Consider the following 71,325-nt stretch of genomic DNA (forward strand, 5'->3'; position numbering starts at 1 on the left):
GCCTTAGTTTGAGGAGGACCCCAGGACCCAGATCTGCCTGTCATAAAGTTCTTCTTGTAGGTTTCCAGGACCCTGTGGGTCCTGTTATTTCCCCATTCTTCCATGCTACTCTCGCCTAAAGTCTCAATAGGATGTCCTCTCCTCTGACCCACTTTCTTGGTAAGTAAGGTTTTTCATGGGACGTATCCCTTGGACTAGTGTTTTGATATAAGTGAGTATATACCGTTTGTCTCTTTTTGCTTCTGGGTGAACTCACTCATTATGATAATTTCTAGGTCAATCCATTTGTCCACAAATTTCGGGAATTCCTCGTTTTTAATAGCTGAGTAATACTCCATAGTGTAAATGTACCATAGTTTCTTAGTCCATTCTTCTACTGAGGGACACTTAGGCTGTTTCCATGTTCTGGCTATTGTGTATAAAGCAGCTATGAACATGGTTGAGCATATGTCCCTGTTGTGTGTTCGAGCATTTTCTGGGTATATTCCAAGGAGTGGGATAGCTGGGTCTTGAGGAAGCCCTATTCCCATTTTTCTGAGAAAACGCCAGATAGCTTTCCAAAGTGGTTGTACTAGTTTGCATTCCCACCAGCAGTGAAGGAGTGTTCCTCTCTCTCCACATCCTCGCCAACATGTGGTGTCATTTGAGTTTTTGATCTTAGCCATTCTGATGGGTGTAAGATGGAATCTCAGTGTCGTTTTGATTTGCATTTCTCTGATGCCTAACGAGGATGAGCATTTCTTTAAGTGTTTCTCAGCCATTTGATATTCCTCTGTTGAGAATTCTCTGTTTAGTTCTAAGCCCCATTTTGCAATTGGGTTGTTTGGTTTTGTGGTGTTTAATTTCTTGAGTTCTTTATATATTTTGGATATTAAACCTTTGTCAGATGAAGGGTTGGTGAAGATCTTTTCCCAGTCAGTAGGCTGTCGCTTTGTTCTCTTGACAGTGTCTGCTGCCTTACAGAAGCTTCTCAGCCTCATAAGGTCCCATTTATTAATTGTTGACATTAAGGCCTGGGCTGTGGGTGTACTGTTCAGGAAGTTGTTTCCTGCGCCTATGTGTCCCAGGCTCTTCCCCACTTTTTCCTCTAACTGAGTTAATGTCTCTGGTTTTAAGTTGAGGTCTTTAATCCACTTGGACTTAAGTTTTGTGCATGGTGACAAATAAGGGTCTAATTGCATTTTTCTACATGTAGACATCCAGTTAGACCAGCACCATTTGTTGAAGATGCTATCATTTTTCCATTGAATAGATTAGGCTTCTTTGTCAAAAATCAAGTGAGCAAATGTGTGTGGGTTCATCTCCGGGTCTTCAATTCGATTCCATTGATCCACCAGCCTATTACTTTGCCAGTACCATGCTGTTTTAATTACTGTTGCTCTGTAGTACAGCTTGAGATCAGGTATGGAGATTCCTCTGGAGGATCTTTTATTGTATAGGATTGTTTTTGCTATTCTGGGTTTTTTATTTCTCCATATGAATTTGAGAATTAATCTTTCAATATCTTCAAAATATTTTGTAGGTATTTTGATAGGGATTGCATTGAATTTGTAAATTGCTTTTGGTAAGATGGCCATTTTTACTATGTTAATTCTCCCGATCCATGAACAAGGTAAATCCCTCCATCTTCTGATGTCATTTTCAATCTCTTTCTTCAAAGGTTTGAAGTTTTTTTCAAATAAGTCCTTCACTTGCTTGGTTAAAGTTATTCCTAGATATTTTATATTGTTTGTGGCTATCGTGAAGGGAGTAGTTTTCCTAATTTCTTCCTCTGCCTGTTTGTCATTTGTATACAGAAAGGCTACTGACTTTTTCGAGTTTATTTTGTATCCTGCCAATTTGCTGAAGGTGTTTTTCAGCTGCAGGAGTTCTCTGGTGGAGTTTTGGGGATCGCTTATGTACACTATCATATCATCTGCAAATAGGGATAATTTGACTTCTTCCTTTCCCATTTGGATCCCCATGATCTCCTTTTGATGTCTTATTGCTCTGGCTAGAACTTCAAGAACTATATTGAAGAGATATGGGGACAGAGGGCAGCCTTGTCTGGTTCCCGATTTTAGAGGGATTTCCTTGAGTATCTCTCCATTTAATTTAATGTTGGCTGTTGGTTTGCTGTAAATAGCCTTTATTATGTTTAGATAAGTGCCTTGTATTCCCGATCTCTCCAGAACTTTAAACATAAATGGGTGTTGGATTTTGTCAAATGCTTTTTCTGCATCAAGAGAGATGATCATGTGGTTTTTCTCTTTCAGTTTGTTTATATGATGGATTACATTGATGGATTTCCGTATGTTAAACCATCCCTGCATGCCTGGAATGAATCCTACCTGGTCATGGTGGATAATGTCTTTGATATGCTGTTGTAATCGCTTTGCGAGTATTTTGTTGAGTATTTTTGCATCAATGTTCATAAGAGAAATTGGTCTGAAATTCTCTTTTTTTGTTGGGTCTTTGTGAGGTTTAGGTATCAATGTAATTGTGGCCTCATAGAAGGAATTTGGTAATGTTCCGTCCATTTCTATCTTTCGGAATAGCTTGACTAGTATCGGTATTAACTCCTCTTTGAAGGACTGGTAGAATTCTGCGCTGAAGCCATCTGGCCCTGGGCTTTTTTTGGTTGGGAGACTATCAATGGTTGCTTCTATTTCTATAGGCGAAATAGGGCTATTTAATTTGTTTATCTGGTCTTGGTTCAATTTTGGCAAATGGAATCGGTCGAGAAATTTGTCCATTTCCCTTAAATTTTCGAATTTTGTGGCATAAATGCCTTTAAAGTAGGTTCTTACGATTCTTTGTATTTCTTCAGTATCTGTTCTTATGTCTCCCTTTTCATTTCTGATTTTGTTAATTTGGATAGTGTTTCTCTGTCTTTTCGTTAGGTTGGCTAACGGTTTGTCTATCTTGTTAATTTTCTCAAAGAACCAGCTCTTGGTTTTGTTGATTCTTTGGATTGTTCTCTTTGTTTCTAATTTATTGATTTCAGCCTTGAGTTTGATTATTTCTAGGCGTCTACTCCTCTTGGGTGTTTCTGCTTCTTTTTTTTCTAGAGCTTCCAGATGTGTTGTTAAGTTGTTTATGTGGGATGATTCCATTTTCTTTTTAAAGGCACTTAGTGCTATGAATTTTCCTCTTAGCACTGCTTTCAGTGTGTCCCACAAATTTGAATATGTTGTTCCATCATTTTCATTGAGTTTCAGGAAGTCTTTAATTTCTTCCCTTATTTCTTCCATGACCCATGTGTCATTAAGTAGAAAGTTGTTTAGTTTCCACGTGTTAGTATGCTTTTTGTTATTTCTGTTGTTGTTGAAGTCCAGCCTTAGACCATGGTGATCTGATAAGATACAAGGTATTATTTCAATCTTCTTGTATCTGTTGAGGTTTGCTTCGTGACCAACTATGTGATCAATTTTAGAGAATGTTCCATGGGGTGCTGAGAAAAAGGTATACTCCTTTGCGTTTGGGTGGAAAGTTCTGTAGATATCTGTTAGATCCATTTGATTCATGACATTGGTTAATGAGGTTATTTCCTGGCTTAGTTTTTGAATCAAAGACCTATCCTTGAGTGAAAGTGGGGTATTGAAGTCGCCCACTATTAATGTGTGGGTATCAATAAGTGGGGCAAGCTTTGTTAATAACTCTTTTACAAATGTGGGAGCCCTTGTATTTGGAGCATAGATGTTCAAAATCGTGATGTCTTCCTGGTTGACTTTACCTTTGACGAGTACGAAGTGTCCATCCTCATCCCTTTTGATTAATTTTGGTTGAAAGTCTATTTTATTAGATATTAGAATGGCTACCCCAGCTTGTTTCTTGTGACCATTTGCTTGGAATATTTTCCCCCAACCCTTTACTCTGAGGCAATGTCTGTCCTTGTGGTTGAGATGTGTTTCTTGAATGCAGAAGAATGTTGGGTCGTGTTTATGCAACCACTCCATTAGTCTGTGTCTTTTTATTGGAGAATTGAGACCATTGACATTGAGAGATATTAATGACCAGTGATTGGTAAGTCCCTTCATTTTTGGTATTTGTAAGAGTCAAGATTTTGTGAGGTTGTGATTTTGCAATGGTATAGTTACCCATTTCCTATGTAGTTTTGGTTGTAGACCAGTTGGGGTAGAGTTTTCCTTCTAGTAACTTCTGTAAAGTCGGATTTGTGGCTAGGTACTGTTTGAATTTGTTTTTGTCATGAAATATCTTGTTTTCACCATCAATGGTTATTGATAATTTTGCTGGATATAGTAGTCTTGCCTGGTATCTGTGTTCTCTTAGGATTTGCAGAACCCCTGTCCAGGCCCTTCTGGCTTTCATGGTCTCTGCTGAGAAGTCAGGAGTAATTCTGATAGGTTTGCCTTCATACGTTACTCGGCCTTTTTCTCTTGCCGCTTTTAATATTTTTTCCTTGTTCTGTATATTTTGCGTTGTTATTATTATGTGACGGGAAGATTTTCTTTTCAAGTCTATTCTGTTTGGTGTTCTGTAGGCCTCTTGTATGCTCGTATGCATCTCCTTCTTCAAATTGGGGAAATTTTCTTCTATTATTCGATTAAAGATATTTTCTGGACTGTGGAGTCGGTTGCCTTCTCTTTCCTCTATCCCTATTATTCTCAAGTTTCGTCTTTTCATGTTATCTTTTATTTCATGAATGCTTTGTGTCAGGAGCTTTTCAGATTTAGCATTTTCCTGGATGGTTGATTCCAGTTCTGCGATTGTATCTTCAAGTCCCGATATTCGTTCTTCCATCTCTTGCAATCTGTTAGATAATGCCACCTCTGAGATCTTTGTTTTCTTCTTTGATGCCTCTTGATCACGTTTTTCTTCTGTGTGTTCCTGTATCATAGCTTCCATTTTTATCTTCATGTCTTGGACTGTTTTAATGATTTCCTTCATCTGGTTATTTATATTTTTCTGAAATTCTTCAAATGCCTCTTTATATGATTCTTTTAACTCTTCAGCCCTCTTGTTTGCCTCCTCCTGCAATTGTTTACAGTTTTTAATGGTTTCTTCCTTTATCATTGTCTTTACTAGGGCTTTAAGGTCCTTTTCTTGACTATCCATTGCTGTTAGGTTCTCCAGGTTGTTTTCATTGGGAATGCTGGGATCTGGAGATGCCAAACTGTTTTGGTTTTTGTTAGCATTCTTTCGTTGTCCTCTTGTCATTTTGATGTCTCTGATGTTGGAAGATATTTTGTAGTGACCTTCGCTGGTTGAGAGTGGTTAATTGATGACTGATTATAGGTCAGGTGCTCTTGCCTGTGGGGATCAAGGAGTATTTCTGTGGAACAGGTAGTTGATCTGGTTTCCCTTCTGGTGATTTTCCTCTGCACCGTGGGCTCCCGGCTGAGTCATCCAAAGTAGATTTCTCTTTGGATTTTACTGCTGTGATTCAGATCAGCAGTTTTGGGACCTAGATTAAGGTCCACACACAGACGTTCTGGTTGTGTAGGTTGATCTCTGCTGCCTGTCCTTCCTGTGGCTTTGTAGTCAAGATCCCAGGTAAATCAGATCTTCTGGAGGTGTAGCTGTCTTTTAGGTCTGTCTCTATACCCTGTAGAGGTGTTCACCTTCTCCCAGAACTCTATGCCTGGAGGGACCAAGGTCGCTCCTGGTCCGCAATTAGATACTGCAAGCAAGACCCACGTTTTTTCTCTTGATATTGTGAGATTGCCTGCCTTGTTTGGGCCAAGAGCCCCTGATAAGCTCTCTATTCCAGGGAGTGCAGGACCAGTGCCTTGTGACTGGGTGGGTAGGCACAATAGCAGGAAAGCTGTGCAGAGCTCTGGAGAAAGCCCGTGGGTTGGAACCAGATCTTCCCGCCGAGCTCTGATGCTCCACTAATGCTCTGGGTCAGCAATTAGACACTGCAAACACGACCCACCCAAGTCTCGACTCCCGATAATGTGAGAGTGCCTGCCTTGGTCGGGCCAGGGGCCCCGGATGGCTCTCTAGTTCAGGGAGTGCAGGGCCAGTGCCTTGTTACTGGCTGGGTAGGCACAATCGCGGTGCAGAGCTCTGGAGGAAACCCGCGGGTCGGAACCAGGTCTTCCCGCCGGGCTCTGATGCTCCACTAATGCTCTGGGTCAGCAATTAGACACTGCAAACACGACCCACCCAAGTCTCGACTCCCGATAATGTGAGAGTGCCTGCCTTGGTCGGGCCAAGGGCCCCGGATCGGCTCTCTAGTTCAGGGAGTGCAGGGCCAGTGCCTTGTTACTGGCTGGGTAGGCACAATCGCGGTGCAGAGCTCTGGAGGAAACCCGCGGGTTGGAACCAGGTCTTCCCACCGGGCTCTGACGCTCAGCTATCGCTCTAGGCAAGACCCACGTCTCCTGATATGTCTGTGGAAGCAGTTCCAAGCTGACTTCTCACTGCCGCTGTTTGCAGGCTCAATCCACTATGATTGGTGTTAGGTTGGGCCCTGGATAGCCAGCGAGCTGCAGTCCCTCCACCTGTTGGGACCCTCCGCCTGCGTTTCCACTCGCCCCAGGCGGGTGATCTCTGCAGTTTGGGGTGGTGTGGAAGGAGGAATCCTAGGGCAGATTTCCCCTCTTCATTGAGACTCCTGGCTAGAGTCTCCGGAAAATCCCTCCCCAAACAGCGAGTCGGTGCTTTCTATGCAGCTGTAGTTTGCATGTGGATTCCGTTCTAGAGTTTGGGGAGTGCGTTTTGCACCTCCGGGATGTTTGTCCCCGGGGAGGGGGATGGGCCCCCTGTTTGGACTGCAGTCTTTGGGGCCCCACTCACCTACAGTTCTCAAAGTCCAGCAATCTGTTTCTCTATTTATGTCCCTGGTCTTCTCGGAGTAGATCAGATACGCGGCTTATTGGTCGACGCCATCTTGGAATCTCCAGAAAGAATTTCAAAAGGGGAACTTTTCTAGTGACAGTGTGTTCAATGTGTCGTACTCCACACAGAAAGCTTACTGATATCAAGGGACTTGCCAATTTTATGTATATCTCCTAATATGTCACTATAAAATTATTCATAATTTCCTGCTCTGAATACTTTTTTAACAAATGTAGGGAGGCTGTGGAGATGGCTCTGTCATTAAGAGCACATACTGTTCCTGTAGAGGGCCAGATTTCAGTTCCTAGTCCCCACAGCATGCAGCTCCCATAATTCCAGCTTCACTGCCCACTCTTTTCTCCATGGTCACCTGCACGCATGATGTATAGTCACAGAGACACTTATACATAGACATAAATAAAACAGTAGAAATCTTTTAGAAATTAAAGTGAACATACTGTATATGACAGGAGCTGTGCTGGAGGACAGCAAGTTTGAGGACAGATCTGTTGCATTTACCAGCTTAAATTAATACAACAAGCTTTCCTTTGTGCTTATTTGTTAGTTTTTATGATTGTTTTATTTAGTTACAGGGTGTTGGGATGACACAGAGGACTCAGGTTGAGGACAGAGAACAAATGGTTAAACTCAAATTTCTCTTCAAACTACTCCTGTAGATTGAATTTAAGCTATCCAGCATGGTGGCCAGTGTGTTTACATGCTGAGTCATAATGCCAGGCCTATTTTATTTACTTACTCTTTGAGTCAATGTTTGTCTATGTATTTTTATCTGTCCTGGTACTCACTCAGTAGACCAGGTAGCCTCAGATTCACATAGATCTGCCTTGTCTCTACATCCTTCATTCTGAACTTGAAGGCATGTGGCACCAAACCTGATCTATTTATTATTGGTTTTAGCAGTCGGATGTGTTCCAGGCTAGCCTCTTCCTTCTAATCTATGTAGCTGAAAATGATTCAGACCTCTAGATCGTCCTGTCCACCACTACAAAGTGCTATGATTTAACGTGTCTACCTTAACGGATTCCTTTGGTGGCTAATGTTTTTTTTTGAAACATGTCTCACTATGTGGCCCAGACTGACATGAATTTTATTAGGTATCCCAAGATAGCCATAAAACAAAGGCAATTTTCCTGTCTCAGTATTTCATCTGTAGGAATTGTCAGGATGTTTAACTATGCTTGTAAATTTTCTTACTTCATTGCTTTGTCGAGAAATGCCATTAGAATTAGCACTTAATGGAAAACTCTTCCCTTCTATTAATTTCTCATTTCACTTGAGTATTGAGAAATCTCTGGCATCATTTCCAAGCTGTGTGATTTTTAGTTAAAGCTCATACGGGTTCCTCAAAGTTCTCAGAATCCTTTGGTGGCCTGTTATCCATCTTGGCTTGCAGAATGTCATTGTGTCTTGTCCTTGGGAATAACCTCTGAATGAGCAGCCATCAGATCAGCATACACACTGGGTTCCTCTGGACCTTCCCTTGCCTGGGATGGAGAAGCTGCAGCTTTCCCTGTGCTGAGGGTTCTGATGCAGAGCTGGGCATAGGTAACAACCTCAGGCTCCCTGGATTTGGCAGCCTGCAGTGGGAGAGAGTGAGAGGATTGTGTATGCTTGGCTTGGGAGAATATGTAGGTCTTTGAAGGACAGGACCCACCTGACTTTGCACCTCTCTGTCCTCTTCTGCTTGTCCACCTTTTGTCTTCAGACATTCACTTGACATGGCAGAAGTTAAGGGTGTTCTTTCCTTCCTGATCCTGGAGGTTTTCACTTGGGTATATGTCTCTTCCTGCAGGTCTTCCTCAGGTAGTCTCTGTTGGAGGGAGGTAGTGAGGTACAGATAGTGTCTCCATGCTCCCCTGGGCATCTCCTCTGACAAGTTTCCCACAGAATGGCTAGAGTGAATCATTTAAATTACTGGCTCCCTGGTGGGCTATTGATGGTCTTCCTTTCTACAGTCGAGGCTTATCCTGACACTCTATCTAGCCCTTGCTGTCTTAAATTCAACCATACAGCCCATCTTCATCAAAACACATTTCTGGGGGATGGAGATATTACCCCATGATTAAGAGTAGGAGTTACACTTGCAAAGGACCTAAGTGTGGTTCCCAGAACCCACATGGCAGCCTCTAATCAACTGTACCTCTAGTTTCTGGGTATTGGACACACACTACTAGCCTCTGTGCGAGTATTGCAGGCATGCGATGCAGAGACATATATACAGACAAAACACACATACACAAAAAATAAACTATAAAGCGATCCTCCATATTCTGCCCAGTTTCCTTTGGTTTTACTCTGTCCCATACCTATATTTGCTGGCCACTTAGATGTCTCTGTGGTTTTCTCTACCCATGGATTCCCCTTAGTAAGACAACCAGACAGATGCGTAAATGCCAAAAAGGGCATCAGATGAAGGAACCGTGTAATCAAAAGAAACAGAGGAGAAAGAGAGGCCATAAATCACATGGTATATGTTCTTGCAGAGGGAGGGAGAGGACAGCATTGGAAATTGCTTAGGGCTGAGAGAAGGAGAACAAAAAAAGGTTCCCTGCACTTATATGCACCATAAGTTTTATCACTGCCAATGGGGACCAGGATCTCAACCAACTGTCTAGATCCATACCATCTATAGGTCGAGCTTCCTCCACTGAAGCATCTGTCATAGCTGAACAACCAGCTTGTCTCCTGACCAGGGTCAAAGGATGTCTCTGATCTCTATTTTCATATCTTTCTTGCTCCAGGGGGTATAGAGAACCAGGGAGTGCTGTGATTATGACTGCACCCATAGTGTGAAATTCAGACCCTCACAGTGAACACCCCATGTCTTCTCAACCACCCCTGCAGTTCTGAGACCTCAGACACCCCCCAACCCAGGATTCTCCTTCTCTCACAATGGCTTTCTTCCTGGGTGGCAGCAGCTGGGCTCGACCTAGAGAAAAAGAGATGTCAGTTTTCAGTGTGATGCATCAAACAGGCACATGTCTATATCTCTATTCATGATTTATCTCTTCTAGGGGCATCTGTCCCTGGTGACTGGCTCTGCAACTCTTGCGCGGAGTTGCAATTCTGTCTCTTTCTGGGCTGCAAAGAGAGGAGTCTTATTTAGGAGAGTGGCAAGCCCCTCCACCAGGCATGAGCAGGGAAGAAGGGAAGCTACTTTACAACTCAAGGGCAGGTGAGCAAATATCTCTGAACATGGTACAGTTTATAGAACAGCTGACTTTGCACAGGTGCTGATATTAAGTGCTTTCTGAGATCTGCAAGTGTTTGTAAGCTACCCTGCCCCAGATTGAGGTTTCCCTGAGGCTGACATCCTGAAACCCTGTTTGGCTGTTCATAGGGGAACCTACCACCTCCTGAGACCCAAGTTGCCCACACTCTCCTCACCGTTCTTCCTGAATTTTCGTTGATGCCTTCTTTGGAGAAGGAGAAAGATGAGGATGATGAGGAGCAGGAAAAATGTCACAGAGACTCCTATTAGAGACGTCGGATAACTTCGCCGTTCTGTGGCACAAGTGACATCATAAGTGGGGACCACTGCTGCTTCCCTGAGCACCTACTGTGTGACAGACACATGCTGGGTCTTTACAGTCACCTTCTCTCATGATCACAGTTATGAAACAAGGAGTTGTCTTTTTTCCTACCCAGAAATACACCTGCCTCAGCTTACCTGACTGGAAGTGGCAGAGCTGGGAGTTGAACTGAAGGACTCTGAATTTCAGCCCGGTTCTCTTGCCTGGAACTGAGCTCCATGATTTAGAGGGATGGAGCCTGAATGTCCTGCCATATCCATGTGTCCCACCCTTAAGCATGTACCACACTGTGCGACCGACCCACTGCAGAGTCCTCCTGTGTCAGGAGAGGCCATACCCATGGCCAGCATGGGGAAAACACTTAGACATGTGGGTCAGTTTTCCCTTTTTTTATTCATTGACACAGCAGCCCATAAATTGAAAGGTTTTTTCAAGTTAGAATCTCCCAAAACTTCTGTATAAAGCCTATAACAAGCTACTGCACATTGTGGAAAGACATTCCAGCCAAGGATTTATTTAGACTTCTGGGTTCTCTCCATGTTTCTGGAGGTTTGTTTTCATAGCCTTAGAGGCAGGATGGGGATTGTGAGTGTTGGTTCTTTTCTCTCAAAGTCATCCAATTGCCCCCCTGTTCATTCTGAGCCTACATCTCTTTTTCTCTGGATGGACGGAAGTTGGCCAAGGAGCGGCTAGAGTTCTGCTTGAAGTCAACTTTACCCTCTTTGTAATGAGCAAATTTGCCATAGTTGATGTCAGAGGAATACTGTAGGGTGAGGCCCATTCCAGGGTTCTGGATATGGCCTTGATGAGTCAGCAGAGATGGCTTCTTGGCCAGCCCTAGAGGGAAGATGACAACCTAGGGACTAAGGAGTTGATTTTTATGAAAACCATGTACCCTCCCATCCTGCCCTGCACATGTCACTGCTTCTTCCCCAGTGTGGAGCACTGGTTCAGAAACCAGCCTCTCCATTCAGTCTTTCTCTACCTGAGACTCCCCAGAGGAGCAGGCCTGTATCAAAGGGCTTAATGTCTCATAAATAGATTGGTGAATGACAGGCTCACTTACCTGAGATGTGTATTTCCAGGGGCTCACTGGGTACTGACCACAACTGTGGAGTATTATTGTAGTACCCATAGCATCTGAATGTCCTTGTGTGGCTTGGAGTCATGAGTTCCATAACGAAAGTGGCTTGGTACTGTTCACTAGAGGGTATATATTGCGAATCCACAGAGCTAGAGAACTTTTGATCTTCCTTGGTGAGAATGAACTTATCGTATCGCTTCTGTGAGACACAGAGGAGGGTTACGTTTCCTGAGGTCACCACAGGGCTGGGCAGGGCTGACAAGCTGGGTTTAGCATAGTTGTAAATTCCTAGGATAGAGGGAGACTGACTGTTACATGGGCTCACACAGACACAACGTTCCCCAGGGCTAGTCAATGGGAGGCGAATACTCCTGGGAGCAGAGGCTGGGCCAGAGTCTCTGACTGTGCACTCACCTGTCACCACCAGTTCCAGGGTGTCACTGCATTCTGACCAACCAGCTGAGCTGTAAGAGTAACAGTGATATTGCCCTGCATGTTCTGCTGTCACATTATGGATGGAGAACTTGGCCTTGTTCCCAGGTTCCTCCGGGGTCTGTGTTCTCCAGGGTTTTGGGCTTCCCTCTTTGTGCAGTACATGCATTTCTGTGTCTGGAGCTCCTTGACACCAGATGGTTATAGAACTCTTGAAAGCAATGACAGAGCTTGGCTCAGCCTTAATGATGGGTTTCTGGAGGTTCCCTGCAAGGAGAGAAGGAGGTGGTTCTGTTTGAATGTCTCCAATAATGGTCACTGTGGAACACTGCATGTAAGCTCAACAGGAGTAGCAGATCTCCACATACAGACTTATCTCTCTCCAGCTCATCCTGGTTTTGCTATCACCTTTTGCATTATAATGTTTCTCGGGTCCCACTGTTTTCCATGCTCCCTGTCATTGGGCTAATTGGTTCTGGTTCATCAAACACTCCACACATCAGGGTCCCTAAGCACCTGTGTCATTTCAACATCATTCTGGGGCTTTTTACCTGAGAACAGGAGCTCCAGAGGGTCACTAGGTTCTGACCACACCTGTGGGCAGTTCCGGTCACTGCTGTAGCACCTGAATGTCCATCTCTGGTTGGAGGTCACTGGACCCACAGAGAATGAGGCCTGGGACTTCTTGAAGTGACTGTACTGTGAATCCTGCCTTGAGGAGAGCTTCTGTGGCCCTTCCTTAATCAAAATGAACCTGTCATATTGTTTCCCTGTGGCACACTGGAGGGTGACCTTCCCTCCTGAGGTCACTACAGGCCTGGGCTGGGCTGACAAGCTGGGTTTACTGTATGCTCCTAGGAGAGAAGGAGGAATCTGTTATGTGTGGGGCCTTATTTTCCTCCAGGGCTGTGATGTTGTGCTGCATCGCTGAGAGCAGACTGAATTCATAACAGAGAAGGCTGAGGACAGTATATTTTTCCTCTCACCTGTCACCACCAGCTCCAGGACGTCACTGTACTCTGACCACTCATCATAGATCTTATAGTAACAGTGATAGTGCCCTGCATGGTGCTGGTCAACTCTTGCGATGGAGAATTCAGCCTTGTTCCCAGGCTCAGGGGGAATTTCAGTGCGCCATGGATCTGGGCTTCCCTTTTTATATAGAGAGTAATTTTTGGCTCCTGTGGTCCCCTCACACAAGAAGGTCACCCTGCTCTGCATGGAGACCACAGAGTCTGGTTGTGCTCTGAGGACAGGGATAGGGTGGAACTCTGCAGAAAAATGAGCATTTAGTTCCCAGGGCATCCATCCTCAGATTGAACTTCTCAACCCCGTGACCCTCCAGCCATCTGCACCATTAGCACACATGTGGTTGTTTCCACACTCGCTGCCAATGATGGCTCCTGGATATGAAGAGAAGAGCAGGTCAGGAGAGCTGTAGACACTTACCTGCCAGTACTGGTGTCCTGAGGTCTAGAGTCAATCCTGCAAGAGAATTTCTTGTGAGAGGCTCGTTCCTCTCCTCTGTAGAGCCACCTAAGGTCTGGGTGTTGCCTGATGGATGAGTGCTTGGCTCTCATCGGGTCATTCCTAGACCACAGTATCCTCCCCGTCTTCCCAACTCACCCAGACAGAGTAGGACTGTGAGGATGAAGGCCATGGCCTATCATTCAAGAGGCTGCAATTCTGCTTGAGGACAGAGCTACAGAGCCTGTCAGGAGGGACAGCAAACAGGGTGTGGTGCTTGGAAGCTGAGCACTCCTCATGAGATGGCTGTACTTCAGCACCCACAGGAAGCGGAAATGCAGACCTCACTTCGCCAATGCTGTTTATATCAGGCAGTGGATCTTCTGCAATTAGGTCTTACAGAGATGACATTTCTACATCACCATCAACATCTGCCTCACCTCTCCTCATTATACTCAGAGCCATATGGTAGATGACGTATAAATTTTTCATCTTTTGCTTTATTGCTTTTCTTTTCTTTTCTTCTTTTTTTTTTTTTTGCTTTATTGCTTTTCAAAGCAAAGTTCTCTGTGTAGCCCTGGCTGTCTTAGAACACACTCTGTTGACCAGATTGGCCTACAACTCATAGTGATCTACTTTCCTCTGACTCCAAAGTGCTGAGATTAAAGGAATGTGCCATGAAGCCTTGCTGTCCAACAATTTCTTCTAATCTTCTGAATCGTTCTCATTCTCAGGCTTGTTCTGTTCTCTCAATTACCCTCTCTCTGTAAATATGTCCTGGGAAAGTTTCCTCCTCTCTTTGTCACTCTCTTTCTCTCTGTCCCTTCCTCCTCCTTACCTGGCTCCCTTTATTTCTCTTTCTCTCTCTCTCCCTCCTTCCTCCTCCCTTTCCTTCCTTTCTTTCACCTTTCCTGTCTCCTCTCCTACCTTGTCTCTCTCTCCCTCTCTTACCCCAGTCTGCCCCCCTGCATTATCGCTTATGGAGCTTCCCTTTCCACTTTTCTCCAGAGAGTTGGGTGAATTCTATTCTGTCAAATGTTTCCCTAATTTTTCACTTTTTTGCCATTCAATTAGACATCATTTTCAAATTATCTTTGCTGTCATTGTTAGGGCAAAGGCTTGTACTGCCACTCCTGGAAGTAAGATTTTCTTTGTTGCAATTTTTTCTATAACAAGCTGGCCTCGAGCTCAGTTCTCATTTCCTCTGTCTCAAAGACTAAAGGTGTGTAAGTATTCCAGCTGGATCTCACAGATTTGGAAGGTCTTTGGATATGATCTCTTGCCAAAGCAGCCATATTCTCCATTAAGTCTTTTACAGTTCATTTTCACATTTTTTTGTGAAATATTTTTCTTTCTAATATTTTAACTATTTCTGAGGAGGGGCTTACTGTATATATCTGCAAAGAATAAATATTAAAAATTCTTTTCCTCATGCCTGTTGGGTGTGTTGGCACATGCCTTTAATCCCAGCACTTCGATAGCAGAGGCCAACGGATATTTTTGAGTTGGAGCTAGCCTGTTCTAAAAAGGGAGTCCAGGATTGCCAAGGCTATACAGAGAAACCCTGTCTCAAAAACAAAACAGAACAAAAGAAAAATATTTTCCTTATAGTCTGAAGTGATGAAGTACCATTGAGCACCACTATTTCTGTGTGTTTGGTGTTTTTTCTTTTTGTATTTTTTATGTGTTTAATTTCCATTATAACTTTCAAATTACATTTGTGAATTATCTGTGTATTTTTTAGTGAGTTTGTGTGTATATACATCCATGCATTTGTGTCAAAACACCTGTGTGGAGGTCAGGGGACAACCTGAGCAACAAATTTTCCTCGTATAATGTGAATCCTGTAGGTCAGACTCAGGTTTCAAAGTTGATAGAAAGAAAGTGTACTCCAATGTGGAGGAATGTCTTGGGTGGATGTAACAACTGTCAATAAGTCTCTGTTTAGCCATCAGCTGGGCAGAAGTACAAGTAGTAGAAGGTGTGACTTTGGGGAGAATGGTAGTAGTGAGGAGTTGACAGTTAAGAGTGGACAGTTGATGGCGGGAGGTGGAGAGAAGCCACCCAAAAAGGTCAGATTGGCAAGTGCTTGTGATTTATGTAGATTATGAGGATTAGAGTAGTTTATTGTTAGATTGCTAGCAGTTTAGATTATACCGAGTGTGGCACTTGCAGCTTTGCACTAGGCTTCCTGGGCCAAGTAGATACAATTACTGTAACAGTCTGAGCCAGCGCAGTGGCCCAACACTATCATCATTTTCCTTGCTTTTTCTGCTTCTGTCAAAAAATTATTTGGTCTTGGGTGTCCTGATCCAAGAGGTCCACAGGTTTTGTTTGGCTTTCTTGGAAGCTAGTTTGTTAGTGTGTTTGGACTGCCTTCTGCTACTTGGTTTGCAGGGTGTCCACAACTCCAAGTGCTGGGAAGGTATCCCAGCCATGAGGTAGAACAATGTCCCAAGAGTATTCTGAGGAACATGAGTCCAGGTATCTCACAGCTCTGAAAGGAGGCTTCTTCAACATAGACGATGCAGCCCCGAGGGAGGCTTCTGACAATTATCTGAGGTACTGAGGAGCCTAGGAGCCTGATCTCCACTGCTTCTTCATTTCTACTTTCTCCTCTTCTGCTTCTGACCAGAGAGTCACAGCAGGCAGTAAATCTCTTAAAAGAAATGTATTGGATGTACGGATCCAAGACTGTCTGCTTCTGCTCCCTGGAGAAGTCAACAGGAATAAGGGAAAACATAGCCTTTATATAGTGTTCCTTAGCCTGCAGAACTTTCGGGGGGAAGGGATTTCCTGTGTGTGGATTGGTGGAATTTCAAACCTGTGCTTGGGGAAGCCCTGGCATTTGGGTTTGTGTTTTTCCTACAGATATTTTACTGTAAATTTGCATGGTCTTGTCTGAGTCCTAATGAGGAGCTGAAGCTGTCAGTTAAAGAGGTCTAGGGGTGGTGTCTGGCCTGTTGGAGATTTCTCAGACAAAGGTCTGACCACTTTTCTGCTTTGAGTGGTTAAAAAAGTTGACAAAGTTTTCAAAACTTATAAAGATTCTACTGACATTGTCATCATAATGGACAGCTCCAATGGCAGTAGCAGTTGGCATTCTGAGTCAAAAAAGGTGTCCAGGTTTTCATTCCACTCTGATGATGCAGTGATAGTCACCATGGAGAGCTCCCACTGGGACACTAAGAAGAACCACCATTTTGGCTACTGGTTCCACACCCCAGGGCAGAAAGGTGGGACTGACTGCTCCAAGAAATGGAGGAGGCCTGGCAGTGAGCCACTTGAAATTTTAGTGGCCAAGTGTTCATAGATCTTTGGGCTGGTGGTGTAGTGGGCTGTAGGGTATTGGAGGAAGGGCAGAGAACTGCCTGCAGCTTGTGGAAGGTAGCATGTCACACGGCTGGGGGACACCCTGTATTGCTTAAGTTTTGGGGTAGCTGCAGGCCACTGTAGCTTGGACATGGACTGCTGCAGCTTGGGGATGGGTGCCATAGCATTGGGGTAGATCACTATTAAAGACCAATGCTGACCCTTAAGGTAGAGCACCATGGCTCTCTCCTCATGGTATCAGGCTCAGGGCCACATGTAAGACCCTTTGATGTAGGTATGACCTAAGCAGCAGGTGAAACCTTAAAATACCGTCACAATATAGCCCTGGCTTATGCTGCTTTCTTCAATAACTGAACAATACACTGATATTTTCTATCTTCTACAGCTACTTAATAACCTCTGTTTGACCATGTCTCTCAACTGTGGGTCAAAATACAATCACGGAATATTCATTCTGACAAAGGAATGAGAACAAATCATGGGTCTTATTGCACCCTTACACTCAAACCAAGTCCAAAGGTACAAGGAGTGTTCATCCTTGGTCCATTAGTGCTGACCTACTGATGAGCATGCAGATGTTCTATTTAATGAAAAAAAAAGTCCTGAGATGTGGTCAATGCTCAGAGACCCACTTGCAGATTCTTGTATGAATAGAGGAAATCCAAACCCTTAATCAATTATTTCCTGATCTGAGGGTGTTGCTCAGAAGCTTCTTCAGAGGAGAAGGATGGTTAGAATGTGAATGTGTGGAGCTGAGTTCTCCCATGGCAGAGTGTGAGAGTGAGGGAAACCTGCATAAGAATGTTTGAGATGGTAGGTTTACGGAAAGAATGAACTGCCTAGCTCTGTCTCCTTGTGTCAGCAGGAACATTCAGGAATTTACCACTAGTGATGTAGAAATATCAACCTAGGAATTTGAGATACAAGTGTTCATGTGTCTTTCTGATATCAATTATGATGACTTAACTCATCCAAATATTTAGAAAAACAGCACCCTTTGTTTCCTGGTTAAATTCTCTACACTGGTATCCCTAAGGTTGACTTATCAGTTGGATCTCTGAGCAGTACCAGGGGAGAAGGAAAACCTTTGATAGACATACTACTCTTCTCCCAAAGACATGTTGAGCAACCTGTTACAGATGAGGAATCCACCCAATCTAGGCAGAAGCTCAGAGCTGACACAGGTGCCACTGAGCAATTCTAGAAGGTCATGGCTATAGAACGGGATGGCTTCTCAGATAAGGAGGCAGTGAATAGCATTGTGATGCGAGTGTACAAGTGAGAGGAAACACAGACACACAAGTTCTCAGAAGCAGGCCATGGTGAGATTTCAGGTGAGAACAATGTGGGAAGCTCATAACTCACTCTTATCTATCAAACATTTCTTTTTTCTTTAACAAGTATAGATGAATGCATTATTATTGATATATATGCCAAGCAAATTTAGGAACACATTAGATTATACATTACAATCAAGTTGCCTTCATCTCAGGAGGCACCCTTGGTTCGACATTTCATATACCATGTAAAGGACATAAGGACAGAAACCATATAACCACCAAGGTTGATGCAAAAATGTCTTTGGTAAAGTTCTATGTGCATTCGTAATAAAATTGTGAAGACTTAAGGAGTAGTTGTGCATATCTTAAAATAACCAAGACTGTACACAACAACCTATAGCCTTCGTTATATTAAGTGGAAACAACTTGAGTGCCTTTTATCTAAAATTAGAAGTGTGACAAGCATTTCCATTCTCCCCTCTCTCATTGCAAAGTTCTTTCAATAAATCTTTCTGTGGTAGTTCAGCTAAGCCTGAAGGTGCTCTTTGGAAAGAAGTGAGCACTGCTTAGTCATTTATAAATCTGGATGTTCAGTTTCTTTTATCCAAGGAAAGACACAAAATCCTGAACTAAAAATAAGTGGGCATATCATCCTTGTATGAAAAAGAAATGATACACATGGTAAACGTGGGTGTATTCAATAAATCAGTGTTGATCAAAGGAAAAAAAGTACAAGAAAACTCTTTTTACTCCTCTCTCTCTCTCTCTCTCTCTCTCTCTCTCTCTCTCTCTCTCTGTTTCCTGTCCATTCCTGGGAACAGGATCACAGTGGAAAACAGGTGAGATTTGCAAATATTCCTTCATGCCATACTAAGTATGACCTCTAATTATAAGTCACAGAGAATCTCGCCTTGTATATGCATAGACATTCGTATCCCAGAGCTATTCCCATGTAGTGGAATTAACTATATTATTTACCTGCTTGTTCTGCAGTTTGAATCCTTTACAACTGACATGAAGCCCTCTCCCTCATCATCTCTCCATCCTAACCCCTCCTTCAGCATCTAAGGAGATGATCATGTGGTTTCCCCTTCAGTTTACATCTATGAAGGATTACGGTGATGGATTTCTACATATTGAACCACATCTGCATGCCTGGTGTGAAGTCTACTTGCTCATGGTGAATATTATTTTTGATGTCTTCTTGCATTTGGTTTGTGAGTATTTTATTTTTAATTTTTTATTATTAATTTATTCTTCTTACATCTCAATGGTTATCCCATCCTTTGTATCCTCCAATTCTGCCCTCCATCCTATTTTCCTCTTATTCCCCTCCCCTATGACTATTCCTGAGGGGGACTTCCTCCCCCTGCATATGCTCATAGGGTATCAGGTCTCATCTCGGTAACCTGCTGTCCTTCCTCTGATTGCCACCAGGTCTCCCTCTCCAGGGTACATGGTCAAATGTGAGGCACCAGAGTATGTGAGAAAGTCATATCCCACTCTCCACTCTACTGTGGAGAATGTTCTGACCATTGGCTAGATCTGGGTAGGGGTTTAAAGTTTACCGCCTGTATTGTCCATGGCTGGTGCCTTAGTTTTGGCAGGACTCCTGGGCCCAAATCTGCCTATCATAATGTTCTACTTGTAGGTTTCTAGGACCCTCTGGATCCTTCTACTTTGCCATTCTCCCATGCTTCTCTCATCTAGAGTCCCAATAGAATGTCCTCCCCTCTGTCCCAGTTTCCTGGTAAGTGAAGGATTTCGTGGGACATGTCCCTTGGGCTAATATGCAGAGTAAGTGAGTATATACCATTTGAGTCTTTCTGCTTCTGGGTTAACTCACTCATTATGATCATTTCTAGCTCAATCCATTTATCCACAAATTTCGGGAATTCCTTGTTTTTAATAGCTTAATAGTATTCCATAGTGTATAAGTACCACAGTTTCTTTATCCATTCTTCTATTGATGGACACTTAGGCTGTTTCCATGTTTGGGCTATTATGAATAAGGCTGCTATGAACATGGTTGAGCAAATTTTCTTGTTGTGTGCTGGAGCATCTTCTGGGTATATTCCAAGGAGTGGAATAGCTGGGTCTTGAGGAAGCCCTATTCCCAGTTTTCTGAGATAGCACCAGATAGATTTCCAAAGTGGCTGTACTAGTTTGCATTCCTTCCAGTAATGAAGGAGTGTTCCTCTCTCCCCACATGCTCCTCAACATGTGGTGTCGCTTGAATTTTTGATCTTAGCCATTCTGATGGGTGTAAGATGGAATCTCAGAGTTGTTTTGATTTGCATTTCCCTGATGATTAAGGAGGTTGAGCATTTCTCTAAGTGTTTCTCAGCCATTTGATATTCCTCTGTTGAGAATTCTCTGTTTAGTTCCCAGCCTCATTTCTCAATTGGGTTATTTGGTTTGGTGGTGTTTAATTTCTTGGGTTCTTTATATATTTTGGATATTAGACCTTTGTCAGATGTAGGGTTGGTGAAGATCTTTTCCCAGTCTGTAGGCTGTCGCTTTGTTCTCTTGACAGTGTCACCTGCCTTACAGAAGCTTCTCAGCCTCATGAGGTCCCATTTATTAATTGTTGACATTAATGCCTGGGCAGTTCGTGTTCTGCTCAGTAAGTTGTCTCCTGTACCAATGTGTTCCAGGCTCTTCCCCACTTTTTATTCTAAGTGACTTAGTGTCTCTGGTTTTATGTTGAGGTCTTTAATCTACTTGGATTTGAGTTTTGTGCAAGGGGACAAATATGGGTCCAGTTGCATTTTTTCACACGTTGACCCCCAGTTAGACCAGCACCATTTGTTGAAGATGCTATCCTTTTTTCATTGAATGGATTTAGCTTCTTTTCAAAAAATCAAGTGACCATATGTATGTGGATTCCTATCTGGGTCTTCAATTCGATTCCACTGATCAACCAGCCTGTTGCTGTGCCAGTCCCATGCTGTTTTAATTACTATTGGTTTATAGTACAGTTTGAGATCAGGTATGGAGACTCCTCCAGAGCACCTTTTATTGTACAAGATTGTTTTTATCTATTCTGGGTTTTTTGTTTTTCCATATGAAGTTCAGAATTATACTTTCAATGTCTTTAAAAATTGTGTAGGTGTTTTGCTAGGGATTGCATTGAATCTGTAGATTTCTTTTGGTAGGATGGCCATTTTTACTATGTTAATTCTCACAATCCATGAGCAAGGAAGATCATTCCATCTTCTCATGTCATCTTCAATCTCTTTCTTCAGCGTTTTGAAATTTTTTTCAAACAAGTCCTTCACTTGCTTAGTTAGAGTAACTCCTAAATATTTTATATTGCTTGTGGCTAATGTGAAGGGTGTGGCTTTCCTAATTTCTTCCTTTGCAAGTTTGTCTTTTGTGTATAGGAAGGCTACAGACTTTTTTGAGTTAATTGTGTATGCAGCCAATTTGCTGAAGGTATTTATCAGCTGTCGGAGTTCTCTGGTGGAATTTTGAGGGTCATATCATTTGCAAATAGGGATAATTTGACTTAGTCCTTTCCCGTTTGGATACCCTTGATCTCCTTTTGTGTTCTCATTGCTCTGGCTAGAACTTCGAGTATTATATTGAAGAGATATGGAGAGAGTGGTCAGCCTTGCCTTGTTCCAGCTTTTAAAGGAATTTCCTTGAGTATCTCACCATTTACTTTGAGTTTTGCTATTGGCTTGCTGTATATAGCCTTTATCATGTTGAGGAAAGTGCCTTGTATCCCTGATCTCTCTAAACTTTAAACATGAATGGGTGTTGGATTTTATCAAATGCTTTCTCTGCATCTAAAGAGATGATCATGTGGTTTTTTAATTTTCAGTTTGTTTATATGGTGGATTACATTGATGGATTTCTGTATATTAAACCATCCCTGCATGCCTGGAATGAAGCCTACTTGGTCATGATGAATGATATCTTTGATGTGTTCTTGTATTCCTTTTGCAAGTATTTTATTTAGAATTTTTGCCCAATCTACCCGGCAATCCAGCTAGGGCCTGAGCGCTGAATTTGCATGCTGACATCTGCCTGCATCAGCACCCCAGAACTGCCCGCTGAGCTGAGCTAGTGTCTAGGGCAGAACTGCTCACTGAGCTGAGCTAGCGCCTTGGGTGGAACTGAGCACTCTGCCCAGAGTGCGTCACTGCAGGAGAACTGTGGCTGTGCTGAACTCGCACCTCTGGTGGAACAGAGCACTAGCCCTGCCTGCGTCATAGCAGGGGACGGAGGCTGCGCTGAGCTCGAGCCTTTGGTGGAACTGAGCACCCCTCCCAGCCTGCATCACAGCAGTGGAACTGAGGCTGCACTGAGGTAGTACCTCAGGCAGAATTGCTTGCTGAGCTGAGCCAGTGTCTCCACGGCACAGTGCACTGAGCCAACCCAGGACTCTAGGGCTGAACTGTCCGCCGAGTCCAGTTTGGGTCTCAAGGCACCACATGACCCAAATCCTGTCCAGAGTCCCCTCTCCCGCAGCAACTCCCACCAGCCACCACACCAATCGCCTTCACCAGAAGGCACTGAGCTGCAAAGCTCAGCTGCAGCCGCTGCTATCACTGGTGCACCTGACGCCACTGCTGCTGCTGCTGCTTCTACCACTGCTGTTCCATCTGAGAAAATCCGCACTCCTCCTGTGTGCAGGGGACACAGGTCATCCACACCCTGGTCCCTCCGAACCGTGGAACACTCCTGCTGCTGTGGTGCGGGGACCTTGGTTTTCCTGGCTCAGAAATCTGTGCAATTCCCTGAATTGTTCACTGGAGCTTCCAAACACAGTCCACACTGCTCTCCGCCATCTTGGATCCACTTCGGTTTGTGAGTATTTTAGTGAATATTTTTGTGTCAATGTTCGTAAGAGAAATTGGTCTTAAATTCACTTTCTTTGTAGAGTCTTTCTGTGGTTTAGGTGTCAATGTTACCATGGACTCATGGAATGTGTTTGCTAATGTCTGTTCTGTTTTTATTTTGTGGAGGAGTTTAAAGAGAATTGATATTAGCTCATCTTTGATGGTCTAGTAGAATTCTTTGCTGAATCCATCTTGCCTTGGGCTATTTTTGGTTGGGAGACTTTTGATGACTTTTCTCAATTTTCTCTGGAGATATAGGACTATTTAGTTTGTTTACCTTATCTTGGTTCAATTTTGGTAATTGCTATGTATCAATAATAATGTCCATTTCATGTAGGATTTTCAAATTTTGTGGCATTTAGGCTTTTGAAGTGTGATGTAATGATTCCTGGGAGTGGGCCCCCCAAAATTGGAGAGAATGGATAAGCAATCTAGTGATTGCATTTGTGGTTCCGTTTCTAAATGTTGAGAGATTCTAGGCTTAGGAGAAGATTGAAATGGTGGTCCAAATTGGATCAGAAAATTTCTACAATGTTGTCCAGTAAGCTGTCCAACTCAGATGGGTAAAGCAACAGAGTCATCCAGGGCTGGAACTAGAAGGATGCAGGATGTCAGTGTCCATCGTGCTGGGAGGAATGATTCCAGTCAGGCATCCAGCTCATTACTTTGTTCTGAAAACATAATTTCTCACAAGCATTATACAATTCTAACGTTATAATTGTATGAGGTGTGCGGGATGCGCAGAACAATTAAAGCTAGTTTTCTGGTCATTGTATGGGTCGACGTAAGACATTTGCAAACCTTCCTTCTTGCCTTACTAGTGGTGTCCTCTAATAGTACGTCACAGAGAACTTGTGGCCAACATGAAGCCTCTCTATGCCTTTACTTTTATATCTCTGCCAGGCTCAGAGCTGTCCCCATGTAGTGGAACTAGGAATATAAATTACCTTGTTGTTCTGTAGTTTGAGTTCTTTACATCTCAGTTGTGGCCCCCTCTTTCATCCCCTTCCCTCATCTACCCCTGATCCCATCCTCTCTCTCATCATCTTTTCCTTCCCCCTAGTCCTTAGATAGGGGAGCTCTCTTCCCCTAACACCTGATCTTCCTTTATCTACTATCCCCTGTACTATACACGACCTGTTCCTCTGTGGCCTGACTGCTAGCCTACACACTCTATAATTTTCATTATTTTTCTATTTAGTTTCTGTCTTGATGATCTGTCCATTGGTGAGAGGGGGTGTAGAAGTCTTCCACTATTAATGTGTTAGACTCTATGTGTGATCTCAGCTTGAACAGTGTTTCTTTAATGAATGCAGGTGCCATTATATTTGGGGCACAGATATGCAGGATTGTGATGTCCTCTTGGTGAATTTTTCCTTTGATGGGAAAGAAGTGTCCTGCATTAATTTTAGTTGACGGCCTATTTTGTTAGATATTAGAATGCTTCTTTTATCCATTTCCTTGGAAAAGCTGTTTCCAGGCCTTTACTCTCAGGTAACATTTACCTTTGTGGCTGATGTCTGTTTATTGAATGAAGCAGAATGTTGGATCTTGTTTCAGCAGCCATTCTGTTAATCTGTGTCTTTTTCTTGGGGAGTTGAGGCCATTGATGTTGAGAGTTATTAGTGACCAACTATTGTTAGTTCCTTTTATTGTGGAGTTGAGGTGATAGTGTATGGCTGTACCTGTTTTCTTTTGGTTTTGTTGTTGTGAGTTTATCTATATCCTAAATATTTTTGGTGTAGTTGACCTCATTGAGTTGGAGTTTTCCTTCTAGTATCTTATGTAGGGCTGGGTTAGTGTATAGATATTGTTTAAATTTTGTTTTGTCATGGAATATTTGTTTTCTCCATCTATTGTGATTGAAAGTTTTTCTGGATAGAGTAGTTTGGACTCTCATCTGTTGTCTCTCAGTGTTTGTATGACATCTTCCCAGCACCTCAGGGTTTCATTGTCTCTATTGAGAAGTCATGTGTGATTATGATGGGTATGCATTTTTATGTTACTTGGCCTTTTTTCCTTGCTGCTTTTAATATCCTTTATTGTGCTGTTATTTTAGTGTTTTGATTTTTATGTGTTGTGAAGAATTTCTTTTCTGGTGTACTCTATCTGGTGTTCAGTAGCCTTTTGAATGTTCAAGAGCATCTCTTTCTTTAGGTTGGGAAATTTTCTTCTGTGATTTTCCTGGTAATATTTGCTGGTCCTTGGAACCTATAATTTTCTTTTCCATCTATTCTTATAGTTCTGAGCTTATGTATTTTCATGGTGTCTTTGATTTCTTGGATGTATTGTGTCATAAATTTTCTCTGTTTTAATATTTTCTTTGAGAGATGTATTAATTTCTTCTTTTGTATCTTCAACCCCTGAGATTCTCTTCTCTATTTCTTGAATTCTGTCAGTGATAATCACCTCTTTGGTTCCCAGTCTTTTTGCTAGGTTTTCCATTTCCAGGATTTTTTTGTTTTTTGCTTTCTTAATTGGTTCTACTTGCATTTTTATGTCTTGAAGAGTTTTAATCATTTATTTGTCTGCCTGATTGTGGTTTCCTGTTTGTCCTCGATGGTCTCTGTGTTCGTTTGTATTTTACTGCAGTTCTTGAAATGATCGATTCATTTATTATTTATATTTCTCAAATAACTGCACAATCACAGCTCCATGGTCATGTAGCTGAAATTCAGCTGCATTAGAATATCTGTTATTATTTAGGATTTGTGGTGGAGCCATGATGTCCTGTTTTTCCTTGATTGTGTTCTTACCCCTTCCTTTAGCAACCTGCTGAGGGGGCTCAGGTTTTCTTTTTTTAAATTTATTCATATTCCATCTCAATTGTTAGCCCATTTCTTGTATCCTTCTATTCCTCCCTCCCTCCCGCTTCCCCCCTACTCCTCTCGGCTATGTCTATGACTGAGGGGGACCTCCTGCCCCTATATATGTTCTTAGGGTATCCAGTCTCTTCTTGGTAACTTGCTATCCTTCCTCTGAATGCCACGAGGTCTCCCCATACAGGGGACGGTCAGAAATGGGGCACCAGAGTTTGTGTGAAAGTCAAATCTCCTTCTCCACTTAACGGTGAAGAATATCCTGTCCATCAGCTAATCTGGGTAGGGGTCCAAATTTACTGCCTATATTTTCCTTGGCTGGTGCCATAGTTTTAGAAGGACCCCAGGACCCAGATCCGCCTGTCATAAAGTTCCTCTTGTAGGTTTCCAGAACCCTCTGGATCCATCTATTTCCCCATTCTCCCATGCTTCTCTCACCTAAAGTCTCAATAGGATGTCCTCCCCTCTCACCCACTTTCCTGGTAAGTAAAGGTTTTCATGGGACGTACCCCTTGGACTAGTGTCTCTCTGTATAAGTGAGTATATACCATTTGTCTCTTTTTGCTTCTAGGTGAACTCACTTGTTATGATAATTTCTAGTTCAATCCATTTGTTCCCAAATTTCGAGGATTCCTTCTTTTTAATAGCGGAGTAGTATTCCATAGTATAAATGTACCACAGCTACTTTATCCATTCTTCTACTGAGGGACACTTTGGCGGGGTTCACGTTTTCTAAGCTGGCAATTGAGGGGGTAAATCCCTTTGGAAGGCAGCTGCTTATGTTCCTGGCTTAGCAAACTTAGATTTCTCTGAGCTAGTATCCTGAGGTTCAGCTGGATTCTGCTGAGTACTTGGCCTTCTCAGTGAGATCAGCAGTAGAGTAGATTAGAACTGTGTCTTGGAGGTCAGAACTCATTATCTGGGATCCAAATGCTGTTCTTGAGGGTACCAGGTTTGACTGAGCCAATCATCTGTTACCCAGGTGGCCTGTACTTGACCAGTATTTGGAAGACTGCAGGGTGTGTGAAGCTTGTGGCTGAGAGAAAATATGTAAAATCAGGTCTTTGAAGAAAATGTTATTTTCAAAGTTTCTTCACCATTTCCTTTAAAGGCAATTTTTCTTTGGGATGCATTTTTATTTCAGGAAAAACTCACAAAAACATTTGAGGAAGTTTGGAGGATTTGAGTGCTCTAGAAGTACTTTGAGAAATCCTTTGGACTCAGCTATTTTGCATCAAAGATTTTGATTTGTCCTCGTCATTTTTATTTGCATCAAATTTCTAGCTTTTAATAAAAAATAATACAGAGGACCTTTGTTGAGACAACGTTCTGATTTAATCTAAAGGAAGGCAAATTTGTAGCCTACTTGACAGGCTGCGAAGACAGATATCTGATTTCTAGACCACACATGCTTGTAAATCAAATTCTAGTACAGGCAGGACTACACAAAAACCTCCTTCTTCAAAACTAAAATAAAATAAAATAAGAGAAAAATTTGTTAGGGAGTGAGGAAAAGCAGAAGGAGCTAAGAATTTTGGACCACATGTCACTGGTGCTTTTGAGTCATTGGGTGAGAAGAGAGGATGAATAATTAAATATCCAAAAGCTTGAAAGAGCTTCTGCCGAGATCCCATAGCTACCTTCTGTTCCTATGGAAAAGGTGAGGAGGATCAGGAGAAATGAGACAAGTTGGTACAAGGTGAGTACAAGGCCTTTATCTCGACCCATGCTGGGAGAGACAAGTCTATGAACAGAGTAGGCATATGTTAGAGTGTGTTTGGGGTACAACTAGTCTTGTATATAGTTAAGTAAGTCTCCTGGGCATGATTTAGTGAATAAAGCAATAGAGGCATGAATAGAACCCAGATGCTGCTTTCAAATGTATTTTTCTAAGTATTGTGAGCTATTATTACCAAGGTCAATTTTTGTGGCACCAGATGTGGATTGCAGACCTGTCTGCCTGGAGAGCAGTGAACACGATGATCTCAGTCTTTAGTGTTTCTCTGTGTGATGAACATGAGAAAGGTTATGTACATAATATACAGAACAAGAGTGCTATAGGTGTAGCGCCTGCACATTGTTGCAACATTTCTTTTAGGTTGAAGAATGAGGTTACAAAATCTTTTGACCAGTTCACTTGTGCTAACTAGAGACATGAACTGCAACACAGATTCATATTTTTACTAAGAACTAAGGTCTCAGTCATGTGAACAGGAAGGGATCTTGATGAACACCCAAAAAGTACATGTTTCTTTTGTCTACAGCACCCCAGAAAAGAGATGATTGCTGCTGATAAGTGAGAAGAATGTGGTCACCATGTCCTCAGTGCACACTTTTTAAAAACCGGTAGTTGCTGACCACATAGCTTCTGGTCACACAGTGTGGTAATCATATGCGTCATGGAAACTGTGAGTTGAGGCTCAGAGTCTAACATAGCCCTAACCAAGGTCCCAAAATAACCTCACAACTCATAAGCACTTAGATAAATTTTTTTCAATTGAAAATATCACAATCCCTACAGCTCTTGGAAATCCCCTCATGTGTTGTAGATACACTGTGTGCCCCTTAGCAGTCATCTCTCCATTTTCTCACCAAAACCTGCAGTGCTGCAGTAAACAGTACTACACTGTACACTTGAAAACTTTCATGAGGGTTGTATTAACAATTTTTCTATTGCTGATATTAATACCATGACCAAGGCATCTTACAGAAGAAAATACTGCATTTGAACCATTAATTCAAAGGGTCACAATTTATGATGCCAGAGTGGAGGCGTGCTGTCAGGAGCATCTGAGTTCTCACCTTTCAAGACACTGGAGACAGAAAGTAGAAGGAAGGTCTCTTGAAGTCTCATTGATTTTCTCCAAGGACACACCTCCTCCTACAAAACCACACTTCCTCATCTTTTATAAACAGCTACACCAACAGAGGCCAAGCATTTTACCTTATATGCCAATAGGTGCTAACAACCACAGGGTTTATACTTTTTAATTTAAAAAAATTTAAACTTGATTTTAAAATACTTGCAAATAAAATTCACATACATAAATTAACCAGATCTACAGATCGTACAATTAAGTGACCTTCTACTTAGCTGAGTAGCCAATAGCTTAGAGGCAGTTTAGGTTCACAGTGAATTTTACAGTTTCAATATTGAAAATATTTTTACTCATTTGCCTGTATGCCATTTTTAATTGGAATATTTGGTTTGCTGGTGTCTAGTTTTCATCCACCTGGACTTGAGTTTTATGCATGATGATATATGTATGTCTATTTGAATTCTTCAACAGGGCAGCATCCAGTTAGATAAACACTATTCACTGAAAATTCTCTTTCTTCTATTGTATAACTCTGAATTTTTAAAAGAAAAAATCAGGTGTTTTTATATCTGTGTCTTCAATTAGATTCCATTGTTCAGCATGTCTGTTTTTATGTTATGCATCTTTTATTACTATTGCTCTGAAGTGGTGCTTGGAATCCAGGATGGTGATACCCTCATAATTTTTGTATTAGCTTTCCAGTTTTTGTCATATGAAGCTATGTTTCCTTCAGGGTTTGTAAAAATTGTGTTGGAAGTTTTATGGAGATTACATTCGAAATGTGGATTGGTTTTGGTAAGATGGCCATATTTTTACTAAGTTAATACTACCAATCCATAAGTATGAGAGATAATTCCATCTTCTGACATCTTCAATTTCTTTCTTCAGAGATTTCAAGTTCTTGTCAAAGAGGTCTTTCTCTTGCTTGGTTAGAGTTGCAACAAAACATTTTATATGACTTTTGTCTATTTTGAAGGGGATCGTTTCCCATTTGTCATTTGTATATAGGAGTTCTACTGAACTTTTTGAGTTCATTTTGTGTTTAATCACTTTGTTGAGTGTTTATCAGTGGTAGGCAATCAATGGTAGATATTTTATGGTCACTTATGTATACCTTCATATCAGCAGCAAATAAAAATACTTTGACTCTTTCCTCTCAAATTTGTATCACCTTGATCACCTTTGTCCTACCTGCATGTCCTCTGTATTAGGTGTAACCTCTTCCTCTGTAGCCTGGTAAGGCTGTCTTGACATGGGGAAGTTATCTACTTTGGTGGCCAGAGGGCATGTCTGAAGTAGTCCCTACTCTCAACACGTGAGATTCACAGGAAGACTATGCTACTACATCTGAGCAATGGGTCTAGGTCCACATCATACATGGTCCTTCACTGATGATTCTGACTCTGTTTTGTAGTGTAGTTATCATCTATTATGTGACTAATGTCTGATTATGAGTGAATATATACCATGCATGCCTTTCTGGGTCTGAGTTACCTCACTCAGGATGATCTTTACCAGTTCCATCCATTTGCCTGCAAATATCAAGATTTCCTTGTTTTTAATAGCTGAATAGAAAATATTCCATTGTGTAGATGTCCCACAGTTTCTTTATCCATTTTTCAGTTGAGGAACATCTAGATTGTTTCCAGATTCTAGCTATCATGAATAAAGATGCTATGAACATTGTTGAGCAAATGTTCTTGTATGGTGGAGTATCTTTTGGTTATATTCCCAGGAGTAGTATCTCTGAGTCCTGAGGTAGCATTATTCCAAGTTTCCTGAGAAAGCACCAGATTTATTTCCAAAGAAGTTAAGTTTGCATTCTCACCAACAACAGCAAAGTGTCCCCCTCTTTCCACATCCTTGCCAGCATGTGCTGTCACCTGAGTTTTTGATCCTAGCCACTCATATAGGTGTAAGATGGAATCTCAGAGTAATTTTGAGTTGTATTTCCCTGATAGCTAGGGATGTTGAACATTTCTTTAAGTGTTTCTTGGCCAGTGATATTTCTCTGTTGATAATTCTCTGTTTAGTTCTGTACTCCATTTTTAATTGGATTATTTAGTTTGGTGGTGTTTAATTTCTTGAGTTCTTTATATATTTTGTATATTAGCCCTTTGTCAGATGTAGGGTTGGGGAAGACCTTTTCCTAGTCTATACGCTGTCATTTTGTTCTGTTGACAGTGTCCTGAACAGAACACCAGAAGCTCAGGCCCTAAGATCAGCCTTCAATAACTGGGACCTTTTGAAACTGTAAGGTGCATTTGTGTTTTTGTATGCAGCAGATTATGTGTCCTGTTTCTGCATCCATTCTATTATTCTGAGTCTCTTTATTGGTCAGTTGAGGCCATTGATGTTGTGTGATATTAATCAATAGTGGTTAATGGTTCCTTTTATTTTGATGTTGCTGGTGACAGTGTGTGTGTGTGTGTGTGTGTGTGTGTGTGTGTGTGTGTGTGTGTGTGCTTCCTTTCTTTTGTTTTTTTGGGTGTCAGGTTATTCATGTCCTCTGTTTCTCTGAGTAAAATTACTGTCCTTGGGTTGTTTCTTCTAGTATTTTCTGTAGTGCTGGATTTGTGGCTAGGTACTGTTTGAACTTGGTTTTGTCATGGACTATTTTGTTTTCTCCATCTATGGTGATTGAGAGCTTTGCTGGGTAGAGTAGCCTGGGGTGGCATCTGTGGGTTCTCTACATGACTTCTGTCCAGGCTCTTTTGGATTTCATAGTCTCTGTTGAGAAGTCAGGTGTAATTTTCATAGGTATGCCTTTATATGTGACTTGGAATTTTCTCTTGCAGCTTTTGGTATTCTTTCTTTTTTTCTGTACATTTTGTATATTTTCTATCATGTGGCAGAGAATTTAAGGTCAACTTGGAGTATACAAGGAATTGTCTCATAAAGAGAAAGACAATCCCTAGGTATATGGGTTGGACACAGTTAAGCACATTTTACATTTTACATATTTCCATGTGTATGTAGGCTTTTGGTTATTTCTTTTGTTGTTGAAGTCTAGCTTTAGACCATGGTGATCTGATAGGACACAAGACATTATTTCAATCTACTTGTATCTGTTGAGGCTTACTTTGTGACCTACTATATGATCCATTTTGGAGAAGGTTCCATGGGGTGTTGAGAAGAAGTTATAATTTTTTGTGTTTGGGTGAAAAGTTGTGTAGATATCTGTTAGATCCATTTCTCGCTTTAGTTTCTGTTTAAATGACCTATCCTTTGGTGAAAGAGGGGTATTGAAATCTCCTAGTATCAATGTGTGGGGATTGCTGTGTGGTTTAAGCTTTGTTAATAGTTCTTTTACAAACGTGGGTGCCCTTGTATTGGGAGCATAGATGTTTAGAATTGTGAAGTCATGTTGGATGGCTTTAACTTTGATGAGTATGAAATGTCCTTCCTCATTGCTTTTGATTAATTTTGTTTGAAAGTCTGTTTTATTAGATATTAAAGTGGCTGCACCAGCTTTCTTCTTGTGTCTGTTGGCTTAGAATACCTTTTTCCAGCCTTTTACCATGAGGTAGTGTCTATCCTTGTGGCTTAGATGTGTTTCTTGAATGCAGAAAAATTTTGGGTCTTGTTTATGCATCCATTCAGTTAATCTGCTTCTTTTTGTTGTAGAATTGAGACCATTGATGTTGAGAGATATTAATGACCAGTTACTGTTAAGTCCCTTGACTTTGGTATTGGTTGCGGTAGAGTGTCTGGTTATGTTTTTGCGACAGTGTAGTTACCTATTTCCTGTGTGATTTTGGCTATAGCTTGTCACTTTGGTTTGGACGTTTCCTTCTAGTAACTCCTGTAAGGCTGAATTTGTGGATAGGAACTGTTTGAATTTGATTTTGTCATGAAATATCTTGTTCTTTTCCATAAATGGTTATTAATAGTTTTGGTGTGTATTGTAGTCTGGCCTGGCATCTGTGGTCTCTTAGCATTTGCACGACCTCTGTCCAGGCCCTTCTGGATTTAATTGTCTCTGCTTAAAAGTCATGTGTAATTCTGATCTATTTGCCATTATATGCTAACTGGCCTTTTCCCCTTGCTGCTTTCAATATGTTTTCTATGTTCTGTATATTTTCAGTTTTGATTATTACATGTCAGGAAGATTCTCTTTTCTTTTCTATTCTATTTGGTGTTCTGTAGGACTTTTTTATGTTTATATGCGTCTTCTTATTTAAATTGAGGACATTTTCTATGATTTTGTTGAAAACATTTTCTGGGCCTTGGACTCAGGTGTTTTCTCTTTCCTCAATGCCTATTATCCTCAGGTTTTGTCTTTTTATGGTGTCCTTGATTTCTTCGATGTTATGTGGCACACTAAATCTTATAGACGAAAAAGTGTAGAATAACTTTGAAATTAATTGTAGGTACAGAACATAACTTCCTGAACATCACCAGCTCAAACACTAAGATTAGTAAGTGGGACCTCATAAAACTTAAAAGATCCTGCAAGGGAAAAGGCCATGCCTGTAAGACAGAATGGTAGCCTTCAAAATAGGAAAATATCTCATCAGTCTTACACCCAACTGAGGGCTACTATCCAAAACATATAAAAACTCAATAAATTACACACAAGTACACCAAATCATTCAATTACAAATGGCTAAATGGAGAATTTTCAACTGAAGAATCTCTAATGGCTGAGAAACCCTTAAAGAAATGTTCAATGTTTCACACAAACTCTGGTGCCCCATATTTGAACATGTCCCTTGGATGGAGATGCCTGTGGCACTCAGAGGAAAGATAATACGTCACCAAGGAGAGACTTGATACTCTCTGAGCATATACAGGGGGAGGAGGTCCCCCTCAGACACAGACATAAGGGAGGGGAGTAGGGGGGATGTGGGAGGAAGGGAGGAATGGGAGGATACATGGGATGGGCTAACAACTGAGATGTAATATGAATAAATTAATTTAAAAATAAATAAAAAATAAAAAAAGAAATGTTCAATGTTCTTAGTAATCAGGGAAGTGGAATCAAACAATCTCTGATATTCCCTAAAACACCAATCAGCATTGCTGATGTCAAATATCAAGTGGCAGCACAAGCTGGTGAGGATATATGGAAAAGGGAACACTCTTGTAAACTTGTACAACCATCTTGGAAATCAATCTGGTGGATTCTCAGGAAATAGGGAATAGTTCTCATTTTATGTATATTTCCTAATATGTCACTATAAAATTGTCCATAGTTTTCTGCTGTGAATACTTTTTGAACAAATGTAGGGAGGCTGTAGAGATGGCTCTGTGGTTATGAGCATATACCGTTCATATTGAGTATCTGATTTCAGTTCCTAGTCCCCACAGCCCACAAACATCTATGATTCCACCTTCAGTGCCCACTCTTTAATCCATGGGCACCTGTACACATGATGTATAGTCACATAGACACATATACATACATGTAAATTAAACAATATAAATCTTTTAGAGATTGAAGTCATTATAGGGTTGTATGTGACAGGAACTGATGCAGGAGAACAGCAACTTTGAGGACGGTTCTGTTGTGATTATCAGCTTAAATCACTACAACAAGATTTTATTTGTGGTCATTTGTTAGTTTTTTATACTTGTTTTATTTAGTTCTTGGGTGTGGGAATGACACTGAGGACTTAGGTGGAGGTCAGGGAACAAATGGTTAAATTCAGTTTTCTCTTTAAACTACTCCTGTAAATTGAGTTTAAACTATGCAGCATGGTGGCAAGTGTGTTTACATGCTGAGCCATCTTACCAGACCTCTGTTATTTATTTAGTCTTTGAGTCAATGTTTCTCTATGTATTCTTGTCTGTCCTGGAACTCACTGTGTAGACCAGGTAGCCTCAGATTCACATAGATCTGCCTTGTCTCTACATCCTTCATTTTGAAATTGAAGGCATGCCACACCAAACCTGATCTATTTATTAATTTTTTAGCAGTCTGATGTATTCCATGCTAGCCTCTTCCTTCTAAGCTATGTAGCTGATGATGACTGTGACCTCTAGATCTTCCTGTCCAACACTTCAAAGTGCTATGATTTCAGATGTCTACCTTCACTGGCTCTGGCTGGAGGCTGTTGTTTTTCTGAGCATATCCAGTGGAAGACTTTGTCTCCTGGGGTGTGGCTAGCTTCTTCAGGGAGGGATCTTTAGGCTTTATCTTATGAGTAGAAAATGCCTGTGGAGGATTCTAGGCAGCTGGGCATCTTAATATAGGAGGTTATGAGAGAAGTAGGTAATGCATATGGCTGGTTTAATAAGCATCTGATTAGCCATGTATTATGTAGACTTGGAAAAAAGAGGAAGGTAGAGGGGCTGGCAAAGCATTAAAGCATTTATTTAGTTAAAGGAAAGTAAAATATCTTGGTTTGATGTCCTTTAAAAAGAAAGGTTAGGGACTGAACTCAGGACTTCTGGGAGAACAGACAGTACTGTTAATCCTTGAGCCATCACCCCCCCCAGATAAGGAATAAACATTGTTAATTACGTACTTGAAAGAAATAGTAAGGCTTTTTTTTGAAAAACGTTTATTGGTTTGGATAGTAGTTAATTTAACTCATCTGATACAAGGTGTTAACCTGTAAAGAATTTTATTAGAGCATTGTTTGTTTGGGCTGTTTTGGGGACAATAAGGAGCTGCTGGATTTAAGGGGTCCCTGGGCACCAGAAAATGTTTAGGCTGGTAGATTGGCTATTTAGAATCCTAAAGGAAAAAAGACATTTCATTAGTAGGGAATCAAACTCTGGACCTCTTGTTTCACAGCTTAAAACCTCATTAGTTGAGCTATTGGATCACTCTGAAAAAAGGGAGAGCCCAAGGAAAGCTTTGAGAGGAATCTTGGTTTATAAATGTAGTTAGTTGTTTTGTTGAGGATCTGTCCTGAATTCTAGAGCATAGGGAAGCTTATTAGTTGTTAAGTTGGAAAGGGGGAGGGTGCAGGCAATTCCTGGAGCTCCAGGATTGAGCACGGTTGTCCAGAGGCTGTAGTACTCAGACTTGGGAGATCTGTTGCTCTGAGTAAAGCCAAGAGCCACTGGAATGGTAACTCCAAACCACCTTTTTTTCAGCCTTTTCAGAGAATGCATGTAGTGGCAGCCAGCCCATGGCCAGCTGGAGGGTGGGCCCTTGTCAATTTTATTTTTATGTTTGTCTTTGTACCTCTGTCCTTTTTTTTGGGCATTTGAGTGGCTGGAATAGAGGGGAGGGGGCTGGAGAGAGAACTGGACACCTCCAGGCTTTAGAGTTTTTCCAGTGTTAGGCCACTGCCAGGGTAGACAGTCTAGAGGAAGGACTTACTTTGGGTAGGCACAGCCCCAGAAAAATTCTGTAGTGCTCCACTAGACCTGACACCCTTGAGCTTAACTTTTGTAGCCTGAAGCCAGATTGGAAAAGCTGTGGGTGGGGTTGGGTCTTAGTTTGGCATCTGTGTTGAAAATGGCAGAGACTTCTGTGAAATTTACTTCTGACAAACAGGATCTTTTTTGACCTGGGTAATTTGGTTGTAGAGGGCTTTAGTGAGGGCACATTTGGAGCATTGAAACTAAGGGGTGGTTGGAGATCCAAGATGGCGGTGAGCAGTGTGGAACGTGTTTGAAAGCTCCAGTGAACAATTCAGGGAATTGCACAGATTTCTGAGCCAGGAACACCAAGGTCCCCACACCACGGCAGCAGAAGTGCTCCACAGTTCGGAGGGACCAGGGTGTGGAGGACCTGCTTGCCCCTGCACACGGGAGGAGCACGGACTTTCTCGGATCAGAGCAGCAGTCGCAGAGACAGCAGTGTAACCAGTGGCACCAGCATCTCTAGCGGCACCAGTGGCAGTGGCTGAGGTTTGCAGCTCAGAGCCTTCCAGTGGAGGTGATTGGTGTGGTGGACGGTGGGAGTTGCTGCGGGAGAGGGGACTCTGGACAGGATTTGGGTCACGTGATGCCTTCAGACCCAAACTGGACTCAGTAGACAGTTCAGCCTCAGAGTCCGGGGTTTGCTCAGTGAGCTGTGCCGTGGAGAAGCTGGGTCAGCTCAGCAAGCAATTCTGCCCGAGGCACAGCTCCCCTGCTGTGACACAGGCTGGGCTGAGTGCTCACTTCCACCCTAGGCTCCAGCTCAGCGCAGCCATAGTTTTCCTGCTGTGACACAAGCTGGGCGGAGCACTCACTTCCACCCTAGGCGCTTGCTCAGTGCAGTCGCAGTTCTCCTACTGTGGCAGACGGTTCAGGCCCTGAGAAACTAGCTGAGCTCAATGCAGGATTCGAGACCAGTATCCCTGGCTGGACTTGGCAGGGGATCCAAAAGGCTGTGGATACCTTGGCCTGATCCAACACTCATTCAGAGACCCAGAACGATTGCAGGACCCACAGCAAAGGGGAGCTGAGGATCACTGGCTGTGAGAGCCCAAAACGACAGGGCTAACCTCCTGACATCCACACCAGTGAAGTATCAGGGCTTCCAGCCTACGGAAATCATGAGAAAACAAGTGAATCTATCATCAGACTCCCTCCACCCAACTCTGGAAGTTACCCAACAAAAACAGAGATGGGAAAATGTCTAAAGGACAGCGTAAAAGCATACGCAAAAAACTCCAAAACAACATGGTGTCTCCAGTTTCCAGCTATCCCAAAGAAAACAACCCAGAGAACTCAAATACAAGGGAAACACAAGAAAATTACCTCAAATCCTGGTAATGAGGATGATAATGGAGGAAACAAATAAAATTCGAAATCAGGTGCAGGAAGATGCAGAGAAGGAGGTGCGAGACATAAAAGAAGCACTTAGAGTGGAACAGGAAAATTTTCAGGAAAATGTAAACAACCAGATGAAAGAAATCAAAAAAATCTGCTCAAGATATGAAGACGAAAATGGATTCAATGATAAACATACAGACAGAAGAAAAACGAGAACGTGAGACCTCAGAGAAGAAGGCGAATGACACCCATCAGGATGGCTAAGATCAAAAATTCAAGCGACACCACATGTTGGCGAGGATGTGGGGAGAGAGGAACACTTGTTCACTGCTGGTGGGAATGCAAACTAGTACAACCACTTTGGAAATCTATCTGGTGCTATCTCAGAAAAATGGGAATAGGGCTTCCTCAAGACCCAGCTATTCCACTCCTTGGAATATACCCAGAAGATGCTCCAGCACACAACAAGAAAATTTGCTCAACCATGTTCATAGCAGCCTTATTCATAATAGCCAGAACAAGGAAACAGCCTAAGTGTCCCTCAATAGAAGAATTGGATAAAGAAACTGTGGTACATGTACACTATGGAATACTATTCAGCTATTAAAAACAAGGAATTCCCGAAATTTGTGGATAAATGGATTGAGCTAGAAATGATCATAATGAGTGAGTTAACCCAGAAGCAGAAAGACTCAAATGGTATATACTCACTTATATCTGCATATTAGCCCAAGGGGCATGTCCCACGAAAGCCTTCACTTACCAGGAAACTGAGACAGAGGGGAGGACATTCTACTGGGATAGAACACTCTCCACAGTAGAGTGGAGAGTGGGATATTACTTTCTCACATACTCTGGTGCCTCACCTTTGACCATGTCCCCTGGAGGGGGAGACCTGGTGGCACTCAGAGGAAGGACAGCAGGTTACCAAAAAGAGACTTGATACCCTATGAACATATATAGGGAGAGGTAATCCCCCTCAGGGACAGTCATAGGGGAGGGGAATAAGGGGAAAATGGGAGGGAGGGAAGAATGGGAGGATACAAGGGATGGGATAACCATTGAGATGTAACAAGAATAAATTAACAAAGGCAAAAAAAGAAAAAAAATGAGGAGTTTCAGCAAGGAAAAAATGGAAGCTGAGGAAGGAGAATTTATGAACAGATTTAAGTGCAGAGATGAGAGTCAGCGATACTGCCACTTACAGAAACAAAGAAGACAGAAAAGTAAGGAAATTAGCAGCTAGGAAATACAATCCAAGGCAAGAAGGGAGGTCAGATTCACCCATTGGGTCACCTAGGGCCTGAAGAACTCTCTTCAAGTCTTCTATTAAGCTGTGAGGACTATGTTTAAACTTACAGTCAACTTTGAGAGGTTGGCGGTTCCTGAGAAAAGTTTCCTTCTGTCCTGAGGGCAGGTTTCATGTTTAGACCATTGCATGTTCTTACATCTGTGCATGTGCATTTTTCTAAGTTGCTGCTCCTAGTCCAAGAGTACCCTCTACTATCATTAGTTCTTGAATTCCTAATGGATGCAAGACATAGCTTCCTTCAGCACCCAACAAAATAGAAGACGAACTGTGCATATGTCTTTAGTACATTATTGATTTGGTATAACCTTATCAAGGGCACAGTGCTTCCTTCTGGAGTTGAGTAAGACCCCTTGTTTAATTGATAAATCCTGGATGGTCAAAATGGTTGTGCCCAGCAGTCACACTATCTGGGTAGCAGAGGTTAAGCTCAGTGATTGCCAGTGAATTGACTGCACTACTTTGTGCATTTGATTTTCCCCTGTGGATGCTAGGACTATCTATCTTCCCAAGAAGGCTTCTGGGCCCCAGGGTCATCCAGTCTCCAGCCCATTGCTCCTAAGGAGCCTTCCTAAGGAGACCTGCTGGGGCCCTAGGGATACAAGGTCCCATCCACTGTCCCAAGGATTTATCCACCTTACTGAGAAGAACTCCCAGGCTCCAGGATCATCCAGCCTCTGAGCCTTGGTCTTACCAGCCTTCTTAAGGAGATCAGTGGTACCTCAGGATCATCCTGGTTACACTTCCTAATCCCCTCCCTGTGGTCTCAAATAGGACACAGCTAATGAAGGAAGACTGTTGGCTATTTCCTGAGATCCAGCCTGTGGCCTATAACACTATCTACCATCCCGAGGAGGGCTGCCAGACCCCAAGATCATCCAGCCTTTGGCCTAAAGCTCTTTCTATCTTCCTGAGAAGACAAGCACGCACCAAGAACAAGAAGCCAACACCAAGGACAACTAGATGTCTGAGGGTCAGCAAAAGAACACAATCAGCATGAGCCAGGGCAATGTGGAAACACTAATATTTATCAATAGACAGAAACAATAAAGAAAACACAAGATGCGGGAATCCTAGAGATATAAAATGTAGAGATGACAATAAGAACTAGAGATGTAAACATCACCAAAGACTACTTCAGACCAATCTTGGTCATGAACATTGATACAAAAATACTCAATAAAATACCCACAAACAGAATCCAAGAACACACAAAGACCATTATTCACCATAATCATATTGCCTTCTTCTCAGGGATGGAGGGTTGGTTCAATATATGAAAATTCATCAATGTAATCCACAGCGTAAAGAAACTGAAAGTAAAGAAGACATGATTATCTCAGCAGATGTTGGAAAAGGTTTTTGACAAAGTACAATACTGCTTGGTATTTTAATTCTTGGAGAATTCAGGGATACAAGGGGCATACCAAACACCATATAGTTAGTATACATCAAACCAATAGCCAACATAGAATTAAATGGAGATAAACAAAAAGCACTTCCACTGAAATCAGGGGCAAACAAGGCTGCCCAATATCTCCTGAGCTACTCAATATAGTATTTTAAGTCCTATCTAGATGAGCAAGACAACTAAAGGAGATCAAGAAGATCCAAATTGGAAAAGATGAATTCAAAGTATGATTCACAGATTATAAAATAATATACCTAACACTTATGTCTGCATACTAGACCAAGGGGCATGTCCCATGAAAGTCTTCACTTACCAGGAAACTGGGACAAAGGGGAGGACATCCTACTGGGACTCTAGATGAGAGAAGCATGGGAGAATAGCAAAGTAGAAGGAACCAGAGGGTCCTAGAAACCTACAAGGAGAACATTATGATAGGCAGATTTGAGCCCAAGGGTCCCACTAAAACTAAGGCACCAGCCAAGGACAATACAGGCGGTAAACTTTAAATCCCTACCCAGATCTAGCCAATGGTCAGAACATTCTCCACAGTAGAGTGGAGAGTGGGATATGACTTTCTCACGTGCCTCACCTTTGACCATGTCCCCTGGAGGGGGAGACCTGGTGGCACTCAGAGGAAGGACAGCAGGTTACCAAGAAGAGACTTGAAAACCTATGAGCATATACAGGGGGAGGAAGTCCCCCTCAGTCACAGTCATAGGGGAGGGGAGTAAGGGGAAAATGGGAGTGAGGGAGGAATGAGAGGATAGAAAGGATGGGCTAACAATTGAGATGTAATATGAATAAATTAATAAAATATATTTTAAAAAAGGAATTTCCAAAGGGGAACTTTTCTTCTCTTTTATTTTTTATGCTGTATTTTTCTTATCTTTTAAATTTTTTTATTTAAGTAATTTATTCAAGTTACATCTCATTTGTCATCCATCACTTGTATCTTTTCATTCCCCCTCCCTTCTTTTCTCATCCTATTCCCTTCCTCTAGGTCTGTGACATAAGAGGACCTTGTCCCGCACTATAAGATCGCAGCCTATCAGATCTCTTCCTGGTAGCCAGCTTACTCTTGCTCTGAGTGTCACCAGGTCTCTCCAGAAAGGGGAAGTGGTCCACAGTTCATGTCCTAGTCAGTCCCTGCTCTCCACACAATGGTGGAGAATGTGGTGTCCATAGTCTAGATCTAGATAAAGGTTCTAGGTTTACTGCATGCATTGACCTTGATTAGTACAGGAGTTTGAGCTGACCTGCCTGGGTCCAAATCAACCAGCCTTAATGGTCTTCTAGTAGATTTCTAGGATCTTCTAGACCTTCTATTTCCCTGTTCTTCCTTACCTCTATCACCTAGAATCTCAATAGGAAATCCCAGTATCTATCACTATTTCCAGCTAAGTGAAGAATTTCGGGGGATATCTCTGTTGGGCTAGTATCCAAATATAAGTGAATATATACTATGTGTATGTTTCTGGATCTGGGTTAGCTCGCTCAGCATTATCATTTCTAGGTCCATTTATTCACCTGCAAATTTAAGGATTTCCTTGTTTTTAATAGCTGAGTAGTATTCCATAGTGTAAATGTACCAGTTTCTTTATCTTCTGGGACTGAGGGACATCTAGGTTATTTCCATGTTCTGGCTATTATGAATAAGGCTGCTATGAGCATGGTGGAGCATATGTCATTGTTATGTGGTGAAGCATCTTCTGGGTATATTCCAAGGAGTGGAATAGCTGGGTTTTGTGGTAGCCATAATCCCAGTTTTCTGAGAAAGTGCAGAATGATTTCCAAAGTGGTTGTACAAGTTTGCACTACCACCAGCAATGAAGGAGTGTTCCCCTTCAGCATATGCTGTCACTTCATCTTAGACACTCTGATGGGTGTAAGGTAGAATCTCAGAGTCATTTTGATTTGTATTTCTATGCTGACTAAGGACATTGGGCATTTTAAGTGTTTCTCAGCCATTTGATATTCCTCTTTTGAGAATTATCTGTTTAGTTCTGAGCCCCTTTCTTAATTGGGTTATTTGTCTTGTGGTGTTTAATTTCTTGAGATCTTTATATATATATTGGATATTGGTCCAAAGGGGAACTTTTTAAGAAACAGTGTGTTCAATGTGTGGTATTCCACACAGATAACTTATTCATGTCAAGAGATCTTCCTATTTTATGTATATCTCCTAGTATGCTGATATAAAATTTTTATAGTATTCTGCTGTGAATATTTTTTGAACTAACATACGAAGGTTGTGTATATGGCTCTGTGGTTAAAAACATATATACCATTCCTTTTGAGGGTCTGATTTCAGTTACTAGCCCAACAGCATGAAGCTTCCAAACACCTATACTTTCAGCTCCAGTGCCCACTCTGTCCTCCATGGGCACCTGTACACATGCCATATAGTCACAGAGACTCACCTATATACAATTAAATAAAACAATATAAATTTTTTAGAAATTAAAGAGAATAAATATAGGGTTGTATATGACAGGAGCTGAGGCAGGAGGACAGTTCTATTGTGATTACAAGCCTAAATCACTACAACAATCTTTTACTTGGGGTTACTTGTTAGTTTTTTATAATCATTTTATTTAGTTATTGGGTATGGAGATGACACTGAGGACTCAGGTGGTGGTCAGAGAACAACTGGTTAAACTCAGTTTTCTTTTTAAACTATTCCTATAAAGTCAATTTAAGATATCCAGCATGGTGGCAAGTGTGTTTACATGCTGAGACATCTTGCCAGACCTATTTTATTTATTTAGTCTTTGAGTCAAGGTTTCTGTATGAATTCTTGTCTTCCTGAAACTCCATATGTATACCAGTTTGTCTCAGATGCACAGAGATCTCTCTTGTCTCTACCTCCTTCTTTCTGAAATTGAAGGCGTGCAGCATCAAACCTGATCTATTTATTATTTTTTTTAGCATGGTCTGATTTGTTCCATGATAGTCTCTTCCTTCTAAGCAATGTAGCTGAAGATGACTCTGACTTCTTGGTCTTCATTTCTACCACTCCAAAGTACTATTATTTCAGGTGTCTACCTACACTGAGACCTTTGGTAACTAATGTTTTTCTGAAACAAGTCTCACTATGTAGCCCAGACTGGCATGAATTTTACAAGGCATCCCAAGATAGCCATAAAACAAAGGCAATTTTTCTGCCTCAGACTTTCATCAGTTGAAATTGTAAAGCTGTGTAACTATGCTTGTAAATTTTCTTACTTCATTGCTTTGTTGAGATATGCCATTAAAATTAGCACTCAATGGAAAACCCTTCCCTTCTATTCATTTCTCATTTCACTTGAATGTTGAGAATCTCTGGCTTTATTTCCAAACTGTGTGACATTAGTTAAAGCTCAGACAGGTAGCTCAAAATTCCCAAATCCCTTGGTGGCCTGTTATCCATTCTGGCATACAGAAGGTCATTGTTCCTTGTCCTTGGGAACAGGCTCAGCATGAGCAGCCATCAGAGCAGCATATACATTGGGCGCCTCTGGGTCTTCTCCTGCCTGGGATGGAGAAGGTGCAGCTGTCCCCATGCTGAGCGTCCTGATGCATAGCTGGGCATAGGTCACATCCTCAGTATCCTTGGATTCTGCAGCCTGCAGTGGAAGAGAGTGAGAGGAAGGTTTATGCTTGGCTTGGGAGAATCTGTAGGTCTCTGGAGGACAGGACCCACCTGACTGTGCACCTCTCTGTCCTCTTCTGCTTGTCCATCTTTTGCTTTCATGCACTCACTTGACATGGCAGAAGGTAAGGGAGATTTTGCTTTCCTGAGCCTGGAAGGTTTCACCTGGGCATATGTCTCTCCCTGCAGGTCTTCCTCAGGTGGTTGCTGTTGCAGGGAAGCAGTGAGGTACAGATAGTGTCTCCTTGTTCCCCTGGGGGATCTCCTCTGGCCAGTTTCCCATAGAATGGCCAGAGTGACCCACTTAGATTACTGCCTCCCTGGTGGGATCTTACTAGGCTTCCTTCCTACAGTTCAGGCTTAACTTGACACTCTTTCTGTCTTGGATTCAGCAACACAGTCTATATTCCTAAAAGCACATTTCTTGGGGTTGGAGAGGTGGCTCTTGCAGAGGACCTGGGTGTGGTTCCCGGAACCCACATGGCAGCCTCTAGTCAACTGTAATGCTAATACCGGGATATTCAACCCACACTTCTGGCCTCTAGAAGGACCATGCAGGCATGCCATGCAGAGACAAACATACAGACAACACACACACACACACACACACACACACACACACACACACACACACACAGAAAACTCCATAATAACCTTACAATTACTGACCAGATTCCTTTGATTCTACTCTGCTCCATGCTTACAGTTGCTCATCCCTTAGACATCTCTGTGGGCTTCTTAACATAGGGTTTCCCACTCAGAAGACAACTAGACAGGTACCCAAAAGCCAGAAAGTACACAGAGGGTGGAAACTTATAATCCCACGAAAATGAGGAGAGAGTGAGGCCATAGCACACATGAAGCACATGTTTGTGGAAGGGAGGGAGAGGGCAACTGTGGAAATTGCTGAGGGATGAGGGAGGAAGAACAAAAAGGGCCCCCTGAAGTAAACTTCATCCTAAATTTTAGTGCTGACAATGGGGACCGGGATCTCACCCAACTGTCCAGATCCACACTGTCCTTAGGTTGAATGTCCTCCATGGAAGCATCTGTTATAGAAGAACAAACAGAATGTCTCCTGACCAGAGTCGAGGCATGTCTCAGAACTCTACATTATTTCCTGTCATTCCAATGTGGGGACAGAGAATCAGGGAGTACTGGATTATCCCTGGACATGTAGGGTGAAGTCCAGACCCAACAGTGAAGACCTTGAGTCCTCTCCACCACCCCAGCAATTCTGAGACCTCAGACACCCCCATTCCAGGACTCTCTTTCTCTCACAATGGCTTTCTTCCTGGGTGGCAGCAGATGGATTGGACCTGGAGAAACAAGATGTGAGTTGTCAGTGTGATGTTTCAAACAGGCAGGTGTCTGTGTCACTAGCCATGATTTACCTCTTCTGGAAGCCTCTGTTCCTCGTTCCTGGCTCCGCAGCTCTTTCAGGGAGTTGCAATTCTGTCTCTTTCTGAGCTGCAAGGAGAGGAGTATTAGCTAGAAGAGTAGGAAGTCCATCTACCAGGCATGATCAGGGAAGGAAGGAAGCAATTTCACAACACAAAGGTCAGTGAGCAAATGTCCCAGAACATGGTGAAGTTTACAGAACACCTGACGTTGCACAGGTTCTGAGGTCAAGTGCTTTCTCATCTGAGATCTGCAAGTGCTTCTAAGCTACCCTGCCACAGTTTGAGGTCTCCCTGGGGCTGACATCCTGTATCCCTGTTTGGAGGTTCACAAGGGAACCCACCACCTCCTGAGACCCAAGTCACCCACACTCTCCTCACCATTCTTCCTGAATTTTCCCTTATGCCTTCGTCGGAGAAGGAGGAAGATGAGGATGATGAGAAACAGGAGAAAGGCCACAGAGACTCCAATCAGAATCTTCAGGTAACTTCCCAGTCCTGAGGCACAAGTGACATCATGAGTGGGGACCATTGCTGCTTCCCTGAGCACCTGCTGTGGGACAGGCACATGCTGGCCCTTCACACTCACCGTCTGTCATCCTCACAGTCATGCAACATGGAGTTGTCCTTTTTCCTACCCAGCAAGTCACCTGCCTCAGATCACTGACTAGAAGTGGCAGAGCTCGGAGTTGAAATGAAGGACTCTGATTTTCAGCCCAGTTCTCTCCCACAGAACTGAGCTCCATGAGTTGGAGTGAAGAATCCTGAATGTCCTACCATGGCCCTGTGTCCCATCCTTACACATGTCACCACACTATGGGGCTGACCCACTGCGGAGGCCTCCTCTGTCAGGAGAGGTCACAGCCATGACCACTATGGGCAAAGACCATTAGGCATGTGGACTAGGTTTCTCCCTTTATATTCAGAGAAACAGCATCCCATAAAGGGAAGGGGTTGTCCATGTCAGGATCTCCAGAAACAGTTGTATCAAGCCCATAACAAATTTCTGCACATCTTAGCCTGACATTCCAACAGCCTTTATTTAGCCCTCTGGTATCTCTCTATGTTGGTAGGATGTTTGTACTTAGGGATTTAGTGCAGGATGCGGATTGTGGCTGCCTGTGTTCCTTGATATCAGTGTCACCCATTTGGCCCACTGTTCATCTTGAGCCTAAATCACTCTTTCTCTGGATGCCACCTTCTGTACCCCACTTCTAACCCCAAGCTTCTGGGGTCTCTTTTGTGATCTCTGTTTGCCTCTCACACTCACAAGCTGGAGTTACAGAGAAATGAGGACTGTGGTGGCGCAAGAGCTGCAAGGAAGGCTGGGGATAAAGCACACTCCCTGCACAGAGGTGCCTGATACTTACCTGTGGGTGACATGTGCCCTGAAGGTGGTGAACTGGAGTCTCCAATGGGTCCTAAGAATCAGAACAAGAGGAGGACGAGGGTTAGCTGCAAATCCAGGGTCCTCACTTGGCTTGGTGTCCTCCATCTTCCCTGCCACCTTCCCCAAGATCCTCATGCTGCCTGCTCCACACCTAGATTGTAATAAAGAATGGAGTGGATATTACCCGAGGGACCACTGTCAGCATCCACTTCTCTGTGAGGGATAATGTCTTCTGACCAAGCTTTCTACTGTCCCCTCTATCCTACCCAATCAAGAGCTCTCATAGGTTGTCGATTGTGAGTCACTATGAGATGTCAGGATCACCCCACCTGAGACCTTGAGCTCCACAGGGGCACTGGCATGGGACAACAGGTAGAGAGATGTGTCTTGAGATCCATAGCACCTGTAGGTGCCCGCGAGGCTGGAGGTCACAGCAATTATGGAGAACTCTGCCTGGTACTGCTGAGCTTGGAACTTTGATTTCTGTCTCAGGGGCCGGTGGGCCGCTCCTTCCTTGGACAGAATGAAAGTGTCCACTCTGTATATTGACTGACACAGCAGGGCCACATTCTCTCCTGAGTGGACTGTGGAGTTAGGCTTCACTGAGAGGGAAGGTGTGACACTGAGCTGTCCTAAAGAGAAGAGGGATGATGAGAGGCTGCCTTTGTTGTTCTGAGCTGAAACCTCATTGGGTCCACCCTGAACACCCAGGATTATGTGCTTTTTTTCTGACAGAGCTCCTCTCCTGCTCCTCTGTGTCTGCATCCGTTCCCTTCTATGATCCCTGTTCCTCATCCCAGCCATCAACTTCTAGGCAGCTCCATGAGAGACTGAGCACCGGCTAGGTGTCCGTTGGATCTATTTAGTTTCTCACCTGTGATCAGGATGTCCAGGGGGTCACTGGAGGCTGACCACTCAGAGGAGAGGTTGTGTGCACCATAGCACCTGTATTGGCCTCCCATGTCATGTCTCACATTGCCCAGTGTAAAGTTGGCCAAGGAGAGGCCAGCCTGGGTCCACTGGCTATAGTGCTGCATGATGTCTGCTTTCCCGTCCTTGTGCAGAGCAAATCTGTTGTAGTTGATGTCAGAGGAACACTGCAGTGTGAGGCTCATTCCAGGGTCCAGGATATGGCCTTGATGAGTTAGAAGAGATGGCTTCTTGGACAGCCCTAGAGGGAAGGTGACAGGCTAGGGACTGAGTAGATGGTTCTTACCAAATACCTATGGCCTTCCATCCTGCCCTGCACATGCTGGTGCTTCTCCCCAGATTTAGGGTGCTGTTTCAGAAACCTACCTCTCCATTTAGTCTTTCTTTACTTGTGACTCCCCAGAGGGTCAAGGCTGAATCAAAGGACTCAGGGTCTCATAAAATTGTTGGTGAATGACATGCCGACTCACCTGAGATGTGTACTTCCAAGGGATCACTGGGTACTGACCACAACTGTGGAGTATCCTTGTAGTACCCATAACATCTGAAAGTCCCTGTGTGGTTTGGGGTCATGTGTTCTATAGTGAACAGGGCTTGGTACTGTGCAGTAGAGGGTATATACTGTGCATCTACAGAGCTAGAGAACTTTTGATCTTCCTTGGTGAGAATGAACTTATCACATTGATACTGTGAGACACACAGTAGGGTCATGCTTCCTCCTGAAGTTCCTACAGGACGTGGCAGGGCTGACAAGCTGGGTTTAGTGTAGTAGTATATGCCTAGGAGAGAAGGATGCAGACTGTTACATGGGCTCACACAGCCCAGCCACATTGTTTTCTGGGGCTAGTCTGAGGGAGGGGACTACTCCTGAGAGCAGAGAGTGGGCCAGAGCTGCTGACTGTCCACTCACCTGTCACCACCAGTTCCAGGGTGTCACTGCGCTCTGACCACCCAGCTGAGCTGTAACAGTAACAGTGATATTGCCCTGCATGTTCCTTTGTCACTTCATGGATGGAGAACTTGGCCTTGTTCCCAGGCTCCTCTGGGGTGTGTGTTTGCCATGGTTTCTGGCTTCCCTCTCTATGCAGAACATATATTTCTGCATCTGGAGTTCCCTGACACCAGATGGTTGTAGAACTTCTGGAAGCAATGACAGAACTGGGCTCAGCCTTAATGATGGGTTTCTGGAGGGTCCCTGCAAGGAGAGAGTGAGGTGGGGTTTTTTTCAACATGGCACTGATAGGTCACACTTGAAAATGGCACTCATGCTGATCCAGGGTAGCAGAAAGCTCCAGGATGACTTATCTCTCCTGGACATCCTGGTGTTGCTATCACTTTCTGCATTGAAATCTGTTACTTGGATCCTGTTGTCTTCCATGCTTTGTGTAAGTGAGCTAAAGAGCCCTGCCTCCTCACATACACCATGCACCAAGGCCTCCCTGAGAACCTGTGTCATTTCAGCATCATTCCATGGAACTTCTGGGGCTCCTTACCTGACACCAGAAGCTCCAGGGGGTCACTAGGATATGACCACACCCATGGAGTGTTCCTGTCATGGCAGTAGCATTTGAATATCCACCTCTGGCTGGAGGTCACTGGGCCAACAAAGAATGAGGCCTGGAAATTCCCAGCATAATAGTTTCCCTGTGAGTCCTGTCTCCAGGACAGCGTCTTTGGTCCTTCTTTAATCAGAATAAAGCTGTAATAATGACTAGAGACACACTGAAGAATGACATTCCCTCCTGAGGTCACCACAAGGCTGGGCTGGGCTGACAGTGTGGGTTTGCTGTGTGCTCCTAGGAGAGAAGAAGGAATCAGTTAAAGGCTCCCAGCCTTCATTATCCTCCAGGGATGTGAGAGCAGGGACCCCCTGAGAATAGACTCATTTCTTCCAAGTCAGCCCTGACGCTGTAGACCCTATGTTTCCTCTCACCTGTCACCACCAGCTCCAGGGGCTCACTGTATTCGGAAATTCTTTTCTTGGTGTGATAGTAACAGCGATATTGCCCTGCATGGTGCTGGCCAATGTTTAAGGATGGGAATTCAGCCTTCTTCACAGGCTTCTTTGGAATTTGTGTGCTGTATGAATATGAATCTCCTTCTTTATAGAGTTTGTACTCTGTGGCTTCTTTGGTCCCCTTACAGAAGAAAGTCACCTTAGTCTGTTCAGAGACCACAGAGTCTGGCTGTACACTGAGGATAGGCTTAGGGAGTTTCTCTGCAAGAAAATGAATAGTTAGGACCCAAGGCATCCATCTTCAGATTACAATGCTCTACCCCATGACCCTCCCACCACCCCCAGGAACAGTGCTCATGTGATGTTTTCCATCCTCATTGCACAGACATGATATGAAGAAAAGAGCAGGTTGTGACTGTTGTAGACACTCACCTGTCAGCTCTGGGTTCCTGAAGCTTGCAGTCAGGCCTGGAAGAGAGTTCCCTGTGAGAATTTTGTTCCTGATGCATTAGTAGGTCCTACCTCTGAAGAACTGCATAACTCTGGGGTTTTCTGATGGGTGAGCCCTCAGCTACAGGCTAGGTCTCTTTCTAGACCACTGTATCCTCCCCCTCTCCACATCTCACCCAGACAGAGCAGGATGGTGAGGATGAAGATCATGGCATCGCCTCCCCAGGGCTGCAACTGCAGCTGAGGGCAAAGCTCCAGAGTCTGTCATGAGGGACAGGAAACATAGGGTGTGGCCCTTTGAGGCATGCACTCCTCATGACATGGTTGTACTTAAGCAGCCCCACAGAAAGAGGAAGTGTTGTGCTCAGGCACCAGGCTAACATCCTCTATGATGTGTTAATGCCAGGCGGTAGACTCAGCAAACTGTTCTTATATAAATGACATTTCCACAAATCCATCAATGTCTGCCTCACCCGCCCTCATCACACTCAGAGTCATATTGTAGCAGACACGTCTGAATACCTCAAATATCAATACAAATGTCAGTGTGCTTTTTATTGCTCATTTTTTTATTATTTTGAAATATTTTCTCCTTCACAACATTTTTAAATGTTTCTGTGAGTGGTATTGTTGTGTTAGAATGAAATTTATAATCTTTTCCTCATAGTCTCAATTAGTGGGTTACAAATGTGCACCACTATCTCTTTTGAAGTGTGTAGATTCCGTTACAAATTTTAAAATTGTTTCTTTTTTCGTATTTGTATACAAATATATATAATAAACTACATACAGCAAGAAGAATCATGAAACAATCAGTAATTATATAAATGTTACATTCATAGTGTTTTGGCTATTTGTAATTTGTCAACCTTGGAGAAAATATCTTTCTTATCTTGGTGATTCTAAAGTTTTGAATGTAAATTAATATCTATCACATCGCATCTCTATCAACTTAAAACATCTATCTAGACCCAAAAACATAACCTCTAAACAACTAGGCTTAATTGTAAGGCTAAACTATCTGGTCTTCAACTTCACCAGAGACTTGAGAAGGAATAAAATTAATTACCTGAGTGAATTTGAAGTGTAGATTAGTAGCTTCCAAAGTGAAAAAATGACAGAGACTGTTTGCTGCCTGAACAGTCACCCAAAACTCTCAATAACGTTGGAGCACCATCTTCAGCCTTTTAGCCCAATATATCTGACAGACATATTTGTGAGGCAGGTACTATTGAGGACTTGCTTACCCTGTCTTGGCAGAGTTTGGCCATCTAACCTGCCTGCACCCAAGCTTTCCCATTTTTTAAGCAGAATTCTATCTGTGGCTGAAATGATGACATTTTGTCCAGCGGTTGATTTACCACATTTGATGCCATCACCATAAGGAGGTTCTTTGCTTTTCATCATCATCTTTGAGGTCAGCTGGGTGTTGCTAGGACTTAACCTGTCATCTTGTCAAAGAATCTTTAAAATTATAAAAACATCTTTAAATGCCATATTCTGTAGGTCTCTGAGGTTTTTGAAGCCCTTATCTAATGATTTTTCCTTATCTATCTATAGAATTATATTGATCTGTTAAACCTACGATGTATATTCTTGTAATATAAATAGACTAGCAATTGACATGACTGGGATTTGATCAAAGGACAATTAACTTGCACAACTCCCCCAGCACCTCCATTCTGTTTACTTTTTTCTTCTCACTGCTAAGGTGAAGTCCTTTTGTCTCCATTACAACTTTGAAATTATATTTGTTAGTTTATCTATTATCCTGTTACTGTTTATGGGTGTATGCTTTTATACATACATACATACATACATACATATATATATATATATATATATGTGTGTGTGTGTGTGTGTGTGTGTGTGTGTGTGTGTGTGTGTTTGTACATACATAGATGCATATGTGCCAAAGTACAAGTATGGAAGCCAGGGGACAACTTCAGTAATCAGTTTTCTTTGCATACTGTGGATCCTGTTTCAGATACCACTCTTTAAGTTGGCAGCAGGCACATATACATTGAATCATCTCACTGGCCCAATACTTACAATCATCCTTTTCCTTAGTCCTTCTGCTTAATAAAAATATTATTTGGTTTTGTAAGTCCTGATCCAAAGGTTTCCCCAGATTTATTTGAGATTTGGGGGTGATATGGATTGTTGGTGTGGCCATCATTCCTCCCACAGCAGCTCACCATACAGTAGTGCAGGCATAAGCAGCAGCATTTGTGGGCAACACTGTATCATTTTTTTCACAGTTGGTAACCAGGAGAAACTAGCAAAGGAATGGCTGGATGATGCCACCTCACAGGCAAAGCACTAGGTGCAGAGTGGACACTTTCTAGATGTTGTTGTCAGCTAGGGTTAAGTCTCCTATTATCTGCTGGCTGCAAACATCACCAAGTGCTGATATTTTGAGGGGTTGGCATCTTGGCCCTGGATCTCTGTCTTAACATTCTTCAGTGATAGTATTCAAATTCAATAACATGTTTCACACATAAACTGAAATTTACTCTTAAATAATATTATGCAAATATAATAAGTGGCCATATAGAATAGAAAAATTGAAGAAGAAAACAACAAAAAATCTTTTCCAATCTTAGATGAAATATTGCTAGATAGAAGTAGATATTTGGGAAGATTAATTTGGTGATTTTATACACACCTATATCATAAATTCACTGTTACAATCTAACATGTCCATCATCAATGTAGCTTTCATTTTCATTGCTCATTTATTTCCTGCAGTAAGACGTTTAACATACTCACACTCTCTTGACAGATTTTAAATGTGTGATTTAATGTCTCTGATCCAGAGCTGGGTAGAGAATGTGAGAGATACGGACTACAGGAAACTATGTGATGCTATACAGAAGGAATTACAAACATTGCACACCCTGATTTCTATAGTTCACAATCTTTCAGTGGAGATTTTGGATTTTTGGGTGGGGGATTTGGATAGAGAGGGATTGGGTGAGAATCTCATGAGGCAGTTTCCCATGAACCCCGTGGCTACAATTCTAAATTGAATAAAAGCTGTGCAGTCAGAAAGCTGTGACTTTTTTGAAGTGTGAAGAAAGACTGTGGTAACCACTTCCTGGGCTCAAATGTTCTAGCAACACTCGGCTCATTTGCCAGTTTTGATCAGTTATTGAAAGCTTTCTTACAGAAAGAAAAAAGAAAAAACTGTCCCTGAAGCTACTTAGGAGAATTCTTATCTGTCAGCTTCTCTGAGAACTTGATCCCCTAGTTTGGATATGTTAGAATATAGTGAACCATGATTTCTTTTCCATACTAAAGTGTTTAAGATGTGTTAAACTCACTGATGTGTCTCAGAGTTGAAAATTCAATAGTTTCTAAGCTATGTTTTTTTCAGCAAGGATGTTCTGTATAATGCCCACAACCTCTGATCTTTTTTTCCTTTTTTTATTAATTTATTCTTGTTACATCTCAATGGTTATCCCATCCCTTGTATCCTACCATTCTTCCCTCCCTCCCATTTTCCCCTTATTCCCCTCCCCTATGACTGTTCCTGAGGGGGATTTCCTCCCCCTGTATATGTTCATAGGGTATCAAGTCTCTTCTTGGTAACCTGCTGTCCTTCCTCTGAGTGCCACCAGGTCTCCCCCTCCAGGGGACATCAACCTCTGATCTTTGCAGCACCCAATTAGCCCTCAGAAAACATGTGCATGGCTGTTACCGTGACCAGTCACCCTAAATAGAGTCCATATCCAGCTGACCAAGAGTAGATCCTTTTAAAAACATATGCCACAGTGCTTGAAAAGATTAAACCAGTGTGTTTGGATCAAGTAATACTTCTGTTTCTCTACTCACTAAATTCATGGATGGTCAATATTTTTACCATATGGCCAGGCTTGTCTTTCTCATGAAATCTCTTTAGCCTTCATCTATCTTGACATTTTTCTCTGTGTTTCTGGGATGATTAATCTTTGTGGACAAGTGAATTGGAAGTGGAATGAAATCAGAGACCCCTGCTGGAAATTCTGAGTGTATTTTAAGGAATAATTAACTGTTAGAGAATGACTTCACCCAGAATGCAGTCTCTCAGGTGTAAAGATGTTGGATTTAGCAGCAGTGCTGATTTTGTCGATTAACCTTCAATGCTTACTAGTGAGTACGCGCATTCCTCTGTGTCCTCCTTCTCCCACCTTCCTCATTGTCTCCTTCCTTATATCTCCCTTTTACTCCTTTTTATTCCTCTTCCTCCAGCTTTCTGTATATTATAACTTATCTTCTTCAGATTCCCATATGAATCTGTGCAGTCACCAAGACCTTCAGTACAAGGTTGCCACTGCTGAGACACTCAGCCTTGTGAACTGAACAGACATTGAATTCTCATATTCCAGGACATGGAGACAGACATTTATAACTACCCAACCTACGCCATATAAGCCAACCTAATAAGCCCCATAGTGTCATATAAGTTATGTCAGTTATTTTCACCTACATACGTTTTTATCCATCCTTAACAGGAACTGCAATGTGAAGCGCAGAACGAATACTTGTAAGATATTCTTTAAAACACCAGATCTGATGGCAGATAGAAAGCTATCCTACAACCCATTACAAATGTGTAGACATTCCAAGCCAGCACCCACATTCACACACACACAATCTAGGCATCTACTTCTTATCACATTTAAGTTTCTGAAGCTACTCAAGTAATTGTAAGAAGCATAAAATGTGCACCCAGGTACATACCAGGTAATTCTCCAAATCAGTTAATAATCTCATACAATGATGAACATCCTGCATATGAGCTATTAAATATGCTGATCTCTAGGTGTGTATGATTGTTGTAAGTTGCATGCTATGAAGCCAAATGTGGCTTGTAGTTGCTACTTTTAACAACAGAAAGCAGACCGTTTCCCCTGTGGCGGGATCTTCTAGAAGTTTCTGAATAGCAATACAAACTTGCAGTCATTTATGCTATTTGGTACTGCAACTCATTTCATACCTGCTGTAAGATGACTTTTTCATGGTATGTGCCTCACAGAGAACTCACTTCAGTAATATCATCTCACTATGTCTTCATGTAATTCCCTGACATGAAATTGTTTTTTTTCTGACTTTTTTCCTAACATTTTTCTCATTTTATTAGTTTTTAAAAGAATTTTCTAAAATGTGTTGTGATCATATTCATCTCCTCTTTAAGCTCTACCCTACTTCTTTTCCCTCTCTATAAAAGTCGGGTCCTTTAAAACTGCCCAGGGCTGGAGAGATGGCTCAGAGGATAAGAGCACTGTCTGTTCTTCCAGAGGTCCTGAGTTCAGTTCCCAGCAACCACATGGTGGCTCACAACCACCCATAATGAGATCTGATGCCCTCTTCTGGCCTGCAGGCACACATGTGGACAGAATACTGTACAGATAATAAATAAATAAATCTTTTAAAACACCCATTAAATTTAGCTTGTGCTGTCTATAGATTTTTGGATTTGTAGACTCCAATAATGTGTGGTTCACTATAAGGGAACATTGCCTTAAAGAAAAGTGATTGTCTGTCTCAAAAAAGCTATCAATTACAAAAACTTCCTTAGCTTCAGATGGGACTTCACACCCTGCTCCTCTTTCTATGCTTGCACTAGGTATGACTTGAACTTGCTAGAGAGATGTTTATGCTGTTATAAGAGCTGTAAGTTCATATGTGAAGATGTTGGTGGTTGGTCTGTTGCTATGTAATCTATTTTATAAATTTATTTATTTATTTATTTATTTACCAACTGTGGTCCCCACCCTCATTTCCTCCCACTCCCACCCCTCCTTCTACCCTATCACCCCTCTCCAGCCCTCTGAAAAAGGGAGCCCCCATCCTACTAACCTACCCCAACACATGAAGTCACTTCAGGACTGAGCACCTCTTCTTCATCAGTGGCCTGGCAAGTCAGTCCCATCAGGGGAAAGTGACTGAAGAACATGCAAGATAGTCCATGTCAGAGACAGCCCACATTCCCATTACTATGGGTCCCACATGAAGATCAAGCTGCCTATCAGTTACATATGTGTAGGGCACCTAGAATATTCCCTAGGGCCTTCATCTGCCTTTGGTGTGTTCTGAGGTGTTCCTTCTTTCTCATCAAAAGGCTTTTGCATAATGAGCATTTAGTTTTTGAATAAATTAATTCTGTAGGTATCTGGAAATTATCATCTCTTCTTGCATATTAATTTTATGTTGCACCCAAAAGATCAAGAGTCCTGAAAGGAACTGATCTACTCTTGTTTAGCAAGACTGAGATGTGTACAGAGTTCTTAAACATTCAGTCACCTAAAAATGAATGCACAGATGTGTTTTGGAAGACCTTTATCTAACACTGAAACTAGTCTAGGACCCCTAGTGAAATTTCAGTGTAAAAACTACTGTACTAGGCAAACTGAACAACCATAAGCCCTCATGGACTCTAACATGCCTGAATTGTGCATAAATATATACCAGTATGAGGAAGAATGCTCTTACACAGAACAGGCCCTAAACAGACAAAGATTTATAGAGATATCATTATAGATTCCCATTTACAACTTCATATTAAGTCATATAAAAATAAGTTGACCTTATACAAAATTCCTTTTAACAATGTTCAAAATAACTAGCTGATATGATTTTCAGTGTTGGAGAGATATGGAAGCAATAAAAAAGGAATCAAACCAAACAAAAACACACCCACGAAAAGGCAAATTGTGATAAAATTATCCATTAATTTTTAGAAGTATTCTCTCCCAAAATAAATGACACCATATAAAAAATTGATAAAGTATTACAAAACTGAACCATGTACATTTACACAGAATGGTCCAAGCCATTCTAAACATGGTGGAAACCTACAGTTCAGTTACCTTTCCCACTCACTGCTTTCTGCTCTTGAGGGTCATGACTGGAGTATGTGTCATTTGAGTGATATGTGAGAGAGTTTTCACTGCCTATGGGAGAGTATACACTTTCATACCCTGTACTGAGTGGGTTTATGTAACTATAATCTCCTCTGTCCGTTCTCTCCTCGGAGATGGTTGAGACATTATTTCCATTCCCAGATGAAGAAGCAAAGTCATCCCCAGGTATGCTCCCCTCCCTGTGAATTCCAGAACCAGACTTCCTCTAGCAGGAGGAGATGCTGTTACCTGGTGCATTTGCAATTTGACTGCAGCCTTTGCCTGTGGCCTTTGCCTGATCTACATGTCCAGAGGATGTAGTCCTGCTGGTTCTTGGTGCTAACGCTTGAGACTGCTGCTGCTGGTACTGTGCCAACTGCTATCACGTTTCCTTCAGTTTTGCTGACGTAGTAGAATGGTGCTCTGAAGTCATTTAGTTCATCCTCACTGTATCTAAGCTCCTCACTATATTTCTTCTCTAGAGACAACTCGGCTTCAAGCTATGCACTGTGGCCCTGGGACATCTGCCTTCCAAGGTCTTGGTTCTTGTGTATAAACATTTGACATTTCACCATTAACTCTTTGCCTATTTGACTGTTTGGACTGATTAGTTCAACAGTCATGAAGTCCACAGTCTTATTGGCATAATTGAAATGCAGTGTCTATAAGTCAGTATGCTCAAGGTTAAGATGGAGCACATTCCATGTTTTTCATTTTAATGAAATTTTACAACTTCAATTCAGGATTTAAATCTCTAGGTTTTCAATCCTTCCAGCTGTCTGAAGACAGAGTGTGCTACAGTCTTAAGACTTCTGCTTTTCCTTTTATCTTCTTCAAAAAGAAACATTTCTCAAGTGTCTACATGTCCTAGAAGGGGAATTTTTGGGACATGGCTTCTGTGAACTAGTTTGATGGCATAGGCCTCAGAAGCAAGAGGAAGAGATAGTGGAAGAGGCTGAGGCACAAGGTTCATTGGGTAAGTTTTACATTAACCATTAAAAGCTAGACAGTGTAATAATATGGCTTTTGGCTTTTTGGCTTTTTGTTCTTGGTGTGGAAACAAGTACTTGGCTGCTCCACTACAGCGTTCTTGAGGTGGGAATGACAGAGAAGTCTTGACTGGGGACTATAATTTCTTTACCTATGAGATATAAACTCCTAGGCACTCAGTTCATTTTGAGATTGTTCCAGATTGTCTCTGGCCTGTTTCAGTTCATCTTTCATTTTCAGAAAAAGAAAGTTTATCACTGGATCTACCATTGTTTTTGTTTTGAGACAGAATTTCTCTGTGTAACAGCCATGGCTATTCTGGACTCCCTTTCTAGACCAGGCTGGCTTTGAACTCACAGAGATCCACCAGCCTCTGCCTCATAGAAGCTTAGATTAAAGTTGTGCACTACCACTTCTGGCTCTACCATCTCAGTTGGGAAGCATTTGACTTCTGGACTTGCTGAAGGTACTGGATTTGAGTAATAAAATCCTTCCATCTCCTATTCCTTGGTTGCTAGTTTCAGAGCAAGAATGTTTACCCAAGGTGTAGACTACTATTGTTCTGTTAGTTTTTTAAAACTTTTTTTCTCCTTTATTAATTTATTCTTGTTACATCTCAATGGTTATCCCATCCCTTGTATCCTCCCATTCTTCCCTCCCTCCCATTTTCCCCTTATTCCCCTCCCCTATGACTGTTCCTGAGGGGGATTCACTCCCCCTGTATATGCTCATAGGGTATCAAGTCTCTTCTTGGTAACCTGCTGTCCTTCCTCTGAGTGCCACCAGGTCTCCCTCTCCAGGGGACATGGTCAAAGGTGAGGCACCAGAGTATGTGAGAAAGTAATATCCCACTCTCCACTCTACTGTGGAGAGTGTTCTGTCCATTGTCTAGATCTGGGTAGGGGTTTAAGGTTTACCACCTGTATTGTCCTTGGCTGGTGCCTTAGTTTGAGCGGGACCCCTGTGACCAAATCTGCCTATCATAATGTTCTACTTGTAGGCTCCTAGGACCCTCTGGATCCTTCTACTTTGCCATTTTCCCATGATTCTCTCATCTAGAGTCCACCTAGAATGTCCTCCCCTCTGTCTCAGTTTCCTGGTAGGTGAAGGCTTTTGTGGGACATGCCCCTTGGGCTAATATGCAGATATAAGTGAGTATATACCATTTGAGTCTTTCTGCACAACTGGATGTCTATGTGTGTTAGTTTTTTTTAAGACTCCCTTCAGCCTGTCATTTTATTCAAATAAAGGTTCATGTACTTCTTCTCCAAAGCTTGAACAACTGCTTCTTATTGTTGTCTTCTTAGAATTAAATCATCACATACCATAGATTTGAAATCTGCATCTCTCATATGGACCTTTTTAGGAAGTTTGTCATTGTTTATTTTGCATCCTTTCCAGCTTGAGTTTGTGCAGACATCAACAGTCTCATAGGCTGAGGCCACCACTACCCCTGCTTTCATGTCACCCAGAGACCCAGCAGTGCCTTTATTTTTGGGTCCTACACCCATAAAACTAATATGCATTTCTTTTAAAATCTTTATTATAATTTATTCACATTACATCCCAATTGTAATCTCCTCAATCTTATCTTTCTGTTCCCATCCTCCCTCCCTCTTCCACCCTATTCCCCTCCCCTGGACCTGTGACAGGTGGGTCTTCCTCATTCATTGTCTGAATGAAGAATTGTTTTTTGAGAAGGCTTTCTCTCTCTGATTATTCACTGCTGGACCAGGGCCAGGACCTAGACTGGGACCTAGATCTGTTTGGCTGGCTAGGCTTGGTTCCTTTGGGTTCTGTGTCTGCATACTTTGGTGCCTACATGCTCTGCAAAGAAGAAGTGGGCCAGGGTCCGCTATCACCAAAAGACCTATAACACTAAAATTCCTGGGCTGGTGGTCCTGGCTTCTATAAGAAAGCAGGCTGAGAAAGTAAGAAGGATCAAGCCAGTAAGTAGCACCCTTCATGGCCTCTGTATCAGCTCCTGCTTCCAGGTTTTTGGCCTAGAGTTCATGCCCAGGCCTCATTCAGTGATGGGCTACAATGTGGGAGTGCAAGCCAAATAAGTCACTTCCTCCTCAACTTGCTTTTAGTCCCAGTGTTTCATCAAACTTTCTCCTCTTACTGACCCAACCCTTCAGCCTCACAAATTTCAGCAGCTGTATTCTAGTGCCAGATTCTGGATCCTTCCACAGGTCTTCTTACTTTCCTTAACTTTACAAATAGTCTCTTCAGACCACACATTTGTTAGTTAGTCCTTTGATGACGTTATATCCTAAAATAATAGGAGCTTTGCTCCTAGATAGGATGCTTATTACTCTCATCAGGCGCAGGTACTTGGGCATCACTGTGAGAGCAGAAGGCAGGAATGAGAAACTCTCTCCTTGGCTCCTTCTCCTTCTGCTGGAGCTAATGGGAGAAAAGATAGATCTCACCTCCATTTCCTGAAGCAAGACAATCATGAGACTGACAGACAGACAGACAGACAGATACACAAGCTTCTTCCTCATCCTGCTGACTAGAGGTGAAGGCCTGCCCTCCTGACCAATTGGTCCAGGCTAGTCAGATACATTCAAGGCTGTGCACAGTTACCTGAAGCTGTAGGCCTAAAGCACCTCTTTCTTTGTTTAAGTTCATCACTCCATAATTATGGAAGGGGGTTCATCCCAGGCCATGCAAAGCATTCAAAACCTCCAGAGTCCAAGGAAAAATCAGCCCTTGGTTTTCCCAGAGAGAGTCCCTCTCTGCTCTGTGAGGAATCAATGCTCCTCTATCTTTCTCTGTGTTTGTGCTCTTCTGCATCTAATGAGCTCAGCTACCTGTGGCTGTGTGCTGTGTCTGAGATTTCTCCCATCTTTTAATTGTTTTTAAATTTTTTTATTTTAATTTTATTGATTTATTCAGATTACAACTCAATTGTTATACCATCACTTGTATCCTCCCATTTCTCCCTCCCTCCCACTTTCACCCTATTTCCTTCCCCTAGGTCTATGACTGAGGGGGACCTCCTCCCTCACTATATGATAATAGGCTATCAAGTCTCATCTTGGTAGCCTGCTTATTCTTTCTTTGAGTGCTGGCAGGCCTCCCCACCAAGAGGAGGTGGTCAAATATGGAGCACCAGAGCTCATGTCAAAGTCAGTGCCTGCTCTCCACATAACTCTGAGTAGATCAGAGTATGGGTTTAATGTTTACTATTGTATTGTCCTTGGTTAGTTTGAGCAGAACCCCATGGGCCCCAATCCACCCATCACAATGTTCTTCTTGTAGGTTTCTAGGACCATCTAGATCCTTCTATTTCCTCGTCTTCTATATTTCTATTACCTAGACTCTCAGTAGGATAATATCCTGGTAAGTGAAGACTTTTGTGAGACATGCCTTTTGGGCTAGTGCACAATTATAAGTGAGTATATACCATGTGGGTCTTTCTGCTTCTGGGTTAATTCACTCATTACGATCACCTCTAGTCCCATCCATTTGTCCACAAATTTCAGGATTTCCTTGTTTTTAATAGCTGAGTAGTAGTCCATAGTGTAAATGTACCACAGAGTCTTTATCCATTCTTCAACTGAGGGGCATTTAGGTTTTTTCCAGGTTCTGGCTATTATTAATACGGCTGCTATGAACATGGAATATTTTTTCTTTGTCAATGGTTATTAATAGTTTTGCTGGGTAAAATAGTCTGGCCTGATATCTGTGGTCTCATAGAGTTTGCAGGATCTCTGTCCAGGCCCTTCTGGCTTTGATGGTCTCTGCTGAGAAGTCAGGTGTAATTCTGATAGGTTTCCATTAAATTTTTTGGCCCTTTTCCCTTGCAGCTTTTAATATTTTTTCTTTGTTCTCTATATTCTGTGTTTTGATTACTATGTGGCAGGAAGATTTTATTTTCTTGTCTATTCTGTTTGGTGTTCTGTAGACCTCTTGTATGTTTATAGGCAGCTCTTTAGATTGGAGAAGTTTTCTATAATTTTTTGAGAATATTTTCTGGGTCTTGGAGTCTGGCATCTTCTCTTTCCTCAATGCCTATTATCCTAAGATTAATTCTTTTCATGGTGTCCTTGATTTCTTGGATGTTTTGTGTCAGGATTTTTCCAGATTTAGCATTTTCTTTAACAGTTGTTTCAAGGTCTACGATTGTGTCTTCTAGACCTGATATTTATTCCTCCACCTCTTGGCTTCTGTTAGATAGGCTCACCTCTGTGTTGCTTGCCTTCCTCTCTGAGCTCTCATATTCCCATTTTTCTTGTCTGTGTGTTTATAATTGAATCTATTTTCTTCTTCAGATCTTGAACATTTTTATTGACATCGTTCATCTAATTGTTTGTATATTCCTGAATTTTTTCAGTGCCTTTTTATAGGCCTTCAGAGCTTGAACAGTTTTAATTTCCTTTATCTGGTTGTTTGTATTTTCCTGAATTTTTCCAATGCCTCTCTATAGGCCTCTATTATGTCTTCTACCTGTTTGGCTGTGTCTTCCTGCATTTGATTACAAATTTTATTTGTTTCCTCCGTTATCATCCTCATTACTAAGGATTTGAGGTCATTATCTTGTATTTCCATAGTGTTTGAGTTCTCTGGGTTATTTTCTTTGGGATATCTGGGATCTGGAGACTCCATATTTTGGGGGGGAGTTGTGTATGCTTTTACTCTGTCTTTTAGTCATCTTGCCATCTCTGTTTTTGGCAGGTAGCTTCTGGAGTTGGGTTGAGGGAGTCTGAAGATAGAGTTACCCATTTTCTCATGATTTCCCTGGGCCAGAAGCTCTGATGCTTCACTGGTCTGGATGGCAGGAGGCCAGCCCTGTAGTTTGGGTCTCTCACAGCCAGTGATCCCCAACTCCCCTCTACTGTGGGTCCTGTAATCATGCTGGGTCTCAGAATGTGCGCTGGGTCAGGCCAAAGTGTCCATAGCCTTCTGAGTCCCCTTGTGGTACTGGAGCTCTCCAGGGACTGAAGCAGGTCAGGCGGAGGGGGTCTGATGGCCACTCTACTCCCTGTCTCCCAGAGATTTCCTCAGTCCCGGAGTTTTGATTATCTACTGGTTTTTGGTTCCTGGTAGCATTTCGGGACCCAGGCCACTAGCAGAGGCCAGTTTAGTGTCACGGGGCCCAAGCCGCATATACACTTAGTCCAGTTCATGTCTCTGGACCCAAATGGGTCTCGAGGTCTAATCCACACACTTAGTCTACTTAGGGCTTAGTCCAACCAGGGTCATGGGCCCAAACCTCACACTAAGCTCATGGAGTTCAGCTAGAGTCTCAGGACCCTGACCATGTGCCCAGTCCAGCCAGAATATCAGGGCTGAGACTGTGTGCCAAGCTCAGCTAGAGTCTCTGGACCCAAACTGCCCGTGAAGTCCAGCTAGGTTCTTTGGGCCCAAACCATGTGCCAAGCTCTGCTAGAGACTCTGGGCACAAACTGGCCACCAAGTTCAGCCAGGGACTCTGGACCCAAAACACCCACCAAGTTCAGCTAGGTTCTCTGGGCCCAAACTGCCCACTGAGTTCATCTAAGTTCTCTAGGCCCAAACTTCCTGCCAAATTCAGCTAGGTTGTCTGGGCCAAAAATACCCTCACCTAAGTTCAGGCAGGGACTCTGGGACCAAACCATGTGCCAAGTCCAGCCAGAGTCTCAGGGCTGGGACTGTGCACAAAGCTCAGCTCGGGACTCTGGGCCTAAACCATACACAGAATTTGGCTAGGGACTCTGGGCACAAACTGTGCACCAAGTCCAGTTTATGTCTCAGGGCACAAGCCACACATTGAGTTGAGCTTGGGTCATGGGGCTCAAATCTTGCACTGAGTCCCCTCTCCTGCAGCAATTCTCACTGATCGCCATGCCAATTGCTTCTGCCAGAGGGTTCCCAGCTGCAAACCTCAGCTGCCGCCGCCGCTGCTCTGATCTGAGAACATCTGCACTCCTTTCGTGTTCAGGGGTATGCAGGTTTTCTGTTGATATAATTTTTCTTGAATAATATTTGTAATGCAGTAGAGAGTGATCCCAAGCTCATGGACTTTTCAGCTTCCAGAGTGGAGCCTCCTGGGAAGTGTGGTTTATGTCCAGTGACATTCCATTGGAGAATATGCATTTCTTAATTATCCTAAACCATTGGTAATAGCAACTTTCAAAAGGACTAGAAGTTAACATTGCAGTTTTAAGAATTACACAAGTACAATACCTTAGTGTGTTGTAACCAAATATAATCTTAAATCTGTATCTGTATACAAAGATTTAAACCAATGTATCTTTTGGTCTTATTAATGCTCTTAGGCCTCCAAGTAGGTCCAATAATCTACCATTTTAGTTATCATTCCTATAATCAATACCTTTAAAACAATATAAAACATCAATCACCCATAGAATGAACAAAACCCATCCACCCCCTATTGAGAATGGGGCAGTTTTCTCAAATTGATTTTTGGTGGTTTGGAATATAGTTTTTTTGTAGGAGGGGCATGAAAAACTGTATGTTGTCCAGTATTAAGTAATCTAGCTATAACTTTTGCTTTCCAGTCTCTGAATGCTGAGAAAGTTAAAAACTGAACTGAAGTCCTAACTAGAACAGTCTGTGATACTGAACAAATTAGCCATTTTAAAATTGTCTCAGTTGCAGATTTTTGAGCAAACAGATTTTTGAGACTGTCTGTGAGGTATGGTCACCTGGGCTACTTGTCTTCTCTTTCTTTCTGTATCTGGTCTTCCTGCTCTGCAAAAATATATAAACTTTCAAATGTATTACACATTTTTGTATTAATGCACGCATGGGCTATGTACTGAACACTGTTCAGTTAAAGAGGATTCTTTGCTCTCTGTTTGAGCAGATAAAGAATTGATTTCTCTAAGTTAGTTTGTACTGTATAAATAAACTGTAAAGTAAATTTTTATCTACGTCATTTAAAAGAATGTCATGATAGATCCTGAGGATTTTGTAGCCAAAGATTTATTGGCCATGCACAGTTGAAATCCTGACTGGAGACATTGTCATGTCTCAATCAGTTTTAGAGGGATCAGAAAATTATGTTATTTGTCCTCTTTGGTCTTCTTGATTTCTTTACTTCTGTGTGTAGCCAAGATATTCATGAGGTCTCCTTGACAAATGTGGTTTACAACAGTTTGGATACAATACATAGCTTTTTGTTTTCTATTGAGACAGGAGCTTATTATATCATTGATAACTGTATATCCTTGATGGCTGCTCAGTGCTGACATTCTGAAGTTGGTGGTTACAGGTGAGAAGACATTAAGGGATCCAAGACAAAGATACTTCCCTTAGACTTATGTCTGCTGTTTGTGACATTACCTTCTCACAGACATACCTGAGGTGGGGTTTTTCCTGAATACCCAGGAGTGGTTTAACTGAGCCTTGAGGTTGAGTTATTCCCAATTTTCTGAGGAAGTGCCAGATTGATTTCCAAAACGGTTGTACAAGTTTTCTCTTCCAGCAGCAATGCAGTAGTGTTCCCTCTTTCTCCACATCTTGACAGCATGTGCTGTCACTTGATTTTTTAAAAATCTTAGCCATTCTGAAAGGCATAATGTAGAACCTCAGAATCATTTTGATTTTCATGATGACTAATGATGTTGAGCGTTTTTATGGCTTCTTGGTCATTCAAGATTCCTCTACTGAGAATTCTGTTTCATTCTGTACCTCATTTAAATTTTTTTATATTCAATTATTTATTTATTTATTCGTTCATTGACTTTACATTCTATTTATAGTTCCATCCCTCTTCCCCTTCCAGATCTCCTCTACCTTATGTCCCCTATTCCTCAGAAAATGAGAACCCTCCTTCTCATTCACCCCAGTTCATCAAGTTGTATCCTCTTTCTGTGTGGCCTGGATTACCTAACTCAAGATGACCTTTTCTAGTTACATCTATTTGCTTGAAAAATTCATGATTTCTTTCTAATATTTGAGTAGTATTTCTTGTATAAATGTACCAGCATTTCTTTATCCGTTCTTCAGTTGAGGGACATCTAGGTTGTTCCCAGATTCTTACTATTATGAATAAAGCTGCTATGAATTATACTTGAGAAACTATCATTGTTGTATGGGGGAGCATTTTTTGTTATATACCCAGGAATGATATAGCTGAGGCTTGAGATAGAGCTTTTTTCAATCTTCTGAGAGAGAGAGAGAGAGAGAGAGAGAGAGAGAGAGAGAGAGAGAGAGAGAGAGAGAGAGAGACAGAGACAGAGACAGAGACAGAGAGACAGAGACAGACAGAGACAGATTACTTCCAAGGTGCTTGTACAAGTTTTCATTCCCACCAGCAATGGAGAAATGTTTCATTTTCTACACATTCTCTCCATTTTGTGAATGAATCTGAATCTGGAGCTTTCTCAGAAAATTGGGATTGTTTTAGCTGTTCTTGTTTTTTTATTTTTTCCATATGAAGTTAAGAATTGTTCTTTCAAGGTTTGAAAAGGATAGTGTTGGTATTTTGATTGGGATTGCATCAAATCTGCAGATTACTTTTGGTAAGATGTAATCATTTTTACTATGTTAATCCTGCTGATCCATGAACATTGGAGATCTTTCCATAATCTGGTATCTTCTTAAGTTCCTTTCTTTAAATATTCGAAGTTCTTGTCATATAGGTCTTTGACTTGCTGGGTTAGAATTTCAGAAAGATACTTTATATTACTTGTGGCTGTTGTGAAGTATATTATTTCTCAAATTTCTTTCTTGGCCTGGGTTTCACTTGTATATAGATAGGCCACTGATTTTTTTGAGTTACTATTGTATTCAGCCACTTTGCTGAAGGTGTTTATCAGCTGTAGGAGTTCTTTGATGAAATGTTGATGTCACTTATGTATACTATCACATAATCCATTTATACTAATACTTTGACATCTGCCTTTTCAATTTGTGTTGCCCTGATTGCTGTTAGTTGGCTTACTGTTCTGGCAAGCACTTTAAGTACTATAATGAAGATATATGGTAAGAGTGGTCATCCTTGTCTCATCTCTGAATCCAGTGGGATTTCTTTATGTTTCTCTCCATTTAATTTGATATTTAATATAGGCTTGGTGCATATGTCCCTTATTTTAGTTATGTGCCCTGTATCCCTGACTTTTCGATAAGTTTTAACATGAAGTGGTGTTGGATTTTGTCAAAGACACTTTCTGCATCTAATAAGATGATCATTTAATTTATTTCTTTCATTTTGTTTATATGTGGGATTATGTTGATGGATGTTCATATATTGAACCACCCTTGAATTCCTGGGGTGAATCATCCATGATCATAGTGAATGATATTTTGACGTGTTTTTTGATTCAGTTTGTGAGTATTTTTGGATCAATATTCATAAGGAAAATTGGTCTAAAATTCTCTTTTTGTTGTGCCTTTCGAATTCTAGAAAGTCCTTAATTTTTTTCTTTATTTCGTCCCTGATCCAGTGGCCACTGAGTAGCGAGTTGTTGTTTCAATGAATATGTAGGCTTTCTCTTGTTCCTGGTGTTGTTGAGTTCCTGCTTTAATCCACAGCAGTCTGATAAGATTCAAGGGGTTAGTCTGATCTTCTTGTATCTAGTGAGGTTTGCTTTGTGACTGAGTATATCTTCACTTTGGAGTAGGTTCTATGAGGTGCTGAGAAGAAGATATATTCTTTTGTGTTTGGGTGAAATGTTCTGAAGATATCTGTTAGGTCCATTTCATGAAGTCTACTTGTTTCATTATTTCTCTATATGTTTTCTCTCTCAATGATCTGTCCCTTAGTGAGAGTGGGATATTGAACAGTCTCACTATTAATGAGTGATCATCATTGTGTTGTTTAATTTTTATTAATGTTTCTTTTACAAATGTGGGTACTTTTGTATTTGGGTCCTCATTGTTGAGAATTGTGATATCATCTTGGTGTATTTTTCCTTTGATGAGTATGAAGTGTCCCTCTCCATCTCTTTAGATTATTTTTGGTTGAAAGTCTATTTTGTCAGATACTAGAATTGCTACAGCAACTTTCTTTGTGAGACTGATTGCTTGGAATACCTTTTCCAGCCCTTCACACTTAGGTGACGTCTGAGCTTGTTACTCAGGTGTGTTTCTTGTATGGCTCCTAATTTTGGGTTTTATATACATCCATTCTATTAGCCTGTGTTTTTTTATTGCAGTGTTGAGTCCATTGATGTTGGATTCATGTTAATGACCAATAATTGTCAGTTCCTTTTATTACGATGTTAATGGTTGTAGTGTGTTTGTGTGCTTATTTTGTTTTGGTTTTGGTAATGTGTATTTACTTATATCCTGTGGTTTTCTTGGTGTAGTTGACCCCATTGGATTGGAGTTTTTCTGTATCTTCTGTAGTTCTGAGTTTATGTATAGATATTGTTTAAGCTTGGTTTTGTTACGGAAGATATTGTTTTATCCAATTATGGTGATTGAAATCATTTTTGGGTATAGTATTGTGGGCTGACACTTTTGGTCTCTTAGATTGTACATTACATCTGCTCAAGCCTTCTGACTTTCAGTCTCTGTTAAGAAGTCAGGTGTGATTCTGATTGGTCTGCATTTATATATTACTTGGCCTACCAGAGTGCAACTATTCTATGATAGGCTTTTGTCTGCAAACATAGCAGACTATCGTTAATAGTGTCAAGGGTTAGCTTTCTCCATATCTCCACAGAGTGGGTCTCAGTTTCATCCTGGCATTGGTTGGATTTTTTTCCAATTTCTGCTTTTATCTTTATCTTTGCACATCTTGTGGGAATGGTAAATTTGGTCATAGTTTTTGTAGGTGTGTTGGTGGTACCCTGAGGGGACAAGAACTCCATAAGAAGACCAACAGAGACAACTAACCAGGAACCAGAGCATCTTACAGACACTGAAACACTAACTAAGGTCCATGCATGGACTGAACCTCAGCCCCCTTCAGAGATGTAGCCAATGGGCATCTTGGTCTTCATGTGAATCCCTTGGTAATGGGAGCTGGGATACTCTCTTAATTGACTCTGTTGCCTGCTTTTTAATAACTTCCCCATAGTGACCTTGCCACTGGAGAAGATATGTGTTCAGTTCTGATGTGACTTGATAGGCTGGTGTGGAAAAAGAGGGCTCTTCTATTCATAGAAGAATGGGAGAGTTAAAGGGAAATGAGTGAAAGAGGATAGGAGAAGGGCTAAGATCAGGGTATAAATATGAATAATTAATAAATTAATTTGAACAAGAAACAATCCCTTCAACAGACACCATGGTTTTCTCCAGGGCTTTTCAAAGTGACCTTGCATGGTCCTAAACTGTCCCCTGGATAGAAACTTAATCTCCAGTGGTGGTATGACATCAGGTATGACAGATTCACTATGTCCAAGCAATAAATATATGACCTTTTCCAGAGTCCTGACTGCAAGTTTAAAATTACACTCTCTAACAGTAACTTTGTCATGGAACCTGCATGTGGCCCCACCATTAACCAATACAGACGCTAGTGTTCACACAGATTCTCCTCTTTGTGTCTTGTCCAGAGTTACCAGTGGAAACACTGATCATATGCAATAATCCCAAAGTTTTAGTCAAACACCCATGGTCTTCAAAGCCCTCTTGTTAGAGGCCAAGGTCTCACAATGAGAGGAGAGAAATCAAAGAGCATAAAAACAGAGAAATCACAGGTCTTTAGAAACTGGCCCTTGTGTGGTCTCTTATCAGAACAAAATTGGCATCTTTCCAGTTTCCTGTCTTGCATAGCTCCTTGCCACTGTCGGCCTCTCAGTATAGCTAGAACTCACAGTATCTTCCAGCATATCGTATTGCTATTTCAGTCACTCATCTAAGAGCAACATCTTAAATTCATCTCATGAGGAGTAGTACCTAAAATGACCAAAAAGGTGCTATAATTTCAAGGTTCAACCCCAAACAAGTTTTTATATCCTAGAGCCACATGAAGCTAATTATTTCTCAAAAGGTTCTCTTCCTCTGCTCTCTCTGACTTCCAATATCACTCAGTATTCTCCCCACAGAGAAGTTTTTTTCTTTTTTATTAATTTATTCTTGTTACATCTCAATGGTTATCCCATCCCTTGTATCCTCCCATTCTTCCCTCCCTCCCATTTTCCCCTTATTCCCCTCCCCTATGACTTTCTCACATACTCTGGTGCCTCATATTTGACCATGTCCCCTGAAGGGGGAGACCTGGTGGCACTCAGAGGAAGGACAGCAGGTTACCAAGAAGAGACTTGATACCCCATGAGCATATACAGGGGGAGGTAATCCCCCTCAGGAATAGTCATAGAAGATTTTTTTAATTCAGGAATGAGAGAGTGATCCCTAAGGAGGATCATTACAGTGGTATTCACCTTTCACTGTGGTTGTAGCCAAAGGTCTTGTCTTCAGAAATGCCCATCCCAATGCCTTCACTGTCATTCAGATATTCCAGTTGAGTATTGTTGGGAGCCAAAAAGTTCTTTTGCTTATAGATAACATTAGAGTAGCTAGCAAAACGTTATAGATGTAAGGTTGTCATTTCAAAGAAAACGTGAATAACCTGCTTTTGAACTCAGAAGACTGGGAAGGGAAGTTGTTAATATCCTGGAGGTAGATGTTGTTAGTAGAGCTACACCTTCTCAAGCTCCCAAAAAGCAGCATGAAGGTGAATAATAGTCCATGAAATTTTGCATTATATATGTAGCCAGTGGCATCCCACCCTCCTACAACAAAGACTGATGGTTGCCAATAGGCCATATAGCTTCTTTGCTAACTGTACAATAGAGTCCATACTAGAGCTTTCCTAGGCCCTTAATATAATACATCTAATTTATCTTTTTGGAAGAGGTGACTTGCATTGAGTGTTGTTTTAGTATAATGATGCCTCCTTGTGGTCAAGCGATTGTATAACACCATAACATGTTTTCCCAAATGTACTGTGCTTAAATATGCTTACAATAAACCTCTGAGATTCAGGTCCTAGAAATTTGAATTAATAGGATATATAGATTTTCCTGTGGTGTCCTCGACCCCCCTCTCTCCTTATGTCCTTCTTTCCTCTTATCTACATGATTGCTGAAGCTCCATCTAATGATTGTGGGTCTCTGTATTTGTTTCCACCAGTTACTGGATGAAGGATCTCAGATGAGAATTATGGTAGGCTCCTGTTTGCAGATATAGCAGAATATCACTAATAGTGTCAGGTGTTGAAATTTTAAATTCAGAACATGTTTGTTATTGCAAGAGATCACCTCTAAAGACCTTCTATATATATGTGATTTGTCTGGAATACAAATACATTTTTAATCCAGCAGACAGAGGCAAGCAGATATGAGTTCAAGACCAGCCTGACATAGAGCAGGTATCAAGTAAAGAAAATCTTAGGTCTAGTTGTAATGGTACATGCCTTTAATCTCAAAAAAGGAATATAAAGTTACTTTGTAGAAGGAAGCACCTGTGTTTTGAAAGTGATGTATAATGCAGTCAGATAAAAAGTGATGAATCAGAGGAAGGTTAACATAATAGGATATTCCCAACTCTCACAGGAAAAGAAAGGAAGGAGAAGCTACTCAAGAGTCAACGCAGAGAGAGTGAGTGAGAGAGAGAGAGAGAGAGAGAGAGAGAGAGAGAGAGAGAGAGAGAGAGAGAGAGAGAGAGAGAGAGAAGCAGCAGTTTTACTGGGACAGATTGCAGAGAGAGAACTCAGGTGAAGAGCAAATGAGTGCAAGATTGAGAAAGATCCAGGAGATAAGTGCAGATTTTTAGAGTTAGTTTGAGGCCAAGCAGAGGAATTCAGATACTGAGAGAAAGCCCTATTGAATAAGATATCTGGGGAAAGAATTCAACCAGAACAGCTGAGTTGAATCAGCCAGCACAGGACAAGAAAGTGTTAGCTTATAAAGTAGCATATCTCAGAAGTTAGAAATTTCTAGGCCTACGTTAGATTGCACAGAGGCTAGAAATT

The 71,325-nt window shown here is 41.9% G+C and overlaps 2 protein-coding genes and 1 pseudogene across 4 annotated transcripts; all 3 read right to left on the reverse strand.

The window, feature by feature from the left end:
* Positions 1-7,381: 7,381 nt before the first annotated feature.
* LOC311591401 (leukocyte immunoglobulin-like receptor subfamily B member 3A) lies at positions 7,382-13,371 on the reverse strand. The gene is made up of 8 exons (XM_084770950.1): positions 13,306-13,371; positions 12,843-13,127; positions 12,408-12,710; positions 11,839-12,123; positions 11,407-11,712; positions 9,699-9,736; positions 8,462-8,617; positions 7,382-8,384 (listed from the first exon to the last, which is right to left on the reverse strand). Exons 2-8 carry the CDS (start codon positions 13,075-13,077, stop codon positions 8,205-8,207), a joined length of 1,503 nt encoding a protein of 500 aa, XP_084627076.1. The 5' UTR covers positions 13,078-13,127; positions 13,306-13,371; the 3' UTR covers positions 7,382-8,204.
* Positions 9,810-49,879, reverse strand: LOC311591399 (paired immunoglobulin-like receptor B). 2 transcript variants are annotated; one of them, XM_084770945.1, is made up of 15 exons: positions 49,743-49,879; positions 49,549-49,584; positions 49,093-49,377; positions 48,653-48,955; positions 48,070-48,354; positions 47,630-47,938; positions 47,104-47,400; positions 46,559-46,861; positions 46,210-46,260; positions 45,221-45,337; positions 44,834-44,909; positions 44,721-44,758; positions 44,436-44,488; positions 43,491-43,646; positions 42,383-43,413 (listed from the first exon to the last, which is right to left on the reverse strand). In XM_084770945.1, the coding sequence occupies exons 1-15, from the start codon at positions 49,774-49,776 to the stop codon at positions 43,234-43,236; spliced, it is 2,523 nt and encodes an 840-aa protein (XP_084627071.1). In that variant the 5' UTR covers positions 49,777-49,879; the 3' UTR covers positions 42,383-43,233. The 2 variants fall into 2 exon arrangements, with proteins under 2 accessions (XP_084627072.1, XP_084627071.1); XM_084770946.1 differs by lacking the exons at positions 42,383-43,413; positions 43,491-43,646; positions 44,436-44,488; positions 44,721-44,758; positions 44,834-44,909 and adding an exon at positions 9,810-9,888.
* Positions 49,880-56,412: 6,533 nt separating this feature from the next.
* On the reverse strand, positions 56,413-57,076 carry LOC311590890 (pre-mRNA-splicing regulator WTAP-like; annotated as a pseudogene). Its single transcript has one exon. The product of its transcript is annotated as a pre-mRNA-splicing regulator WTAP-like (transcript).
* Between the last annotated feature and the right edge of the window lie 14,249 nt (positions 57,077-71,325).

Source organism: Acomys minous (assembly GCF_964271855.1).
Source record: "Acomys minous genome assembly, chromosome: 20".
NCBI lineage: Eukaryota > Metazoa > Chordata > Mammalia > Rodentia > Muridae > Acomys > Acomys minous.

Excerpts from the sequence above, each read along its gene's own strand:
- LOC311591401 (XM_084770950.1), bottom strand. The coding sequence starts at position 13,077 with ATGCAGAGCAGGGTGACCTTCTTGTGTGAGGGGACCACAGGAGCCAAA. Across the intron at positions 12,124-12,407 it reads TCTGGAGCTCCTGTTCTCAG|GGAACCTCCAGAAACCCATC; the intron begins GTAAAAAGCCCC and ends CTCTCCTTGCAG. Across the intron at positions 11,713-11,838 it reads CCTGGAACTGGTGGTGACAG|GAATTTACAACTATGCTAAA; the intron begins GTGAGTGCACAG and ends CCTCTATCCTAG.
- LOC311591399 (XM_084770945.1), bottom strand. The coding sequence starts at position 49,776 with ATGATCTTCATCCTCACCATCCTGCTCTGTCTGG. Across the intron at positions 48,956-49,092 it reads CCTGGAGCTGGTGGTGACAG|GAGCACACAGCAAACCCACA; the intron begins GTGAGAGGAAAC and ends CTTCTCTCCTAG. Across the intron at positions 46,261-46,558 it reads TGTGGAGCTCAAGGTCTCAG|GACCCATTGGAGACTCCAGT; the intron begins GTGGGGTGATCC and ends TCTGATTCTTAG.